Source organism: Musca domestica, unplaced genomic scaffold (assembly GCF_030504385.1).
Source record: "Musca domestica strain aabys unplaced genomic scaffold, Musca_domestica.polishedcontigs.V.1.1 84, whole genome shotgun sequence".
Taxonomy (NCBI): Eukaryota; Metazoa; Arthropoda; class Insecta; order Diptera; family Muscidae; genus Musca; species Musca domestica.
Window position 1 is genome coordinate 2,049,305 of NW_026712417.1, and position 50,848 is coordinate 2,100,152.

The 50,848-nt window shown below is 35.2% G+C and overlaps 1 protein-coding gene across 4 annotated transcripts; it reads right to left on the bottom strand.

The window, feature by feature from the left end:
• Positions 1-997: 997 nt before the first annotated feature.
• On the bottom strand, positions 998-43,920 carry LOC101896843 (band 7 protein AGAP004871-like). Of its 4 annotated transcripts, none has more exons than XM_059131262.1 (10): positions 43,760-43,920; positions 32,642-32,741; positions 32,390-32,401; positions 18,915-19,024; positions 11,134-11,206; positions 4,512-4,594; positions 4,055-4,258; positions 1,772-1,827; positions 1,518-1,698; positions 998-1,417 (listed from the first exon to the last, which is right to left on the bottom strand). In XM_059131262.1, the coding sequence occupies exons 2-10, from the start codon at positions 32,730-32,732 to the stop codon at positions 1,262-1,264; spliced, it is 966 nt and encodes a 321-aa protein (XP_058987245.1). In that variant the 5' UTR covers positions 32,733-32,741; positions 43,760-43,920; the 3' UTR covers positions 998-1,261. The 4 variants fall into 4 exon arrangements, with proteins under 4 accessions (XP_058987245.1, XP_058987244.1, XP_058987243.1 ...); XM_059131261.1 differs by lacking the exon at positions 43,760-43,920 and adding an exon at positions 43,714-43,740; XM_059131260.1 differs by lacking the exon at positions 43,760-43,920 and adding an exon at positions 43,326-43,690.
• Between the last annotated feature and the right edge of the window lie 6,928 nt (positions 43,921-50,848).

The following is a 50,848-nucleotide window of genomic DNA, read 5'->3' on the forward strand; positions in this document are numbered from 1 at the left end:
CACGGTCGATTAATACGAGCGAAGAGCGATCAGCGGTTGTTATGGCGACCCACACCATCACCATGACCGGCGATGGAGTTCTAGCGGCCAACCGAAAGTGCTCATTTTCAGCTGACCTCTTTGGCAAGTAAACACGATAATTTTGTTTGTTTACAAACTGCTGGACAGCGAATGCTTTCTCATCGGAGGAGGAGAAAACCAAATTCGGCAGCAACTCTTTAGCTCTTTTGAGTCTATTTACTTTTCATTGCGGTGTAAGTTTTTGCAATTTTTGGAATTTCAATGGGTTTACCCCAAGCTCATTTTTCAATATTTGCCGAATGGAATATTGCGATATGTTCAGCTCACCAGCCATTTTTCGGCCACTGCGACGCGGGTTTCGATCAAGTCGCTTCTTTATTTTTCAAACCATTTCTGCTGATGTACTGTTTTCTTCCACTTCCTTGATGTCCGGCTACGCTACCAGTATCACGGTAACGAGCGATGGTACGAGACACAAAAGATTTATTCACATTTAAATGCTGGAGTGCTGTAACGATAGCCATATGTGGTTTTCCAGCCAAATATAAAGGAATCACCCCATCACGTTTGAATTCCATCACGAATAACATTTCTTCTGGGAAATTCTCAACAAAATGCTTTTGTACGCCTGTAAACAATATAATGAGCTGTCACTGGAATAAATTTAACAACTGTAGAGTGGCTTAAGTATTTTTAAATTTTTTTTCTGTTTAATTACCAGATCTACTACTTGGATTTTTAATATTTTCAGAGCTACAAACGTGCCCAGCCATAAACATGGATTTCATGGAACATCACAGTCTTCAAACGTGGATTTTTTAGACATTTTTTTCAAGTTTGTCAAAAGATATAGACTCGAATTTTGTTATAAAAAATATTTTTTCGAGACCATATATAGAAAAGTTGATTTAAAAGAGTATTTTCCATCCCTGGATAACTTGGATTGGATTGTACATTGTCGTTAAACTAAACAAAATAATGTTTTTATTTCGAAATTTATTAAGACACATCTTTGAAACCATTTTATGTACGTATAAGAATCTAAAAGTTACAAAATACATTTGACTTTAAATAAATAATAAAAGTTGACAAATACATCCAAAAAACATTTCAAATTACTTGAAAAAATAAATTCCCTGTTTTTTTTCTTTAATTTTTTATATTCCCAAAATATGATCGTTGAAAACAAGCAGGGCACATCATACGATGCTTTTGCCGCTCTTCCGTTTTATTCATTCGCTTACTGTTGCTGTTGCAATTGTGGATTCATGGTTATGGCATCCGCCATGGCAGCCAAAGCTTTGGCCTCGCTATTCTTCATGAAATAAGTCAACATATCGATGGGCAAGGGGAATACAATCGTTGAATTCTTCTCAGCCGAAATTGTGTTCAGGGTCTAAAAATAAAAAAAAAAAACAGAATAAATGCAGCCATTGATTATTGATGCAGCCATTGCCATGGATGATTCGACATGGATTTTTTTTTTGTTTTCTTACCTGTAGATAACGTAATTGCAGAGCGGCCGGTGAATTGCCAATTACCTCGGAAGCTTCGCGCAAAGCATGCGATGCCTTTTGTTCACCCTCGGCGGCAATAACTTTTGCCCGAGCCTCACGTGCCGCCTCTGCTTCGGCGGCCATGGCACGCTGCAGTTGGACGGGTAGGCGTACGTCTTTGCTAAAAAATAAGGAAATTTGGAAATGTTTAAAAGATAATAGTTATGAAGGGGAATAAATTTGGACAAACTTACATTTCGACACGTTCTACCTTGATGCCCCAGGCATCGGTGGCCTCATCCAATTGTACCTAATAATAGATAATTGTAAATTATTTGGAATGGCATTTGAAAAATTGGAAAATAAATTTAATAGGGATTTTTTTCAAGGATTGCCTGGCTATAAATTATTGATTTTTGAAAATAATTGTTTAAATCGTTTCTGGCCTCTATTCATATTTTTCAAAAATTTTGAAAAATTATTTGGGTAGACTACTGGTCAAAAATCGCTGATTAAAAAAAATATTGGCGTGGAGTTTTTTTAAGGATCTATTGGGTAGTGGTCATGGATTTATATTAATGGATCTACTGGCCAACTGGATTTAATAAGGGATCTATGGGTCAATAGAAGGAGATTTATTTAAGAATCTATTGGCCAATGGGTGTGGGTTTGTTAAAGAATCTATTGGCCAATGGGTGTGGGTTTGTTAAAGAATCTATTGGCCAATGGGCGTGGATTTCTTAAAGGATATATTGGGTAATGAGCGTGGACTTATTAAAGGATACAGTGGTCAATGGGCGTGGATTTTTTAAAGGACCTTTTTAAAGGATCTATTGTCCACTGGGCGCGTATTTTTTAAAGGATCTATTGGCCAATGGGCGTGGATTTTTTAAAGGATCTATTGTCCACTGGGCGCGGATTTTTTAAAGGATGTATTGGCCAATGGGCGTGGATTTTTTAAAGGATCTATTGGCCAATGGGAGTGGAATTTTTAAAGGATCTATTGGCCAATGGCCGTGGATTTTTAAAGGATCTATTGGCCAATGGGCCTGGATTTTTTAAAGGATATATTTGCCAATGGGCGTGGATTTTTTAAAGGATATATTGGCCACTGGGCGTGTATTTTTTAAAGGATCTATTGGCCACAGGGCGTGGGCGCGGATTTTTTAAAGGATCTATTGGCCACTGGGCGTGGATTTTTTTTAAAGGATCTATTGGCCACTGGACGTGGATATTTTAAAGGATCTATTGGCCACTGGGCGTGGATATTTTAAAGGATCTATTTGCCACTGGGCGTGGATTTTTTTAAGGATCTATTGGCCACTGGGCGTGGCTTTTTTAAAAGGATCTATTAGCCACTGGGCGTGGATTTTTTAAAGGATCTACTGGCCACTGGGCGTGGATTTTTTAAAGGATCTATTGGCCACTGGGCGTGGATTTTTTAAAGGATCTATTGGCCACTGGGCGTGGATTTTTTAAAGGATCTATTGGCCACTGGGCGTGGATTTTTTAAAGGATCTATTGGCCACTGGGTGTGGATTTTTTAAAGGATCTATTGGCCACTGGGCGTGGATTTTTTAAAGGATCTATTGGCCACTGGGCGTGGATTTTTTAAAGAATCTATTGGCCACTGGGCGTGGATTTTTTAAAGGATCTATTGGCCACTGGGCGTGGATTTTTTAAAGGATCTATTGGCCACTGGGCGTGGATTTTTTAAAGGATCTATTGGCCACTGGACGTGGATTTTTTAAAGGATCTATTGGCCACTGGGCGTGGATTTTTTAAAGGATCTATTGGCCACTGGGCGTGGATTTTTTAAAGGACCTTTTTAAAGGATATATTATCGACTGGGCGTGGATTTATTAAAGGATCGATTGGGCGTGGATTTATTAAAGAATCGATTGGGGGTGGATTTAATAAAGGATCGATTGGGCGTGGACGTATTAAAGGATCGATTGTGCCTTGATTTATTTAAGGATCGGTTAAGACTTGATTTATTAAGGATCGATTAAGACTTGATTTATTAAAGGATCTATTAGCTTCATACGATGATTTTTAAGGGACAAATTGACTATAAATAATGTATTTTTCAAGGATCTATTGGCTTCACATGAGATTTTTAAAGGACCTATTGCCTGTAAATGGTGGATTTTTAAAGGACCTATTGCCTATAAATGATGGATTTTTAAAACATTTATTTGTCAAGAATCATGAATTTGATCTCAAATTTAACATATACCATTGTACTAGTTCACATACGGTTTAAAACGAAGATAATTTTGGGGTGACATTTTAGAAAAAAAAATATGAAAATATGTCCAGGAAAAAAATTATTCTTGACCAGAGTGTGACGACAGGTAAGTCTTTAAACGGTTGCCAACATTAAAGCGAAGCCAAATATTTCATGCTCAAGACAAAAAATAAATCCCAGTCTATTCCCCAAAAAAATTCATGAACTTCATGCTTTGGCTAAAACAAAGCACTTTGATTGTGATACAGATGCCGAAATGTTTCTTTTTTCCTTTAACAAAACAAACCTGCATTGTCTCCGATATGGTCATGCGTTCGCTGAGTATTTCATGCAAATGACGCGTGCCCATGGTGTTGCGTAATGTTGTCTGGGCCAGCAGTCTGGTCGAGTGATGGGCATTCTCCACATTGGCCACCGATACGGTTGCGTTCGATACGCGATAGTAGACCACAGCATCGACAGACACTGTTACGCTGTCCTTTGTTAAGACCTGCAAAACAAACACAGAGAAAACCCAAAACGATGAACCTCAATGGTGAACAATGTCGATGCTATGAAATGGTAAATAGCAACAGGAACAGGAAGAGCCATCAACGACAACAATAAGAACAGCAAAAACCTATCCCACAAAGACGGTTGAATTTTAAAATCGTAAAATTTTCTCCGGAACAAAAAATGATTTAAGGCGTTATTGTTGTTTACGGCTCTTCGCCGAAATTTTGAGGGGAAGCGGTGCTACCTACCTCCTGTGGTGGTACATCATAGGTACGTGTTCGCAAATCTACTCGAGCATAGGTATCAATGCAGGGCAGAATAAAGAAAATACCTGAAACAAGAATGGAAAACAGTCATGTATTAGAAGGTGGTTGTGGTTGCAATGAGCATTGTATGAGAGGGAGTTGGACTTATTGAATTGCGAATGAGCTTGCATAAATTTTGGATTGAGGAACTTAAATTTGAAGTTTATAACTTCCGTTAGTACCTGAAGTTAATAGTTCAAAAGGATTGGGTTTGAGGTTTGAATCAAACATCGTTTATATTGTTAAACCAGTAAAGAAAGTCCTAAAGTCGGGCGGGGCCGATTTTATGATACCCTACACCACTTTGCAAATTTAGTTGAGCTCCACTTAATAATTAAAAGTGTTTATGGGAGAAATCAATCATACACGCTATGATGATAATTATAATTTAAAGATCAAAGGACTAAATACGCCGAAGCATTTGTATCTTTTAAATTCGGACTTATTTTGCCCATTTGGTTCGAAATTAATTTGAAATCGGATAAAAAAATATATGGGAACTATATCCAAATCTGAACCGATCTCGATAAAATTTGGCAAAGATATTTCTGAGCTGTATTGTTGCTGAATATCGTTGTTACGGAGTGCATATTACGGCTGTGGGTAACAAATACAATAAATCGGATGAACAATATATATGGGAGTTATAGCTATATCTGAACCGATCTTCACCAAATTTGGCATACTAGCTTCTACACTCAATTCGGTCGTATGTGCCAAATTCCATCCCATTTGGACAAATATTAGACGTTTGGTGCACAATAAATTGTAAATCGGACGAAGTTATATATGGGAGCTATATCCAAATCTGAACCGTTCTCGATAAAATTTAGCAAATGTATTTCTGAGCTGTATTTGATATATTTCCCCAAATATTGTTGTTACCGAGTGCATATTACGGCTGCGGAGGACAAAAATAACAAATCGGATGAACATTATATATGGGAGCTATAGCTATATCTGAACCGATTTCGATAAATTTTGGCATACTTATTTTAAGGCCTAATTTGGTTGTATGTGCAAAATTCCATACCATTCGGGCTGATATTACACGTTTGGTGCACAATAAAAGGCAAATCGGACGAAGATATATATGGAGCTATATCTAAATTTTTACCGATTATCTCTAATTTCAATAGGGTTCGTCCTTAGGCCAAACAAATGTTTTTTGCAAAATTTCATCTCAATCGGATAATAAATGCGACCTGCATTTTGTTCACAAGAATACATGGACAGACGGACGGACGGACGGACGGACAGACGGACTGACATGCATAAATCAACTCAGAAAGTGATTCTATGAAGATCATCAAAAGGAACTATGGGTCTATGTCGTTTTCTTTTGCCTGTTACAAACAAATGCACAAAGACATAATACCCTGACCACCTTGTGGTGTAGAGTATAAATAGATAAAATGTTACTGGAACCAAGGTAACTGATGTTGTTAAGGGTAAGCCAATGCAGGATTTTTAAAAATCGTATTTTAAAGATACTAAAATTTAAAAAATGTTTGCACACTGCTGTTTAGCTACTAGTAGGAGTCGGTTAAACCTGGAATATTTGTGTGAGGCCCACCTCGGACGATGTGGAGGATTTTTTTTAGAGTCGTACCCTCAAGGTACCAAATGCCACGACATTGTTATAAAACTATAAAATGTTTTAATTTGGAGAGATAAAGCGGATTTTTTGGTAATTCGTACTTTATAAGAACAAAAAGTACAAAAAATGGGGTAGGTTAAAACGGGATTTTGGAGGATATGATATACTTGGAGGATATGACAAGTCCAGACGAAACGGCTGGAGTTAAAATCTTGTAATTTTGCACGAAAGTCAGTCTAGGTAAATAGGGGTAAGTGTAAGTTTTTGGAAATTCGCATTATAAGGGTGCGAAAAGTACTAAACTTCGCACTAAATCAGTACGAAAAGTACTGAAATGTTACTAAACTTTTAAAATGGTACCATTTGGAATTATGTGAACGGTTAGAGCTAAAAATTTGAAATTTGGTTTGAGAATTAAGATTGGAAAGAAAGTTTGATAAATGAAGTTGATTTTGGAAATGTGTACTAAGTGCGCGAACTGTACTAAATGATACTATGTTTGGAACAGCTTTGTTTAGAGTGGGCGGATGAAGCTGGAATTTTGTATTGGGATCCCTGTCGGTGGTGGTATATGATAAAGATGTGGTTTTGGAAATTTGTACATCTAATGCGCGAAAAGTACAATCTGGTATTAGATGAATAAACAGTGCTTGAAATTTGGTATTAAGAGTCTCTGTTCATGTGTAGCCTGGACATATGGAGGTGATTTTGGGAAATGTGTACTATATTTGTACGAAAGTACTAATAAAGAAGCAAGAATATTTTATTGTATTCCCTTTTGGTGGTAGGTTTGTGATAAAGAGATGTTTTTGGACATGTGTCTTATAATTGTACGGAAAGCACTATATAGTATTATATTTGGTACTATTTGGTATCGGATAAATAGATAGTGAAATTTGGTAGTAGGATCGCTGTTCATGTGTATCCTGGTGGTTTTGTGTACTATAATTCTATCAAAAGTACTAAATAATACTCTAATGGCTTCAATTTGGTATCATTGCTTGAAATCTGAAATTAAGTATTAGGGGCGCAGTTCATATGTACTTTGGAAATATGTGGTTTGGAAAAAATGCAATATAGTTTCACGAAAAGTATGGTGGTATTGGGAGAAGGAATAGAGGTGAACTCCTAAAATTTCATATATATGCCACTGCAGGTGGCTGTGGTTAAGATATGGAGGTGGTTTTGGGATGTGTGCTATAATTGTTCGAAAAGTACTAAGTGGTAACAAAATTGGTTTTGTGTATAGAAATAGAGCTGGAATCCTCTCATTTTATATTGAGGTTTCTATTGGTATCTGGAATATATATATGGAGGTGGTTTTAGATATGTGTACTATAATTGTAAGCAAAGTACAAAGTAGTAATAAAATATGGTATTGCGTGAATTAATAGAACTGAAATACTGTTATTTGATATGGAAGAGGTTTTGGAAATGGGTTTTTGTGGTTGAGATTTGGCGTTCTTTTTGGAAATGCAATCTATATGTTTGTACGTCAATTACAAAATGGTACGAAAACTGATATTGAAGGATAGAGCTGAAATTCCGAAATTTGATACTGAGATATCTGTTTGTATCTGCAATTAAGATATGGACTCGGTTTGGATATGTTTACTATAATTGTACGAAACGTACTTAATGTTACTAAATTTGGTGTTGGGTGAAGGGATAAAGCTGAAATCCTGAAATTTGATATAGATTCCACTGTTGGTGTCTGTGGTTAAGATATGGAAGAGCTTTTGGAAATTGGTACTAAAGATGTGCGAAAAGTACTAGGTGGTACATTGAATACCGGGTAAAGAAATTTTCTCTGTTGGTATCTGGTGTTGAGATCTGGTGGTAGTTTTAAAAATACGTAGTATCACCAATTAACGATTTGTAAAAGCAAACAGTTTTTAAAATTGGTACAAGGATTGCTCTAATCAAGATCAAATAGTTTTAAAATTTGTACTTTATTAGTACGAGGATTATTCTAATTGGGACGAGGCTTATATTTTTGAAATAGGTACTTTACTAGTACGAAAAGCTATGAAAGGTGCAAAATGGTTTGACTCTATTACTGAGTGGACAATAAGAGCTAGATCTTTAAACTGTCGTGTGAGAGTCATTCTCAGTGGAGAGAGGAGTGATTTTTCGTACTCTAAAGGTACAAAAAGAGGCAAAGGGATATAATATCGCTAATGACCTATCAAAAATTGCTAGAAATTGGAAATATTTTATACGAAATGGTGAAATTTTAAAATTAATATATAAAGAGTGCGAAAAGTAATGAAGGGTACAAAATGGTACAACATTGTAAGAGTTAGTGCTACGAAATTTTGCATGAGGGTCACCGGATTTTTTTGGAAATTCGTATGAAACGAGTACGGAAAGTATTCAAAAGTACAACATTTGGAAGAACTTTGAAAGATTTCAAAAAAATGTCGTCAAAAATATCGCTCAAATCAAATCCGTTATTTGGCTACTATACGAAGACGTGATCCTGCATAAGTGATTTGTGTCATAGGCTGTAGTAAGTGTTCGAACTTTATATACGATACGAAATATAACATCTCCGGTGAATAAAGCCGGAAAAATAATGAAAATACCGACTATCTGGGGGTACCGTTATATGGACGCTATACTGAAACGTGGAATTATTTAGATAATTATCTTCTAGGGGGTAAAGTACTCAGAAAGAACCCCTTGTGCGGCTTTTAAAACAATTACATTAAAAAAAATTGTCTGATTCTGATTGTCTGATAGTAAAAGTAAAAAAGCTGTAAGTTCGGCCGGGCCGAACTTTTAAGACCCTCCACCATTTGGTACAAATTTGGCAATTTCCAAAAAAAAAAAAAATCCGTTAAAAATTCTGTTAAAATCTTAAAAATACCGAATACCTATACGACGACGTGGACCTGCATAGGCAACTTTTGTCATAAGTTATTACAATATTTAAATGCGAAACTTGAAGAAAAATCTGTTTATAATGTAGCTAACATCATCCAAATACCGAATATAGGGGGTATCGTTATATGGGGGCTATACGAAGACGTGGACCTGCACAGACAATTTTCTGACATGGGATGAAGTATCCATTACGAACTTCACATGCGAAATTTGAAACGATTCCGGTAAATAATGTCGCAAAAATCATCAAAATACCGAATATCGGGGGGTATGGTATATGGGGGCTATACGAAGACGTGGACCAACCTGACCCATTTTCTGCTTTATGCTGCAGTATCTATTACGAACAAATACCAAATTTGGAACGATTCCGTTAAATAATGTCGCTAAAATCATCAAAATACCGAATATCGGGGAGGGGGGGGGGGGGGGGGCGTTTACCGTTGTATGGGGGCTATATGAAGACGTGGACCTACATGGCTCATTTCTTTCACTTAGGATGTAGTATCCATTACGAACTTCAAATACCAAATTTGAAACGATTTCGGTAAATAATGTCGCAAAAATCATCAAAATACCGAATATCTGGGGGTATGGTATGTGGGGGCTATACGAAGACGTGGACCTACCTGACCCATTTTCTGCTTTATCCTGCAGTATCTATTACGAACAAATACCAAATTTGGAACGATTCCGTTAAATAATGTCGCTAAAATCATCAAAATACCGAATATCGGGAGGTACCGTTATATGGGGGCTATGTGATAACTTGGACCTACATGGCCCATTTACGAACTTAACCTGCCTACTGGCAAAATTAACATGTTTGCAAAATTTTAGCCTTCTATCTCAATTTGTTCGAAAGATAGCGTGATTACAACAGACAGACGGACAGACAGACACACATACAGGCAGACGGACATCGCTAAACCGTCTTAGAATTTTACGCCGATCAAGAATATAATACTTTGTTGGGTCTGACATGAGTATTTCGAGGAATTACAAACGGAATGACAAAATTAATATACCCTCCATAGCATGGTGGAGGGTATAAAAATACGGGGGCTATACGATATCCTGAACCGATATAGATAATTATCTTCAAAGGGATAAAGTACTCACAAGGAACTTCTTGTGAGAATTTTCGGAAAATTCCAGAATTTTACGCTGATCAAGATTATATGTACTTTGTTTGGTCTTAAATTATTATTTCGATGAGCTACAAACGAAATGACGAACCCCCATACTATGCATAATATACCCCCATACTATGTATGGTGGTAAAGGCTGCCAAGTGGTACATTTATATTATAAAATCTGCTAGAGCTAAAATTTTTAGCCTTTCATTAGTTTTACTATTACTGTAAGATAAACATATTGGAAATTCGTTCTAAAATTCTGATATTTTTATTGGAAAAATGTCCACAAAATTACTACATTCTGTTCTTTTTCAGCCAGAATTCTGATGATACAGGCGTAGTTTCGTCTAACTAAGCTTAAATGCTCAGCCAAACTCGATTTCTTTAAACGCTCCTTTTTTTGTACCCCATTTTATTAAATGTACAGAATTTGAAGAAGAAGAATAACAATTTAAAATTAAACTTAAAAAAAAGAAAATGACAGGGTATATGGAAATTGGTGTCACGGAATGACCGAAAGATATCAAAGTGCGACAAAATCATAAAAAATAAATGTTCCGACTCAAATTCTTTTCTAACGTTAACCATTATTGCCTTGTGGCAAACCCTCCCCCCTAACTTCGTTCACCGAATTCCAAGAAATCGAACTAGCCATTAGAATGTTAAATGCCATAATTACAGTTGTTACTTAGTTTTGTTATTTTGTTTTTCTTGTTTAACAAACAATCATCACCGCCAAAATGCCATTTCATATTGTTTTTTCTTTTTTTTTTTTTCTTTTCTTTTTACATAAATTAATAGTTGTTGATGTAAAAATAAACAAAACACCAGACAGAAAAAATATCTAAAGTAAACCGATGTTAAATGAATTAATAAAACTAAATGGCCTAAAGGAGAAGCAATGTTATCTTTGTTGACGTCACCACGTTGAACTTACCGGGACCTTTGGCACCGCCCTGCAGCAAACGACCCAAACGGAAAATGACAGCCCGTTCGTACTCCTGTACAACCTAATGGTGTTGTGGGGTGAATTGGGAAAAAAATATATAACAAAGAAATTAGAATATTTAATAAATTAAAGAGCAATGATAGAAAAACCATTGATGACATGTTATGAGAAATTCCATAGCAATGTTGATTAAATATTTTACATCCAACCTTATTGTAAAATGGTATATATAGCAAGGAATTGAAAATAAATACCCATTGGATTTTTATATGGAAATATGTGGTATACATGGCTTGCATGCTGTGTGTGAAGATTGAATATATCCCTCTTTTTTAATTTATTTTCTAATTTCTTATTTACTTAGAGCTGTGATTTTTACAAATAAAATATTATCCTTTACGAGAAAGGTAAAAGAACGACTATACCAAACTATATAATTTTCACACAAAAAATGTACCTTTTTGAGATATAGGTGTAATATGTTTCGGAAATTGTCAACCTTATTGGGGAACGTCCGGAAGAGTGAGTTGATATTTTTCATTACAGGCAAACTTATTGAGAAGGGGAAATTTTAATAAAAAAAACGAACTTTAACTCACTTTTTTAAAAAAGTTGTTGTTATACAAAATATTGAAATGTTGTGTCCAGTATTATTCGGCCTAGTATTAATATTGCGATGTTCAAACGTTGGACTATAGCGAGTACCTCCCTCATTATACCCTTAGCCATATGGCTAGATAGGGTATATAAAGAGTGGTTTGTTAAGAGCTTGATAACTTTTTTTAAAAAAAAAACGCATAAAATTTGCAAAATCTCATCGGTTCTTTATTTGAAACGTTAGATTGGTCCATGACATTTACTTTTTGAAGATAATTTCATTTAAATGTTGACCGCGGCTGCGTCTTAGGTGGTCCATTCGGAAAGTCCGATTTTGGGCAACTTTTTCGAGCATTTCGGCCGGAATAGCCCGAATTTCTTCGGAAACGTTGTCTTCCAAAGCTGGAATAGTTGCTGGCTTATTTCTGTAGACTTTAGACTTGACGTAGCCCCACAAAAAATAGTCTAAAGGCGTCAAATCGCATGATCCTGGTGGCCAACTTACCGGTCCATTTCTTGAGATGAATTGTTCTCCGAAGTTCTCCCTCAAAATGGCCATAGAATCGCGAGCTGTGTGGCATGTAGTTCAGTTCTTCCATTTTTGGCAACAAAAAGTTTGTTAGCATCGAACGATAGCGATCGCCATTCACCGTAGCGTTGCGTTCAACAGCATCTTTGAAAAAATACGGTCCAATGATTCCACCAGCGTACAAACCACACCAAACAGTGCATTTTTCGGGATGCATGGGCAGTTCTTGAACGGCTTCTGGTTGCTCTTCACTCCAAATGCGGCAATTTTGCTTATTTACGTAGCCATTCAACCAGAAATGAGCCTCATCGCTGAACGAAATTTGTCGATAAAAAAGCGGATTTTCTGCCAACTTTTCTAGGGCCCATTCAATGAAAATTCGACGTTGTGGCAGATCGTTCGGCTTCAGTTCTTGCACGAGCTGTATTTTATACGGTTTTACAGCAAGATCTTTGCGTAAAATCTTCCATGTGGTCGAATAACACAAACCCAATTGCTGCGAACGGCGACGAATCGACATTTCACGGTCTTCAGCAACACTCTCAGAAATAGACAGAAACAGCATTCGTGTGATTGTTTTAATGTCCAATAAAGTAAACTGAGTGCGAAACTTGGTCACAATCGCATTAATTGTTTGCTCACTTGGTCGATTATGTAGACCATAAATCGGACGTAAAGCGCGAACACACATTTCGAACCGAACACTGATTTTGGTAATAAAATTCAATGATTTGCAAGCGTTGCTCGTTAGTAAGTCTATTCATGATGAAATGTCAAAGCATACTGAGCATCTTTCTCTTTGACACCATGTCTGAAATCCCACGTGATCTGTCAAATACTAATGCATGAAAATCCTAACCTCAAAAAAAATCACCCTTTATCATTTGATACGGCCAAAACGTGCCACATCGAAATAGCTGTTTTAGAACCTAGGTCTCTTTGGACCAAATCCATTTCAGGTCATTCGGAATCGATCTAGCGACGTCCGTTCGTCCGATAATTCAATTCGGTCCAAACTTAACACATTCTAATTATACTAGGTGGTCAGGGTATTATGTCTTTGTGCATTTGTTTGTAACAGGCAAAAGGAAACGAGATAGACCCGTAGTTCCTTTTGATGATCTGCATAGAATCACATTCTGAGTCGATTTATGCATGTCCGTCCGTCTGTCCGTCTGTCCATGTATTTTTGTAAACAAAGTACAGTTCGCATTTATTGCCCTATCCAGATGAAATTTTGCACAAATCATTTGTTTGGCCCAAGGACGAACCCTATTGAAATTGGAGATAATCGGTAAAAATTTAGATATAGCTTCCATATATATCTTCGTCCGATTTGCCTTTTATTGTGCACCAAACGTGTAATATCAGCCCGAATAGTATGGAATTTTGCACATACAACCAAATTAGGCCTGAAAATAAGTATGCCAAATTTTATCGAAATCGGTTCAGATATAGCTATAGCTCCCATATATATTGTTCATCCGATTTGTTATTTTTGTCCTCCGCAGCCGTAATATGCACTCTGTAACAACAATATTTGGGGAAATATATCAAATGCAGCTCAGAAATACCTTTGCTAAATTTTATCGAGATCGGTTCAGATTTGGATATAGCTCCCATATATAACTTCGTCCGATTTACCATTTATTGTGCACCAAACGTCTAATATTTGTCCTAATGGGATGGAATTTGGCACATACGACCGAATTTAGTCTAGAAGGTAGTGTGCCAAATTTGGTGAAGATCGGTTCAGATATAGTTATAGCTCCCATATATATTGTTCATCCGATTTGTTGTATTTGTTACCCACAGCCGTAATACGCACTCCGTAACAACGATATTCAGGGAAATATATCAAATACAGCTCAGAAATATCTTTGCCAAATTTTATCAAGATCGGTTCAGATTTGGATATAGTTTCCATATATATTTTTATCCGATTTAAAATTAATTTCGCACCAAATGGGCAATACAAGTCCGAATTTAAAAGATACAAATGCTTCGGCATATTTAGTCCTTTGAATTTTAAATTATAATTATAATCATAGCGTATATGATTGAATTCTCCCATAAAAACTTTTAATTATTAAGTGGAGCTCAACTAAATTAGCAAAGTGGTGTAGGGTATCATAAAATCGGCCCCGACCGACTTTAGGACTTTCTTTACTGGTTTTATTATTAAACTTCGGGTTGAGTTCGGAGATGGGCACTATCGGTCCACTTCTTCTGTTACCTCCAACACAATAGGTCGAAATTTTCAAACAAAATATTTTACTGTTGCAAAATGGTCAGGCTTTATCCCTTTTTTGTTGTTTTTATAAAAACAACGTTAGTTTATTAGTGGAGAACGATGGTAATGTTTACCAGGGGGTAAGGCAGGGAATACCTAGGTTTCGGAAAGAGCCACCAATCCTCATCAGTTCCCTTGTTTTTTGTCTGGGATATTCTCCCCAGAAGTTATTTTAAAAATAACTTCTATGACAAAAAACATTTTTTACCCAAGTGACGAGATCGTAAGCTCAATAGAAGAGGAACCAAAGAATTAAATAAAACTAAAATTCTTTTGAAAAGTCTTCTAAATCTTACAACCTTAATTCTTTGGTTCCTCTTCTATTGAGCTTACGATCTCGACACTTGGGTAAAAAATGTTTTTTGTCATAGAAGTTATTTTTAAAATAACTTCTGGGGAGAATATCCCAGACAAAAAAACAAGGGAACTGATGAGGATTGGTGGCTCTTTCCGAAACCTAGGTATTCCCTGCCTTACCCCCTGGTAAACATTACCATCGTTCTCCACTAATAAACTAACGTTGTTTTTATAAAAACAACAAAAAAGGGATAAAGCCTGACCATTTTGCAACAACAAAATACTACGGTATCCCGAACAAACAAGCCACACTCTTCAAAATATTTTACTCTACAGAAAAAGAAGGGATAATTCGATTTTGCTCCAACTTTCAAATCCTAATATTTGCATCAGTGTCCATCCATCGAGTACTTCTCCAACGAAGGGTCAAAATTTTGAATAATTATAACTCTTATAAAATGTGATGTAAGAGTCCGATTGTCTTGTCAAATTACATAAATCACAATACTTTTACTAACTCAAGGCCTGGTGTGAAATATATCGGTCCACTCCTTCTGGTACCTCCCACAAAAAGGGTCAACATTTTAAATATCCTGATAAAGCTGATAAACACATAAATGTTTCATTTTATGTGTGCGGTCCCAGTGTATTTGTTGTATTTACGTGGTAGGTCTGTATGTCCGTCCGTTTGGCAGTTGAAATCATGAAAGGGTTCACATTGCAGGCTGATTGGTATTAAAAATTGACTATATTGGTATATAACTCCATAAGGGGTCAACAATTTGAATAATCATAATACAAGTAAAATAATTTAATAATCTCTATGACATTATTTCAAAATTGAAATCTTAAAGATTAAATTTGGACATAAGGGGGCTTCCAACATATTGTAGTGTTGTAGAGTATCACATGGTTGGCCCCGCACAGCTATAGCCTTTGCTTACTTGTTATACCCTCAGCCATATGGCTACAGAGGGTATATATCATTTGACACGGTCAAAACATGCCTAGTCGAAATAACGGTTTTAGACCCTAGGTCTCTTTGGACCAAATCCGTTTCAGAACATTTGGAGTCGATCTACCGATGTCCGTCCGTCCGTCCGTCCGTCTGTCTGCCTGTCTGGCTGGTGCGCACGATAACTCTCGAAGGGAGTATCCGATTTGGTCCAAACATGGTACATCGTAATATTTTTGTCAAACTTAGATCGAGTTCGGAGATGGGCAAGATCGGTCTACTCCTTCTGGTACCTCCCCCACAAAAGGTCGAAATTTGCAAAAAATTTATTCTTTGCACAGAAAGAGAAGGGATAATCCGATTTTGCTCCAACTTTGCAAATCCTAATAATTGTACCAGTTCTAGGTCAAGTGTGAAAATGGACAATATCGGTCCACTCCATCAAGTACCTCCCCCACAAATGGTCAAAATTTTGAATAATTACAACTCTCATCATGTGATTTAAGAGTCCGATTGTCTTCACATTTTACACATCCCAATATTTATATTAACCCAAGGTCTGATGTTAAGATGGAATGTATCGGTCCATTCCTTCTGGTACCTCCCCCACAAATGGTCGAATTTTTCAAAAATAAAATATATTTTTTTGCACAGAAAGAAAAATGATTATCCGATTTTGCTCCAACTTTGCAAATCCTAACATTTGCATCAGTGCTAGGTCTGGTGCGAAAATGGACAATATTGTTCCACTCCTTCTGGTACCTCCCCCACAAAGGGTCAACATTTTAAATAATTACAACTCTCATAAAATGTGATGTAAGAGTCCAATTGCCTTATAATTTCATACATCTAAATATTTATATTAACCCAAGGTCTGGTGTTAAAATGGGCAATATCGGTCCACTACTTCTGGTACCTCCCCCACAAAAGGTCGAAATTTTCAAAACATATATTTTTTGCACAGAAAGAGAAACGATGATCCGATTTTGCTCCAACTTTGCAAATCCTAATATTTGCAACAGTGCTAGGTCTGGGCCGAAAATGGACAATATCGGTTCACTCCTTCAAGAACCTCCCCCACAAATGGTCAAAATTTTGAATAATTACAACTCTCATAAAGTGTGATTTAAGAGTTCGATTGTCTTCAAATTTCACCCATCCTAATCATTTTATTAGCCATGGTCTGGTGTTAAGATGGAGTATATCGGTCCACTTCTTCTGCAAATGGTCGAAATATTTTCTGCACAGAAAGGGAAGCAATAATCTAATTTTGAAAAACATAACAGTCAATTAAAGCGAAATAAGGATCCAACTCTCTTCAAATTTCACACATACAATAATTTTTGCAAACACTAGATGTCTTGTGAATATGCTATATATCCGCGAACACCTTCTTGTACCTCACCCACAAAGGGACACAATTTTCAATATTTTTATCTATCATAAATTGCGAAGCAACTCAGCGATTCTTTACAATTGCTATATCCATCTGCTATACTTTATTTTTATATATATAATTATTTTTATATATAATAATATTTATATCATATTTATTTAGGTGGGATACGAAATGGTCAATATTGACCGTTTTTTCAAAACCTACTCCGTAGAGGGTGAAGAGGGCTGGGGGTATACATCTGTCGGCAAAACCGACCGATACTTTTTCACTTGTTTTAATTTAAAATAATGTAATCAAGTTCCCTATTTTGTTTGTTTTTTTTTTTTTTTTTTTTTTTAATAGAGTTTTCTGTCGCTTTTGTCCTAAATATTATTAGTGGGATGTATAAACGATATAAACAGTTATTCGATCTCTTTAAAAATCGGTGGTGGAGTTACTCGCCTCATCTTCAATTTTGATATGGGATCTACACCAAATAATAATGGAGCAATCTTGAGCACGAAGATATTATATCTACTCAGAACTCGAAATGCCAAGTTACACATAATTTGATTTAAAATTGTGGTCAAAAAACGTCAAAAATACCGAACATCAGGAAGTAACGCTATAGGGGGGCCATACTGAAATGTGGACCGTTGTATAATATTTTTCATACCAAACACAATGGGGGTATTAAAAAAATCTTAGCAATAATTCAAGTAATCTCCACTTATGAGGAACACATTCCACTGTTAACCCTATTTATTACGTGGCGCCGAAGGGTGATATCACAAGGTCCCTACGGCCAATCGTACTCCCACACTTTGATAACACGGTTTGGAAACATTGCTTGTGTGGCACATAGCACGTCGTGTTGGAAGAAAATGTTGACCACATCAATAATAATTGAACTCTGAGAGTAAAAAATCATTAATGTTCTTTTGATAAAGCGATACATTCGCAGTAAATATGTAATGCCCAAATAATGACCACACCAAACAGTCACACGTTTAGGATGGAGGACAGACAGACGGGCATCGCTAAATCGACTTAGAATTTTTCACTGATCAAGAATATATATACTTTGTTGGGTCTGACATTAGTATTTTAAGAAGTTACAAACGAAATTGTCCGTCTGTATGTCTGTTGTATTCATGCTCTCTTTCAAACAAATTTAGATAAACGACTAAAATTTTGCACACGTTTGTATTTTGCCTGCAGGCAGTTCAAGTTCGTAAATGGCCATATCGGTCCACGTTTTCGTATAGCCCACACATATAACGTTACCTCACAATATTCGCTATTTTCATGATTTTAGCGACATTATTCACCGGAATTGCTTCGATTTTCGATTGGAAGTTCTTAGTAGGTACTACAGCCTATGACAAAAAATAACGTATACAGCAGCACGTCTTCGTATAGGCCCCAATGTGACGGTAATTCCATATTTCCGGAATTTTTATGAATCTTGATGTATTTAAATGGATTTTTCGAGATTTTGAAAATTCCTCCCATATGGCGTATTCGGTTATAAGTCCCAAATTCTATTTCCAATACATTTCAAGAACCCGGGAAAAAGTATTTGTCATATCTGCTTGGTGAAGGGTCATTGGTTATACTCATATATAAATTATTTTGTGTACATTTTTCATCCTGGAATATCTCATAACCCTTTGAACTGAATCCAAATCACATTTAGCCTAAAATATTCACAACATACCTTAAAACAAACGAATAAACTGAATGGGGCGGTTAAAATCACCAATACAATGGACAAATATTGCAGGACTTTGCCAAATGTTGAGGCCTTATCACTGGCATCGGCTTCAGCTAAAAATAAAACAACAACAAAAAATTGCACAGTTAGAAATATTATATTTAGCATTAATACAATCGGTATAATTGTTAACATTTAGAGAAAAATAAACGAGAATCAATAAAAACCACAGATAAACACCTTGCACTTGGCACCCTAACTAAGGACATCAAAGGACATTTAAAGTAGTCCCTTTAGTAAATATTTATTTTTTTACACAACTACTTACGAATTATGGCTTTGATACTTGAGGCACTGCCAGACATTTTTCTTGGCAGCGTGGATGGTGTGAAAAGCTCTTAATTTTTTTAGACTTTCTTTTTTTTTTTTGTATTATTTATCGTTTTTGTTGGTTTGTTTTTGTTGTAATTTTCAAGAGAACGCCCCAACCAAATTACACATTGTAACAGTGTCACTATTTCCAGCAACTAGGGAATAGACACATGCACTCGATGGTGGCCGCTGTTCCTCAGCCAAAAGGAACTGTACACCGGCGAACGTTATTACTTTATTCTTTCCGTTACGACCTGTCTCAGCGGAACACGTAAACCAATTGATTTATACTATATGGTGATTTTCATTATTAAACAGAGACTCTGGCCAACTCGCTCGGCTGAGTGACTTAGCTATGTGACAGGTGTCACATGGGGAGGGGGTAGTGGGTGTGTTCCTACAGCTACATTAAAAAATCATTGCCCCCAACAAAAACTCTATGGTGCCGCGCACACACACTCTGTGTAGGAAACTTAAAACTATAATTGCTTAGCATGGTATATCCTTCGCTGTAACCACTCATTTGTCGTTGACCCACTGCAGTGCGCGGTAAACAAATGTTTTTTTTTATTCGAATTCTTTGCTGCGACTGCATGACTTTATGGAATTCCGACCATCTGATACTACTGTCATATGGCCGAACACAAGTTTGTACTTTGCTTCAAAGTTATTAATTAGCTTGATTTCAATAAAGAAAAAAAAAAATGAAGGCAACCATGCCACGCACTCTGTAACCATGACAAATACACTCAGGAAAATTTGTCAGTTCTCCAGGGAGTGGGGATAAATGAGTGTAAAGCTGTTATAATTTTCGAATGAAATACAACATTCTCCACTAGATTTTATCAACTCATTATTGTTTTAGAGTCTATCCAATTGTTCTAATAACATTTCTCAAAATAGTTTTGGCTGACAAAGTAGGTATATAGACTTGAAGGTCACTTATTGTCCTTCTAGACCTTGAAACTTATTAGCGCAAGTATTCAAGAGTTAAAGTATAATTTAATTAGACATTGGACATAAGCCTAAAATCTGCAGTAGTTATATTATGTAAAATATTAGCGATATTCGAAGTTTGAGGATAACTTGAATGACTTGGCATTTTACAAAAATTATGATTATTATACCCTCAGTCATATGGGTAGAGAGGGTATATATCATTTGATACGGCCAAAACGTGCCCCATCAAAATAACGGTTTTAGACCTTAGGTCTCAGTGGACCAAATCCCTTTCAGGACATTTAGAGACGATTTAGCGATGTCCGACCGTCTGTCCTTCTGTCTGGTTAGTTCGCCCGACAACTCTCGAAGGGAGTATCCGATTAGATCCAAACTTGGTACATCGTAATGTTATTGTCAAACTTAGATCGAGTTCGGAGATGAGTAATATCGGTCCACTCCTACTAGTACCTCCAACACAACATGTCAACATTTTGAAAGAAAATAATTTACTGTACAGAAAAAGAATGGATAATCCGATTTTGTTCCAACTTTGCAAATCCTAATATTAGCATCAGTGCCAGGTTAGGTGCGAAAAAACATAATTATAACTCTTATAAAATGTGATGTAAGAGTCCGATTGTCTTCAAGTACACAAATCACAATATTTTTATTAACCCAAAGTCTGGTGTGACCCCCACAAAGGGTCAACAATTTGAATATTCATGAAGCTCATACAACACGAAATTAACATCCGATTCCTTTCAGATTTTGTACATCTTAATATTTCCATCAAAACAAGATATGTTATAAAGATGGTATAGATCGGACCACATTGGGTACAAGATTTTTGAAGAACAAAACGCTCAAAGAAAGAAATCAAGTAAGTTTCCAAATCTCTTAAAATTTCACACATCCATTTTTTTTTTTTTTTTTTTTTTTTGAAATAGCAAGATCTATTGTGAAAATGATATATATCTGTCAACACCTTCTGGTACCTCACCAACAAAGGGTCACAATTTCCAATTCTTATGTATGTGACAAAAATGCTCAAAAATTCAAAATAAAGGAAGGTTCTGCTTTATGATGGCTATATGAAAACATGGATTCTGTTGTAGAAGATGGTACCCATTAAGAGCTCCAAATATCCAATTCGAAATAATTCCTTTGATTAATGTACCTTAAATCATAAAAATGCCAAATATCGTAGGCACAGTCAAATGGAGGCTAAACCATAAACTGCACCAAACTTCCCTCATAATAGAAAGTCCAAGATCTTGAGGACAGTTCTTGGAGGCGACAAGGTTTACGAAGAAATCATCCATCTATCGTGTGTGAAATGAGGCATGGCCCTTTGTATTTTTAGATGATAGATAGAAAAATCGAAAGAGCATAAAATGTATGTGTATGTGAATAAAATTTATCAAAATACCGTAGACAAAAATATCAATGAAGGCGAATAAAAAAAGAAAGAAAAAGCAGCCAGGAGTGAAATTTTAATAATCTATACCATTTTGAAGTAACTTGAAAATTTTCCAAAAAAAAACTCTGTCGAAAAATACCTCTCCGAAGAATACAGTTATATGGCAGCTATACGAAGTCGCGGTCCTGCATATACAATTTTTGTCATAAACTGTAGTACCCATTACGAACTTTATATTCGAAATTTGAAACAATTCTGAAAAAAATGTCGCTATAATCATAAAAATGGCAAACATCGGAAGCGGGGTCTACCGTTGTATTGGGGCTATTCGATATAGTGGACCTATATAGACAATTATCTTTCCGGCGGGTAAAGTACTAAGAAGGAACTTCTTGCAAGGATTTTCAGACAATTCAATTGAAAAATTTGGCTGCAATCATCAACATGCCGAATACCGGCGGGTACTGTTATAGGAGGGCCTATACGGCCTGCAGACGAAAAACTGATCTGTGGAAAATTGTAGCTTCCTCCTTTAGACTCTGGCGTGATTAAAACAGACCGACGTCTTAGAATTTTGCGCAGATCAAGAATATATATACGTATATTATTATTATTATTATTATTATTATTATTATTATTATTATTATTATTATTATTATTATTATTATTATTATTATTATTATTATTATTATTATTATTATTATTATTGTTATTATTATTATTATTATTATTATTATTATTATTATTATTATTATTATTATTATTATTATTATTATTATTATTATTATTATTATTATTATTATTATTATTATTATTATTATTATTATTATTATTATTATTATTATTATTATTATTATTATTATTATTATTATTATTATTATTATTATTGTTATTATTATTATTATTATTATTATTATTATTATTATTATATTATTATTATTATTATTATTATTATTATTATTATTATTATTATTATTATCATTATTATTATCATTATTATTATTATCATTATTATTATTATCATTATTATTATTATTATTATTATTATTATTATTATTATTATTATATTATTATTATTATATTATTATTATTATTATTATTATTATTATTATTATTATTATTATTATTATTATTATTATTATTATTATTATTATTATTATTATTATTATTATATTATTATTATTATTATTATTATTATTATTATTATATTATTATTATTATTACTCATACCCTCATAGTATGGAGGGAACCTGTTACAAAAAATAGCTCTGTCGAATGCTTCTTGTTAAAGACCCTCAATTGTTAAGAAAAAATTCTTACAAAAAAGGAACAACTCTCACTGAAAAATTTTCTTGCAAAGAACTAAGGATTGTTAACTTATCTATCTATCTATATATATATAAAAGAAAGTTGTGTTAGTTACTACGCTTATAACTTAAGAACCGCTGGACTGATTCTAACGATTCATACAAATTCGGAATTGTCTCCTGTCCGAAAAGGATAATATACAAAAAAATCGCGTAAAAATGTGATATATTAACATTTTTATTTTGACTTTTGAAATGTACAATAGTAATGTTTTATTTTGCATGATTTTTTTCCATTTTGACTTACTTCTTTCTAATGTACATTTGTAGTGTTTTTTGTATTTTATTTTTGAATTCGAATATTAATACCAATTTATTTAATTGACTTGATTTCTTGAGAACTAAAATTGATGGCGGGTTACGTGGAAGTGTAGTACCGAATTATGTGGTGGCGTAACGGAATAGACGATATCGAAATAATTTAACGCGGTCACGCCAAAGTTAAAAGATAAATTATTTTTCAAAATCGCTAAAAAAATCAAGAAAAAGAGATCTTATTGCAAAAACTCTCAAATCGGGAACAAATCGAAAAAAAATTTCTATGGAATCGAATTTTAAAATAATTGACAAACTTAAGGAGGATCTTTAAATATTTGCTGTAAAAAATCAGAAAACAAGTTGAAGATTTTTTCAATTTGTTATTCTCCTTTTGTCAATTTTTTTCAATTTGTATTATCATATTGAATTCAGCGGATTTTTTGTGAACAAAATAATGATTTCTATCCTTCCAGAAATTCTTCCCAAACATTCAAGATAACTTAAATCGCTTTTGTAGGTCATGATATCGATCATAACTCACGGATTAGGGTACAAACCGATTTTATATTTATATATCCATCGTATGATTTAAGCTATTTTTGGGGTCATGCCCACTTTTTTCATTTTTGGCCTTATTTGGCAAAATTTGAAATTTTCAGAGTAAGGCCCATATTGGTCTTGACCACATTTATCAATTGATTTGGCTAAAAAATTGTATATACGCTACCCTGGTGTATGGAACCATCATACAGATAATTGTCACCTAGGAATTTATTTAAGTAAAGCCCCCACATTGGAGTATCCCCAAGTCCACTTTCACATCTAATGTGTGTTCAGAAAAGAAAATTTTGTATTCTATTGAATTTGTAACCCCCAAGAGAATATTGGTTGAGAACATAGATTTGGGATGCACATCTATATGAAATAAATTATGAAAACATGGACAAATTACAAATATAAGAAAGTAGCACGGGACAGAATATTTGTTGAATCGTCGTTCAATTATACTATGATAAAAATATGGACTTACAACTTACAATTTACAACCAACTTACAATTTAAATGGCAAATGAAATTAATTCCCATGGGTGTAAAATTGCTATATTTTTGATTTGGTCTCTGTTTGTCATATTGGATTATAAGCGGTAGAAGAAAGTTTTCAATGTAGGTCGATATTTCGGAGTAGTGCCCATGTAAAGGTACCTCCTGATTTTACCATATTTCAAAAGATTTGGCTAAAAATGTATATTTGGGTGGAATCTTACACAAAAATAGCAAAATATCTACAAATTTTAGAATTTTCTCAATGTAATAGTACCCCCTCAAGTCCACGGCTTAAATATGGGTATAGGTATTTTAAAACACTTTTAATCGACCAGTACGTGAACAGATATCAGTCATATCTGTGAATAATTATACTTTGACAAATATGCCTAATAGACAAAAACTACAGGCCGGCAACGCGGACCGGGCCAGCTAGTATTTTAATAAAAACACAGTCAAAAGTCGGGCGGGTCGACTATACTCCCGTAGCAAAAGAATTTATTTGAAGTAGATCATAATTTAAAAATGTTTTGACAGATATTGACCATTTTGTGCACAAATAACCCGAAATCGGTTGAAGATATATATGGGAGCTATATCCAAATCTGAAATAATCTTGATAAATTTGGCAGAGGTATTTCCGAGCTCTATAAGATATCTGGTACTAAATATCATTGTAGTTGAATGCATATTACGAATGTGAGGGACTTAAACGCCAAATTCGACGAAACATATATATGGGAGCTATAGCTATATCTGAACCGATTTTCGCAAAAATTTAATGTACTTGCTTCTATGCTGAATTTGGTCGGATGTTCTAGAATTCAGGTTATTTGGACTGATATTGTCTATTTGGTGCACAATTAACCTGAAATCGGTTGAGGATATATATGGGAGCTATGTCCAAATTTGAACCGATTTTGACAAAATTTTTTGATACACGTATTTTAGAGCTGTATCTGATATCTGGTACCACAGATCATTGTTGTGGAATGCATATTATGCCTGAGAGGGAATTTAAACCCCAAATCGGATGAAACATACATATACATGTTAGCTATATCTGAACCAATTTTATTAAAATTTGATGTACTTTCTTCTAGACTGAATTCGGTCGGATGTACAAAAATTCAGGCCATTAAGACTCATATTGGCCATTTGACGAACAATTTATCCGAAATCGGTTGCAGATATATGGGAGCAATATCTAAATCTGATCAGATTATCACCAATTTCAATTGGGTTCGTCCTTGATCCAAACAAATATTGTTTGCAAAATTCCATCGGATAATAAATGCGACCTGCATTTTCTTCACAAGAATACATGGACGTACGGACGCACTGACATGCATAAATCTACTTAGAAAGTGATTCTATGAAAATCATCAAAAGTAAGTAACTATGGGTCTATCTCGCTTCCTTCTCCCTGTTACAAACAAATGCAGAAAGACATAATAACACTATGTGGTATAGGGTATAAAAATCCATAATTGTTAGTGCAAAATTTCACGTGAAAACACCTTTGACTTACAGTGAAAATCACTGTACCTTGTTTTATTGCTGTCATTAAACTCAGCTACAGAGAAAAAAACAAACAAATTGCTTTGTTTACATTTCAAAACTGTAAAGTTTGTTCACCGTGACGTATGAATAACAAAGTCATTAAATAGAAATATGTTGATCATACGCAGCCACGGTCCAACACAACATTTACTTCCATATTCTACATCACTTGACCTTTAAAGCAATTTAGTTAAAATTTTTAAGTAGAATAATTTAAGTTTCCAAGTTTAAATTCTAAAAAAAAAATCAGAATATAAAATGAAATTGTTTTGAATATTAAATGAAATATAATCAAATGCAAAATGATAAATTTCTTTGGCCTCACAGTACAGAGACACGTCAGCAGAATTTCACAGTAAATGCATGTTACGTGGAGTATATAATTTATTTGACACACCTACACAATTACTCGGGTGATTACTTAGTGATGTCGATCATGGAATATTTTTATTTGTAAACAGTCAATGCGGTTGCTAATAAATTGTAAATAACTGGAAACAATAAACTGGATTGGCACACATCTACTTAATTTGCACCTAAAAGCCGGACTCAGCTTGAGCAATAGATTGGATTTAAGATTCCTGTAGATCTCGTAAAGAAAAGACATACTAATTTAGGATTTTAAAGGTAATTTTATAGACAAATTAGATTTTGTATTTTGAAATGGGTGAAATGTTTAAAATGTATACTCAAATATCCAAGAATGTAAGTAAAATATCTAAGATATCAAAATTCTGCGAAACTTTCGTTCTCTCAAGTAGAAGTCCCATATTTCCCCCCAACAATCCCATTCGACATCCCTATTCCCTAAACAAATTCTGTTGGCAAAAACCACACTGGCTTTTGAGAAATTTTCCATTTCATTTAAATGTCGAATTTCACAGCAAAATCACCTGTGGGATTTTCCTCAGAAAATTAATGTCTATAATCGTTGTGGGTCATTTTAAAATAAACCATGTAAATATGCATGACCTGGCCGCAGAACAGAACTGAAAAAAAAAAACACAAAACACAACTTTACAACACGTCAGCCATTAGTTTGTGGTGGTAAAACTAAACTAACTTTTCTATTGACTTTTGCATTCTCGTCACCGAATGGCAAGTCCTAAATTAAACCATTGATAAGGTCTATGGATGGAAAATGGAAATTGTGGAAAACTTATTTTGTTAGTCCAGTGACAACACGACAAGTTATTATGATTGGAAGGGGGGTCAGGAACAGGGTTCTGCAATGGTAATTGTGTCATTAAGTTTTAAAGAAATAAAATCAAACAACATGAACAACAACATCAACAAAACATAATAAAATGCGATGGATTGATCACTCAATATATAAATTGAGTTAAAAATAGAGGAAGGAAGAGCTATTTTTACTCTAAGTTAAACTATTTAAATTTTTCCCAAATATCAGCAGAGCTGTAAACGTGGATTTTTTTAAGAATGTTTTTATCAACAACATATGACCTATAAACATTGATCTTTCAAGGCTCTCGCAATAAAAAGTTTGGATTTTTAAAGAATATTTTTACCAACAACATCTGAGCTATTAACGTGGATATTTCAAGACTCTCGGGGCGATAGATACGCATTTTTAAAGAATATTTTCTCGAAGACTATCATAGCTGAGATTTGTATTTTTAAAGAGTATAGATTATTTTTTAGGAATATTTTTTTCAACAACATCAGCGGCATCTTGGATTTTTTAAGAAAAAATTCTCCAATCCCATCTGCTGTATAAATATGGACTTTTTAAGCTCATTTTTCCAACACAATGCGGATGTGCTATAATCGTGGATCTTTGAATGTTTTCGGGACCATAGGTTCGGATTTTTAAAGAATATTTTTCCCAATACCATCAGAACAAAAAAATTGGATTTTTTAGGAACATTTTTCAACAATATCAGCAATATTGTGGATTTAAAAAAATATTAGCCACATTTGTGTTATAGACTTTTTTTATTTTATTCGTTCGTATTATACGAACCGATGGAGCTAAAACTTGAAATTTGGTATGCGAATCAAGGCTGGAAATTAAGTTTGATATATATATATATATATATATATATATATATATATATAGTGGGTTATGGAAATAGGGACTAAGTGTGCGAACTATTCTAAATGGTACTAAATTTGGAACAGTTTGGTGGATGGAGCTGAAATTTGTAATAGGATCCCTGCTGGTGGTAGTTTTGTGATAAAGACGTAATTTTGGAAATGTTTTATATTTGGCTGGAAAACCACAAGTGGCTATCGTTAGAGCACTCCAACATTCATATGTGAACAAATCTTTTGAATCTCGTACGATCGTTTGTTACCGTGATACTGGTAGCGACTTAACGAAACCCGCGTCGCAGTGGGCGAAAAATGGCTCGTGAGCTGAAAATATCGCAATATTCCATTCGGCAAATATTGAAAAATAAGCTCGGGGTAAAGCCATTGAAACACCAAAAAGTGCAAGAACTTACACCGCAACACAAAGAAAATAGACTCAAAAGAGCTAAAGAGTTGTTTCGCTTGGCCGAAAGTGGTGAACTGCGAAATTTAGTTTTCCCCGATAAAAAAATATTCGTTGTCCACCCGATTGTAAACAAACAAATTTATCATGTTTACTTGACAAAGAGGTCAGCTCAAAATGTACATCTTCGATTGGCCACCAGAACCCAAGCGCCGGCCATGGTGATGGTGTGGGCCGCCCTAACAGTCGATTATCGCTCTCCTCTCGTATTAATCGACCGTGGCATCAGAATATATGACGAATATTATCGCGAAAATATTCTGGAGGGTGTATTAAAGCCTTGGACACGCAAACATTTTGGCCGCAGACTTTGGACATTCTAACAGGACTCAGCACGCGCACACAAGAATCGTTACGAAATGCGGTTCTTCGCTTCATTTACAACGAACAATGGCCACTAAAATCTCCGGATACCAATCCGTTCCGGACTATTGTGCCTGGAGTATTTTGGAAAGCAAGGTTGGCACTGAAAAATACTAAAGTTTCGATCACCTCAAGCAAGCGCTTCGCCAGGAATGGGCCAAAATTTTGTAGAGCAACATTTGGGCAGCGTGTGACGGTTTCATGGTCGTTTGGAGGCCATAATTCATGCCAAAGGTGACCAATTCGAACAAATCTTATTCTAAAATTTGATGCTATTTCCGACATTTTTTGCTTTTATTCAATAAAATTAAAAAAATGTAAAAACAAGTAAGCAAATGCTACAGTCGAGCGGGGCCGACCGTTGAATACCCTACAACACTATAATAAACGATACAGTTTATATAGGCGCGATACTCGAAAGAATTCCACAAGATATTGTGACAAATAATAAAAGAAAACCATCAGGTTTCGTTCTCTAATTTTCGAATAATAGCAACTTAAACTAATTTGCTCATTTCCAATTTATTTGTAGATGTTGAACGTAAATGGTCTTCCTAGATCTGGAACCAATATTTCCCAAACACCTATAATCTCTCAGAAGTGGCAAAAGATTAACATTTATTATTGGTTTTTGAAACGCATCTATATGAGATACAGACATTTGACTATATTCTTCAGCGAAATCAGCGTTAACGAAATAGTCAGAAGTGCTTCTTTCCTGTATTTGTGAATTCTCCAAAAAGTCACTGGAATGGACATTTTCGTATTTTGTCTACAAAAGTTGGCAAACTCCTTCACACATTGAATATTTTTGGATTGCCATCCAAAACTGCTTGGCTTTTGCAATGTCCGGTAACCCCCATTCAAATGTGCGTGAGGACCGGGCGATAATTACGACCTGCTGACAATTTTGCAGTTTTTGGTCCATTTCAACCCCTAAATATATGGCGATCATCTCCAAAAAGAGTAGGCTTCTATTCTGACCCTCATCTTATCCCCATTCAAAATTTCGTAAGGAACGGGCCATAAATGCGATCTGTATATGATATCCTAATATCCTAACTACTTAGTTTTGTTAGCTGTAGAAATATTATCAAATGTTTAATTCAAAATGAAAATATGCCAAAAATATGACAAAATTGAAAAAAATATGAGAAAATGTTACAAAATCAATGTTTTCATCTTTAGAGAGATATTTTTATGCGACTTTTTTAGACGGGGTTTCTTTCCTGCCAAGAGGCCATTCTGAATTAATGAGAACTGTCGAAATCAGTTCAGCCGTTCTCGACATATACGAGATCTTTCAAGTATAACTTCTTTGATAGACATATATATCGCACATATTTTGCTATATATCCGATTTGTTGGATCTTAACATCAATGTAAAGATCAGAAGTAACCTTGTCATGGCTTTGTGATTTCGCCGGGATTTAAAATATTCGCGGTTTAATGAAAAATTTTGAATATGTTCAACACAAAAGATATGGTATATTTTACCCGCTAAATATTATCCGATGACCACCCAAATTATTAGGCTTCTTCCCCGCCCTAAACTCTAGCTACATGCGAAATTCTGCGTCGAGTGGTCCATAATTGCGACCTGTAGAGCAACTATAAAATCAGGAAATTTTTCAGTTTTTGGTCCATTTCAACCCCTAAATATTATGCGATCATCTCCAAAAGAAATAGGGTTCTATTCTGACCTCAACCCCACTTACATTTTCAATTTTGTGAAGATCGGCCCATAATTGCGACCTGTAGAGTGATTACAAATTAACATGGACAGACGGACAGACGGACGGACGGACATACATAGCTAGATCGACTCAGCTCGGCGAGATAGGAAGATCCATATATACTTTCCTATGTGGGAAATCAATATTTCGTGGTGTTACATAATTTTTGGCCCAATCAAACTTATAATACCCCCAACACATAGTGTTGTAGGGTATAATTATGGAATTTGACTTTGTTGCAGTTTTCTTATCTTACCCTGTACTGAATGGTGCAATATTTGGAAACAGGTGAAGGAATAGGAGAGGAATCCTCAAATTTGATATTGAGATCTCTGATGTAATCTGGAATCGAGATATGGAGGTAGTTTTTGAAATGTGTACTATAATTCTACGAAAAACACTAAATTACTATATTTGTTATTGTCTGTACTATAATGGATAGAACAGTAGTTAGTGGTACTAAATTGGGTATAGGGTTAAGGAATAGAGCTGGAATTTCCAACAGATAGTGATTATCTTTTCAAATCTTGTATCAGAGTTGCTGTCCATGTGTAGTCTTACATATGGAGCTTGTTTCGGAAATGTGTACTATAATTTTTGTAGATGAGTTCTGAATGCTACTACATTTGGTAATGGGTGAAGGGATACAGATAAAATTCTAAAAGAGTTTTGTTTTTTTTTTTTTTTCAAAATCTTGAACTGTATGTGCGATATGTATGTCCGATCTCTACCATCATTATAACAGACCTTACGTTGATGGAAATATTAAGATGTGTCAAATCTTAATGGAATCGTGCGCTAATTTTGTCTTTTATGAGCTTAACGAATATTCAAAATTTTACCCTTTATGGGGGAGGTACTTTAAGGAGTGAACAGATATATTCCATCTTCATACCAGACTTTGGGCTGATAAAAAATATTGTAATGTGTGTAATTTGAGGAGAACCCAATGCTTATTTCAGATTTTATGATCGTTTTGGTTATTCAAAATTTTGATCTGTTTGTGGGGAAGGTACCAGAAGGAATGGTCCGAATGTCTACCATCTTAATAACATATCTTGCGTTGATGGAAATATTGAGATGTGATGTGGAAATATTGAGATTAGAAGCGGCCGTTAGTTCCGTGTTTTGTGGTCTTCGTGAATATTCAAAAGTTTGACACCTTGTGAGGGAGGTACCAGAAGGAGTGGATCGATATATTTCATCTTCACACCAGACCTTGGATTAATAAAAATATTGTGCCGTATGTACTTCGAAGACAATCGGACTTTTACATCACATTTTATAACAGTTATAGTTATTCCAAATTTTGACCCTTTGTGGGGGAGGCACTTGATATTGTACATTTTCGCACCTTACCTAGCACTGATTTTAAAAGTTGGAGCAAAATCGGATTAATCTTTCTCTTTCTGTGCAGTATTTTTTTCCTTGAAAATGTTGACATTTTATGTGGGAGGTATCGGAAGGAGTGCACCAATAATGCCCATCTCCGAACTCAATGTAATATATCACAATTTACCCAGTTTGGATCAAATTGAATACTCCCTTCGTGCGCACCAGCCAGTCAGACAGAGAGGCGGACGGACATCGCTAGATCGATTCCTAATGTCCTGAAATGGATTTGGTCCAAAGAGACCTAGGGTCTAAAAACGTTATTTCGATGAGGCACATTTTGGCCGTATCAAATGATATATACCCTTTGTAGCCATATGGCTAAGAGTATAAACAATTTTGTTAAACAATACGAAGTATTGAGTACTTGCTAGTATTAACCATAAAACCCTTTGTGAATTTCCAAATTTATAGAAGCCATTTCAAATTTGTTAAACCATTTCAAAAACCTCACTTAATTAAATTAATACCTTAATTTAAAATTACCACACACACATACTTACTTATTCTTCGTACTAATTAGTTCATTAAATTCAATTACAGATCATCAAACATTGACATCATGTCAACATCGACATCATCACCATCATCCAGTTGTCGAGATAGCCAGCCACGGAGACAACCCATCAGTCAGCCGTTAAGCAGCAAAACACCCACCGAAAAAAATGTTCAAAAAAAGAGAAAAAAAGTAAAACAAAAATAAGTCAATGGAAAACATGTGGCGCCCAATTAAGAGGTTACATCGATACACTTACTTCGCAGCATACGTTCCCGGTATTCATCGTCCCGCTGCAGGGCTATGCCAGCACCATTCGAGATAGTCGCAATCGGTAAAGGTGTTTCCATTGTGACACTCTGCAAACGGGGAAGAAAGACAGAGACATGCAAATGAAACCACGGAAAGGAAAGAAAGAGGATAAACAAAACAGCATTTTGCGTTACCAAATCATGTCGCTGACATCGCTGAATCTACATAAATACAAATACGAATATGTCTCGCAATACATTTACACGAAAACGCAGACTGTTGGAATTCCAACTAATTTACATAGAATTCCAAAAAGGATTCGAAATGTGAATGACATCTCCATACAGATTGTTTCTACGAGAATTGGAAACACGTGAACGAAAGGGTTTCGAATGTCTCAGCAAATTTAATAAATTTTAGAAATATTTGAAGAAAAACAAGGATTGAATTGATTAGGAGTTTAGGTTAAGGGATAATCTAGTTAAGTTTCACATCGCTTATTACGGGCACCAGTTACCCAGGGATTTTTATGGTAGTAACTAAATTAAATGTTAATTTCTCTTTTAAGGCGAATTTTATAAACTGACATGTGCACTGGAAAGAAAAGCTAAAGATACACCAAAAATAGGGATATATATTGCCTTACCATTCCTTAAATGGTAGTGGAAATATTGTTGACTTCGACACGACTGAGGCAGTACTATTTTACTATCTGCATTTTGCCAACCTTCTAAATGTGTCTCAAAACAATAACGTTTTAGGCCACTTATCCCTTTGGAGGAAAACCATTTCTGGCAATTTGGAGTGTCAACATGAAGTATTTATCAGACTTACATCAAGTTGGTAGATCGTCTATGTATTGCCACTGATTCTAGTACGTTTAAAGTACAAAATATAAAAAAAAAAAAAAAAAAAAAAAACAGGTAAAATAGTGTCAGTCGTTTTTCCCCCTGTCTTGACTTATGATTATTCAAACAGTTGACTCTTTATGGGGGAGGTTCCGAAACAGTTGGCCAATAACTGACCTAAGACTGATATAAATATTAAAACATGACAGATTTGTACTATATGGACTACTTCCTGTAATTTATATGAGGTATGTGCAAATTTTTGGAAAATGTAGATCTATGAATGAGGTAACAGATATAGTGGACTGAAGTATTCAATTTTCATACTTTATCCAATACAGATAAATATATTGGTATGTGCAAAATTTAAAAAAATCGAACATTTATATCCAATTTTATGCGAAATTAAAAATTCCGATAAATTACATATTCATATCAAATTTATGGCTAAGATGTAGCAAGTTCTACAGAATCGTCGAATTGCTTCGCAAGTTATGACAGATATAAGTATAGGAAATTGTGACCCTTTGTGGATGAGGTACCAAAAGGGATTGACAGTTATATGTTATCTTCACAACAGATCTTGTGTTAGCAAAAATGTTTGTATGTGGGAAATTTGAGGAGATGGAGGATGGATTTGGATGCTTTTTCGATTTCTTTGAGCGTTTTGTTCTTCAAAAATCTTGAACCCTAAGTGGGGGAGGTACCAGAAGATATTGTGTGATCTCTACCATCATTATAAAGGATCTTGTGTTGATGGAATTATTGAGATGTACCAAATATCTGAATGAAATCGGACGTTATTTTCGCGTTTTATGAGCTTCATGCATACTCAAAATGTTGATCCTTTGTGGGGGAGTTGCGAGAGGGAATGGACCGATATATCCCATCTTCATACCAGACCTTATGCTAATGAAAGTATTGTGACGTGTGTAACTTAAATAGAACCGAATGCTTATTTTGTTTTTGTTATTCAAAGTTTTAACACTTTGTGGGGGTGGTACCAGAAGGAATGGTCCGATCTCTACCATCTATATAACAGATCTTGTGTTTATGGAAATAATGGCTGTGCCAAGTCTGAATGGAATTTGATATTAATTTTGCGTTGTACGAGCTTCAAGGATATTTAAAGAGTTGACCCTTTGTACGAGAGGTAGCACAAGGAGTGGACATATATATTCCATATTCACCCCAGGCCTTGTGCTGAGTGTAAGTTGACTGTGTGGTGTGCAAGCTGAAGACAATCGGACGCTTATATGACATTTTATAAGAGTTGTAATTATTCAAAATTTTAACCCTTTGTGGGGGAGGTACCAGAAGGAGTGAACCGATATTATCCATTTTCACATCTGACCAAATATTAGGATTTGCAAAGTTGGAGCAAAATCGGATTATCGTTTCTCTAGTCTAGACAGACAAACGGACGGACATCGCTAGATCGACTCCCAATGCCCTGAAACGGATTTGGTCCAAAGAGACCTAGGATCTAGAACAGTTATTTCGACGCTGGAGAAAATTGCGGTGTTTGCAGTTGCTCTATAGGCCACAATTATGTACCAAACATGTAATTGGAGTATGACTGGGCCGAAGCCTACCAATTTGAGCGGCCATCGGACAATATATAGCGGGTAAAATAGACCCTAACTTTTATGTAAGAAAATACGAAATTTTCTAAATCGCGAATATTTTTAGTCCCGTCGAAATCACAAATACATTAAAAGGTCTCTTGTGACCATTAAAGTGATGCTGATAGCCAAAAAATCGGATATATAAGAAAATATGTACAATATATCAGTAAAAGAAATAGATCTTCGAAGCGTATGAAGCGATTTTATCGAAACCCGCGTCGCAGTGGCCAAAAAATTGGTACTGAGGTGAACATATCGCAATATTCCATTCGGCAAATATTGAAAAATGAGCTCGAGGTAGAGCCATTGAAATTCCAAAAAGTGCAGGAACTTATACCGCAACAGAAAGAAAATAGACTCAAAAGAGCTAAAGAGTTGCTTCGCCGGTTTGCTTGGCCAAAAGTGGTGAACTGCAGAATTTGGTTTTCTCCGTCTCCGATGAGAAAATATTCGTTGTCCAGCAGTTTGTAAACAAATAAAATGATCGTGTTTACTTGCCAAAGAGGTCAGCTGAAAATGTGCACCTTCGGTTGGCGCCGGCCATTTTAACAGGACTCAGCACCATCGCACTCAGCACGCTCCACCCACCCTTGCTTCATTTTTAGCACACAATGACCACCAAAATCCCCGGATACCAATCCGTTGGACTATTGTGTCTGGAGTATTTTGGAAAGCAAGGTTGGCACTAAAAAATACCAAAGTGTCGATCACCTCAAGCAAGCGCTTCGCCGGAAATGGGCCAAAATCCCGCACAGCAAAATGCGGGCAGCGTGTGATGGTTTCATTGTCCGTTTGACCAATTCGAATAAATCTAAACTTATTTTAATATTTGACGCTATTTCCAACATGTTTTGCTTTCATTCAATAAAATTTAAAAAAAATGTAAAAATTATGGTTTCTGACTTCGTTGCAGTTTTTTTTTTATCTCACCTTGTACATCTTAGAACTTTGAAAATAATAACAGTGGTTAAATAAGTCCCTGATTTTATTTACAAAACCGAAGATTTGACTTCAACACCCAAAAATATTGTCATTAACTAAAATTATTTCCTTGGAAACTTCATTTTAAAGCTCAAATTTCTCGGCACCCACAACCCACTTTAAATGTAGTACTATATCTTATTCTATCGCGATTTATGATCCAGGAAATCCTAAATATTATAAATAAAATATTTGGAGCCAACATTTCTATCTTATGAAAGGAACATACATACATAACGATAAACATGTGTACCCAACATTTTCTGTGATAACGTTATGGCATGCATGAACAGCATTTGATTCCGGCGCTTTAAGAGAGTCGCATATGCAATTTAATAACGATATCAACATGACTTGCTTGACTTATTCGCCGAACAACATTTCCGTCTGTGTGTTTTTGTGAATTATTTAAATAGCTATGAAATTGTTCTAGGCTATGTGAAGAAGGGTGGGGAGGCAAAGCTTATGGCAGCAACGAAAATTTTCTAAATCAATGCCACAAGGACATGGTAGTTTTTCATTCAAAATTTCCCATGAAAAAGTTGTTTTTTTCGTCTGTCATACACATTTAAGTATGCCATAATTTTTCTTGATTTCCCTATGCTAATAGCAATGCCTATTTTCCAAATTACATGTTGTAAACCTACCCTATGAAATGGGAGAATAAATTGTGAGACTAGAATCAAGCTGTCTGGGTATGTATAAAGTGTTAAATCACACCAAACAATATTAGTCGTACTCTGTATTAAATCTTCATTTTTTTTTTTTCAGAAAAAAAGTTTTACTTGTAGCTCAGTGTTGGGGAATTAAATTAATTTGCACCACAAGTGCCAAGATGTACAGTTGTTTACTTCTCCTGCGAATTATCATGTACAGTGTTAAGTTATTTAGTTTGCAAAGAACAACAAAACCGAACTTTAGACATTGGGGATGTTGTCAATTGCTAGTCATGCACATAATTTGTAGAACAAAATTGTTTATGCAAAATTTACATTGAATTGAATTAAAATGAAAATGTTAGACAGCTTCTTCAAACATTGAAGGCAAGGAATGAAAAAACATGTTCGAAATTAAACACCATACAAATATTTTCGTAAACTCAACATAAATATATATAACAAGTAAGCAAAGACTACGCCGTGCGGGCCGACCATGTGATACCCTACAACACTACTATATGTTGAGAGCCCCCTTATGTTCACATCCATTGTGGAAGATTTCGTTTTTGAAATGATGTAATAGAGCACTGTCCTGATGTAACCTTTAGCTTTTTGACCGAGGGCATTTGCCCAATCTTTAAGTACTCCCTCGTGTTGTTAGGCAGCTAAATATAATCCAATGGTCATCCAAAATGCCCAACACTTCCCTGTCCTTAACTATCTTCTCATGGAAAATTCCGAGCGAAAGTGACTACAAAATTACTAACAAAAAATTAAGTGCATTGGTTCATTTGAAAATTTAAATGTGCATATTTAAAAACAATAGGCTTTAATTCTAACCCTAACCCTATCCTTGCTAAATTTCGGAAGGATGGGAAGATAATTGAGACCTTAATATTATACTCACAACTCATAGTGTTGTAGGGTGTAGAAAAGCTTCACAAAATGTATAATTCAAAACATTAAGATAAATTTAAACAAGTAAAAAACATTAATTTCGGCCGGGCCAAACTTTAAATACCCTCCACCTTAGGGTAAAGGAAACATTAGAGCCCATTATGACCCACATATTCCAATTTTTAGACATATTCATGGGAAAATGTGCCAAAAATCATCAAAATACCGAATATCGGGAAATACGGCTATATGGGGCTATAAAAAAACGTGGACCTATACATACAGTGTTTCGTGTGTCAAAAACCATTAAAATGCCGAATATCGGGAGGTACCGTTATGTGGGGGCTATATAAAATCGTGGACCGATACATGCAATGTTTCGCCAAAGGAGCTAGAACCCATTATGACCTACAAATACCAATTTTCAGACAAATCCGTGAAAAAATGTGGCATAAATCATCAAAATACTGAATATCGAGAGGTACCGTTATATGGGGACTATACCAAAACGTGGACCGATATATCTCATTTTCAATACCAACCATCCTAGACACAATACAAATTGCTCTGCTTAATTTTGGCGCTCTACGTCAAATAATGTGGGCTGTATCGTGATTTCAACAGACAGACAGGCGGACATCGTTATATCGACTTAGAATTTTATGCTGATTATGAATGTATATATACTTTATGGGGTCTAGGATGAATATTTAAGGATGTTACAAACGAAAAAAATATGACAAAGATACAAAAATATATTCACATTTGCATTGTCATATTTTTCCGCGATTTTCTTAGATTTTGTCATTTTCTGGCTAGATACCGAAATTCGAATTCATAAAAATTGTGAAAATCCGTCCAGCCGTTCTTGAGATATAAGCGGTATAAATAATATCAGTATCACTGTAAAGGTCAGAAGTGACATTCTCGTTCATTTGAGATTTCGTCAGGATAAAAATATTCACGGTTTAGTGGAAATTGTCGTATTTTTTACATAAAAGTTATGATCCAGTTTACCCGAAAAATATTGTCCGATGACCAAACAAAATAGTAGACTTCTGACTCACGCTTAATTTTAACCCCATGCTAAATTGATTGGTATATAATCGCAACCTGTAGAGCAACTGCAAAATTATGTCTTTTTTTAGTCCATTCTGACCCTAACCCCACCTCCGTGCTAAATTTCGTGAGGATCGGACCATAATTGCGACCTGTAGAGTGATTAAAAATTTACATGGATAGACGGACATACATAGCTAGATCGACTCAGCTCGTCGAGATAGGAAGATCCACATATAATTTGTGGCCCAATCAAACTTATAATACCCCCAATATTTCGTGTTGCGGCACGTTTTTTTTTTAATTCTTGTCCTTAAACTAATAACAAAACCAGTAAGGAACGGTCGAAGTGGTTCACAATATCCTTGAAATGGGATAAATATATATATATGGGATGTATATCCAAATCTGATCCGATCTCGATAAAATTTGGCATAGCTATTTTTTGAAAAGTTATCTGGTACAAAATATCATTGTTGTGGAGTGCATATTACGAATGTGAGGAACTTAAACACTAAATCGAATGAAATATATATATATGGAAGCTAAAGCTATATCAGAATCGATTTTGTCGAAATTTCATTAACTTGCTTCTGGACTGAATTTAGTGGGATGTGCCAAAATGCAGGTAATTTGGACTGATATTGGCCTTTTGGTGCACAATTAACCCGAAATCGGATGAAGATATATATGGGAGCTATATCTAAATTTTCACCGATTCTTATCAACTTCAATAAGGTTCGTCCTTGGACCAAACAAATATTGTTTGAAAAATTTCATATCAATCGGATAATAAATGTCACCTGCATTTTGTTCACAAAAATACATGGACAGACGGACGGACTGACATGCATAAATCAACTCAGAAAGTGATGAAGTATGAAGATCCTCAAAAGTAACTATGGGTCTATCTCGCTCCCTTCTCCAAGTTACAAACAAATGCACAAAGACATAATACCCTTACCACTATGTGGTGTAGGGTATACAATTAAGTTCTTTACATATTGAAATGGATTTGAAAATGTAATTATTATTTAATATAGTTTAGAGTGAGACACCAGGATGAATGAACGATTATTATGAACATTTTTACACCTGTGGCTGAAGTCCGAAAAGCAGGGACCTAATATTTTCCATGATCGCTTCATACCTATGTTTGATTTAAATAATACCCAGACCATGTTTGGACTATGTCGAATTCTCAATTTGTTTTGTGTTTTTGCGCAATACGTTAGACTTTTGATGGGGACCGATATATTCGATTTTTTTATACTTGATCTAATATTGGTCAAAATATTGGAATGAGATGTATTTAAAAAAAGGACACTGATTTCACATCCTACGGAAGGAGTAAAACAAAATTTGTCCATTTTCGCACCTGATCTAGGATACTGTCTACGAGAGTTATTATACGCCCGGACGGGCAGATCGACTACAAGTGTCCGCAAACGGGACTTGATCTAAAGTGACTGGGTTCTAAATCTATTATCTATTATTATTTGTCCTATCAAATTATGTATACCCTATGTAACCATAAAGCTTAGGGCATAAAATCGCTTGATCGATTTGAATATCCAGCGGCAAATTATTTGCAACAGTCTGATATTGTTCTTTTTGGCCTTTTATACCCTTAGCCATATGGCTACAGAGGGGGGTTTAACGGTTTTTGAACCAAATCCGCTTCAGAACAATTATTATCAAACTTAGATCGAGTTCGAAGATGAGTAATATCAGTCCACTTCCTCTGGTACTTCTTCCACAAAAGATAAATATTTTTACAGAAAATAGTTTTCCGCATAGAACACGAAAGTATCCTTTTTGTATTTTGTGCAAACTTTGAAAATCTCAATATTTGTATCAGTTCTAGGTCAGGTGCGAAAATGGACAATATCGGTCTACTACAACAGGTACCTCCCACACAAATGGTCAAATTTTGTAATTCTTATTAAATTGGAAATAAGCTTCCGATTCTCTCCAATTTTCGCATATCACAATATTTCTATCAACACGTAATCTAATGTGAAGATTAAATATATCAGGCTACTCCTTCTGGTACCTCCCTCACAACAGATCAAAAATTTTGAATAACTATAAAACTAATAAAACGCAAAATGAACATCCGATTATTTTCAAACCTAGTATATCCCAATATTTTTGCTAACACAAAAACTGGCGCAAAGATGAAATATATCGGTCCACTCCTTCTGGAACCTTCCCCACAAAGGATCAACATTTTGAATAACCGAGACGCTTATAAATGCGTGGTAAGCATCCAATTCCCTTCAAATTTTACACATCGACTTTTTTATATTAACACAAGATCTGCTGTTAAGTTGGGATATATGGGTTCACTCCTTTTACCTCACCTACCTCACCTATAAAGGGTAACAATTTTTTATCTGTTATAACTTGCGAAACAAGTCATCGATTTTTTACAACTTCCTCTATCCAAATATTTCTCTGAACCAAAAACCTGGAAACCTGGAATGAATATGGAATTTATGTTTTCGCATGAAATTGGATATATATGTTCGATTTTGTTGTAATTTTGCCCATACTAATATTTTTATCTGTATTAGATGAAGTGTGAAATTTGAATACCTTGATCGAGTATATCTGTTATCTCACACACATTTCAACATTTTCTAAAAATTACCACACATCTCACATAAAGTGAAGGAAGTAACCAGGCACCTGGCACGTCGCAATATTTATATAATATGAATTTAGGTCCGATACGAAATTCACAATGTTGGCCAAATCCTTCGGAATCTACTCCAGAGAGGGCAAACATTTGAATAATCACAACAAATATAAACAAAATATATTAAAATATTTCAACATTGGTATACATGTGTCGGAAAACCGACCTTTGTTATTATACCCTACAACACTATGTGTTGGGGGTATTATAAGTTTGATTGGGCCAGAATTTATGTAACACCTCGAAATATTGGTTTCCCATATAGGAAAGTATATATGGATCTTCCTAACTCGACGAGCTGAGTCGATCTAGCTATGTATGTCCGTCCGTCCGTCTGTCCATGTTAATTTGTAATCACGCTACAGGTCGCAATTATGGCCCTATCCTAACGAAATTTTGCACGAAGGTGGGGTTAGGGTCAGAATAGAAGCCTATGAGATGATCGCCACATTTTAGGGGTTGAAATGGACCAAATACTGAAAAAATGTCGGTTTTTGCAGTAGCTATACATGTCGCAATTATAGACCAATCGACGGAATTTCGCATGTAGCTAGAGTTTAAGCCGGGGAAGAATCCTACCAATTCAGGTGGTCATCGCATAATATTTAGCGGGTAAAATAGACCATATCTTTTGTGTTGAAAAAATTCAAAATTTTTCATTAATCCCCGAATATTTTAAATCCCGACGAAATCACAAAGTCATGGCCAGGTTACTTCTGATCTTTACATTGATGTTAAGATCCAACAAATCGAATATATAGCAAAATATGTGCGACATATATGTCTATCAAAGAAGATATGCTTGAAAGATCTCATATATGTCGAGAACGGCTGATCTGATTTCGACAGTTCTCATTAATTCAGAATGGCCTCTTGATAGGAAAGAAAAAACTTCTAAAAAATCGCATAAAAATATCTCTTAAAGATGAAAATATTGATTTTGTAAAATTTTCTCATATTTTTTCAATTTTGTCATATTTTTGGCATATTTTCATTTTGAATTAAACATTTGGTAATATTTCTGCAGCTAACAAAACTAAGTACTTAGGATATCAGGATATCATATACAGATCGCATTTATGGCCCGATCCTTACGAAATTTTGCATGGGGATAAGATGAGGGTCAGAATAGAAGCCTACTCTTTTTGGAGATGATCGTCATATATTTAGGGGTTGAAATGGACCAAAAAACTGCAAAATTGTCAGCAGGTCGTAATTATAGCCCGATCGTCACGCACATTTGAATGGGGGTTACCGGACAAAAAAAACCAAGCAGTTTTGGATGGCCATCCAAAATTATTCAATGTGTAAAATAGTTTTCTAACTTTTGTAGACAAAATACGAAAATGTCCATTTCAGAGACTTTTTGGAGAATTCACAAATACAGGAAGGACGCACTTCTGACTATTTCGTTAACGCTGATTTCGTTGAAGAATATAGTCAAATGTCTGTATCTCATATAGATGCGTTTCAGTCAAAAACCAATAATAAATGTTAATCTTTTGCCACTTCTGAGAGATTATAGGTCTTTACGAAATATTGGTTCCAGATCTGGGAAGACCATTTACATGCAATATCTAACAATAAATTGGAAATTAGAAAATTAGTTTAAGTTGCTATTATTCGAAAATTAGAGAACGAAACCTGATGGTTTTCTTTTATCATTTGTCACAATATCTTGTGGAATTCTTTCGTGTATCTCGCCTATATAAACTGTATCGTTTATTACAGTGTTGTAGGGTATTCAACGGTCGGCCCCGCTCGGCTGTAGCCTTTGCTTACTTGTTTTTATTATATTCTTTTTTAGTCACTGAAACAATAAATATATTTTACATATCCCTCACAGCAAATAAATATTCTACACCAATTCTTATCAACTTCAAATTCTCATAAAATATTTCCGCTCAAGTTATACCAAATGCGAATATTGTGTATCCACAGATCCATCGGCGCCAAACAATTCCAATTCGTCTTTCATGTTCAAGTTTCACCAAAAAACAACACACTTTTCTTTCGTCCTCTTTGTTCGGAAATCACAATAGCACAACTTTACACGTGACAAAACAAGACATGAAATGAATGACAAGGGACACAAAACCAAATGTCCAATTTCCTTGTTACAATTCTTTGTTGTTGTTGTTGTTTTCTTGTCCAATTCCTATTTGCAATTCATAAGATCAACATCTATTAGATTAGTTATTTGAATTGCGTCGTCGGTAATTTTTCATCAAAAACCACACGAACATTCACAAACGCACACACACAGTGATAAACAAGTTAATAATTCACACAGCGCCACACACAATTCTCTCCATGAGTCGCACTGCCAGAGTCACACTGAACACTTACATCGAACTTGTTGTACTGGCACTTGTTTGAATCCTGTGCAGTTCTTCTGGCCGGGACACTGAAATGTCGACTAAAATGTCGAAAACACCTTCGACACTAATTTAGCAGCCATGGTGTCAATTTAACATTAGGCCAATAGACTGCCATTAGACCACGACCACGCAGTCCACGATGTCCGGCATCCGGCCATCCGGCGGCCATTTCACGTCACGACATAAAACGTTTTCGCCATATTCAAAGTCATGTACAGGCATGTCATGCATGCGGGGCACGTTCAAAGGCTTCCTCGCTCCAGGCTAGGCTGGGTTATCGACGTTCTGCTATCGACAGGACAAACAGAAACAGAACCAAATGTTAAAGAGAAAAACGCTCCCATACACCCACTGCCACGGATGAATCGCCTCCCAGACCTAATGAATAATTAAATGTTAATAAATTTGTTCGTATGTCCATCGGTGTGGTTGTGTAGAGATTTGTTTGCTGTCACAATGCGGCCGGCCTTACATTACAAATGTGCTCCTGCAGATATATATGTTTTTTTTTCTGTTGTGTTAAACTAGCTGTAGATACATGCCTAGATAGAGATATAAGCGATGTTACCTATAAGTTATGAATAAACTTGATTTAAGCTCGAAAAAATAGAGATTTATGTTCTAGCAAGGCTTCAGTTAAATTTTATTATCAGGGATGGACAACTTGTTTGGGGTGGAAAGGAGGATCGAACCACAACCTAGAGTGAAGTTAGCGGGCACTGCTGCAAACAGTCGTTGTCGTTGTCTTTAAAAGCCTGAGTGGCTTTCTCTTTCCCCAAAACTTTCAGCGAAAAGTCCTCCTTAAAGTTTTAGATTCGTTCCTGTTACACCTTTTGAGTAGTCAAAATGCACAATTTGTTCAGTTTGACAAAATTTGTAATCAAAACTTCTACATCGTACTAATTTTTTCAGATTTTCAGGGTCTTACGTATTATTCAAGTTTTTCCTGTTGCGGAAAGAATTATAGGAAATTGTTTATTTTTTACGCCAAAAAGTGTTCAAAAACGTTCATTTTGGAATTTTCATCATCTTCACATGTAAACCCTTGAAACTAGTAATGACCTTAATCCAATAACAAATTTAGTAACATTTCCAAAACCACCTCAAATCTCAATGTCAAATTTTGAGGGTACCAGCCCTATCCTTTCACTAAATACTAAATTTAGTACCATTTAGTCCTTTTAGTTGAAATATAGCACGTATTTCCAAAACCGCCTCCAATCTCATTTTCCGATACCAACAGAGGCATCAATATCAAATTTGAGGATTCCAGCCCAATCACTTCACCCAATACCAAATTTAGTACCATTTAATACTTTTCGTACAAATATAGGACACATTTCCGAAACTACCTCCATATCTCAACATCAGATACCAACAGTGACATTTAAATAAAATTTTGGGGTCCAAACTCTATCCCTTCACCAAAATGCCAATTTAGTACAACTTAGCTCATTTTTGGGAATATTATTGTACACATTTCTAAAAACACCTCCAAATCTTAACATAAGACACCATCAGTGTCTTCTATATCAAATTTGAAGATTTAAGCTCTATTCCTTTGCCCAATACCAAATTTGGTACTATTTAGTACATTTGTACTATTATTGTACACATTTCCAAAAACCTCTATATTTGAGGGTTCCAACCCTATCCCTTCACCCAATACCAAATTTAGTACTATTTAGTACATTTCGAACCATTGCAGCACATTTTTAAAATCTCTCCCATATTTCGGTTCCAGATACTAACAGAGACCTCCATATCAAATTTGAGGATTCCAGTTATATCGGTTCACACAAATCTAAATTGTACCAAATTTAGTACACATAAGTACAAATACTTTTAATACCCTCCACTATTTTTAACGAACATGGAAAATTTCAAAAAAAAATCCGTCTCAAAAACACCGCTCAAAGGAAACCAGTTATATGGGGGCTATAGTGCCAAGACGTGAACCTGAATATCCAATTTTTGTCATAAGCTGTAGTACCATTACGAACTGTAAATACAATATTTGAAATAATTCCGGAAAAAATGTCTCTGATATCATCAAACTGGAAATAATTAAACCCGTGAATAATGTTGCTAATATCATCAAAATACTAAATGAAGATAGGTGCCGCTAAATGTGGACCTTATTATGGCGTGGATCCCCATAGACAATTTTCTGTCATAGGTTGTAGTACCTATACGAGCTTCAAATACGAAATATGAAACAATTCCGTTGAATGATGTTCATGAAATCATCAAAATACCGAACATCAAGAGGTATCTGTATATGAGGGTTATACGAAGATTTGGACGCAATTTCATAGGCTATAGCACCCATTACGAACTTTAAATACGAAAATTGAAATAATTCTGTTAAAAAAATGTCGCCATTATCAAATAGCGAATATCGGGTGGAAGCTATTCGAAATTGAGGACCTATAAAGACAATTCTTTAATTAATTAATTAATGTCGCTTAAATCGTCAAAATACCGAAAATCAGAGGGTACCGTTATATGGAGGCTAACCATATCGTGGACCTATATTGACAATTCTACTCCAGGGGTTGAAATACAGCGAAGGAACTTTTTGTGCAGAATTTCGAACAATTCCATTGAAAAGTATGGCTAAATCATCCAAATACCAAAAATCGTGGGGTACCATTATATGTGGACTATACGATATCGTACATCGATAAAGCCCATCTTCGAACTTGACCTCCTGCAGATAAAAGCTGATCTGTGCTGTATTTTAGCTTCTTATCTTGTTTCTTTTATCTTATTTCTTTTTGATTCTCGCGTGATTACAACAGACGGATAGATGGACGGACAAGGCTTATTATCGTCTTAGAATTTTACGCTGATCAAGAATATATACTTTGTTATGTGTAAAATTATTATTTCGATGAGTTACAAATGGAATGAGGGTATAAAATCTACATCCATGCCTCAATCATAGAATTCCATATAAATCTTCTTTCTAAATTTCAGAATTCCAGCTCTATCGGATCACTGAAATTCAAATTTAGTTCCATTAGTACACATTTCCATAACAACCTACATCACACAATCCAATAGAAATCTTCTTTCCTAACTTCAGGATCGGTTCACCTAAATCCAAACTGTACCAAATTTACACTCTGACAGCAATCTTTTATCCACATTTCACAATTCCAGCTTTATCGGATCCCAACAATTCCAATTCGTACCAAATGTAGCACCATTTAGTACACATTTCCATAACAACCGGCATCATACAATCCAATTGAAATTTCAAAACTCCAGCCCTATCGGTTCACCTAAATCCAAATTTCCAAAACTACCTACATATCCCAATCCTACACTTCACCTCTAGTCTTATATCCAAATTTCAGGATTCCATCTCTATTGGTTCACCCAAATCCAAATTTAGAACCATTTAGTACCAATTGGTACATATTTCCATAATTACCTACATCATATACAATCCAAATGGAATCTTATTTTCAAATTTTAGCATTCCAACTCAGCCGGTTCTGCCAAGTCTTAAATTGTACCAAATTTAGTGCACACAAGTACAACCTTTCAAGACTTCCTACATACCCTAATCCTACAATGCAATAGTAATTTTATATCCAAATTTCAGCATACCAACTCTGCCGGGATATTGTACCAAATTTAGTGTACCATAAGTACAAACCTCTAAAACTACCTACGTACCTCAGTTCTTTAATATTATAGTAAACTTATTTCCAAAATTCATCATTCCAGCTCTATCCGTTCACTCAATCGTATCACTTGAATATAGTACCATTTAGTACTTCCCGCGCACATAAGTACAAATTTCGAAAATTTCCTCCATATCCCAATCCTACACTCGAAGAGTAATGTTGATTTAAAATCTCAAGATTCCATCCCTTCCTCCAAATTCAAATTGTACCAAATTTAGTACCTTTTATTACATTTCGTATATATGTGTACCCATTTCTAAAACTACCTTCTTACTACCGAACTTACTCCTCAAACTTGATTCCCATTCGGAATTTCAAGTTATTAGATACATGAAACGAAATGGTACAAAATGTTATATTTTAGCACTTTTTGTACAATTATAGTGCGAATTTACAAAAACCCTTTGGTACACCCATCATACACTCCATCATTGACCCTCATTCTACATTTAAGAGTTGAAGCTTACTTGTTCGTCAAATACAAAGGGTACCATATTTTATACCTTTTAATACTCTTTATACAGTTCTAGTAGGAATTTTGAAAAAGAAAACAACCTTCGGACCTAGTGTGACCCTTACACAAAATTTGATGATTATAGCTTCAGCCGTTTCGTCTGACGTTGATGAATCGTTAAGTCAGTCAATTACTTTACTCTTTTATAAATATAGATTTTCCAAAAGCAAGACAATGACGAATAATCTCACAACCACAACACACCACTCAACCAGACAAACACTACTAATTCTAAAAAAAGCTAAATATTTTTTCGAGTGTATAGTCTATTATTATGATTGACATTTTACAAGACATTACAATACCAAAAAAAAAAAAAACGAACGCAACAAACATTAAATAAATTAATTGTGGTTAAAATTGCTGGAACATCACTAGGTGGGTATGTGTGCGTGTGTGATGCGATGTGGCTATTATTAAAGAGACAGGAAACTATAATTGTCGTGGTAATCATTTTTCATTACCAAATAACACATAAAATGTCCTTGGCAATCAATAATATTTAAACGAACATCGATAGTGTTAATAAGTGAATGCCTGGCGATAATTATGAATATTTGAAGACCTCGTGCTGAGAATTAATTAACGGTAGATTAATAAGTCCCTAAAAACTTTGTCTTGAAAATATAACACCAATGTAATCACAAAATAATACTTGAAGTAGTTAAATAACATAATTTACATTATTTCTTGCAGGATGAGATCGCCTGGCACAAAGTAGTTAACATACAGGATGAGATGAAAAAACTGCATCCAACTTCAGACTGCTGTCATTTTCAAGCCACTCGTTCGACAGCTGTTAAAATTATTCCAGTGACAGCTCTTTTTACTGTTTACAAGCGTACAAAAGCATTTTGGTGAGAATTTTCCAGGAAAAAAAGTTATTCGTAATGGAATTCAAGCGAGATTGTGTGATATCGACACCACACTCAACTAGCCCATCCATAGCCATCTCACAACACCAAAATTCCGAAAAATCTTCGCGGCTAACGCTGGCTAGCACTCCAGCATTTAAATGTGAATAAATCTTTTGTGTCTCGTATCATCGATAGCCCGACGTCAAAAATGAGCGGAAGAAAACAGCAACATCAGCAGAAATGGTCCGAAAAGTAAAGAAGCAACTTGATCGTGGCCGAAATATGGCTCGTGAGCTGAACATATCGGCAAATATTAGAAATGCGCTCGGGGTAAAGCCATTGAAATTCCAAAAAGTGTAAGAACACCTCAAAAGAAAGAAAATAGACTCAAAGAGCTAAAGAGTTGCCTTGCGTGGCTGAAAGTGGTGAACTGACGAATTTGGTTTTCTCGATGAGAAAACATTCGCTGTCCAGCAGTTTGTAAACAAACAAAATTATCGTGTTTACTTGCCAAAGAGATAATCTGAAAAATGTGCACCTTCGGTTGGCCACCAGAATTCAAGCGCCAGCCATGGTGATGTGTGGACCGTACTAAAAGCCGATGGCTGCTCTCCACTCGTTTTAATCGACCGTGACATCAGAATAAATGCCGAATATTATCGCGAAAATATTCTGGAGGGTGTATTAAAGCCTTGGGCACGCAAACATTTTGGCTGTAGACCTTGACATTTCAACAGAACTCAGCAGCATCGCACTCAGCACAGGACATCCAACAATGGTTACAAAATGACCACCAAAATCTGCGGATACTATTGTGTCTGGAGTTTTTTGGAAAGCAAGGTTTGCACTAAAAAATACCAAAGTGTCGATCACCTCAAGCAAGCGCTTTGCCGGGAATGGACCAAAATACCGCCGAGCAACATTCGGGCAGGCCATAATTCGTGCCAAAAAGTGACCAATTCGAACAAATCTAAACGTATTCTAAAATTTGATGCTATTTCCGACATTTTTAGCTTTCATTCAATAAAATTTAAAAAACAAATGTAAAAATTATGGCGTTTGACTTTGTTTCTTTTTTTTTTTTTTAATACTCAACCTGTAAGCTCGAATTGAATGGATTTTAGCACATAGGAACGAATTCATCCTGGAAGAAAGTGTATAAAATTTGGTGAAAATCGGTTAAGATATACCTATAGGTCCCATATATATATTTCATCCGATTTCTATTTAAGTCCAATCGCTCTCCACAACGGCTATATTTAGTGCCACCTATGGGGTACAGCATAGACAATACATCTCCTACATTTATGGAGATCGGTTCAGATTTGAATATGCTTCCATATATATCCTCATTAGATGACCCTTTTTTCTGCCTAAAAAGTGTAATATTAGCTCAAATAGGATGAGTTTTTATGAATATCGGTAAGACACAATGCCTCTGTACAGGGTTGCCCATATCGACGGACCCATCTGACAACGCCATACTTTTGACAGAGATGTCACATCGCTAATGAAATACCGCGTTTGAAGCGTCAGTCCAAGCAGATTTTTACCATGAACAATACACGCCACGCGAGCTCTCTGAATAGTTGAAATTTACATTCAAAAGAAGAAGTCAATTGTAAAAACTCACGTGCTTTTAAAACATTAAAAAATGTGAGAAGTGCGCCTCTAAGAACACCATTAAGCGTTTATACGAACAATTTCGAATGGTAAGGCTCTTTCTAATCCGAAAAGGCCATATAAAAGTCGCCAAGGCGATCGGCCGAGAATATCGCTGCCGTACGAACCAGTGTGAGAGGGCCCCAAGAACCTCCGTTCTCAGCAGTTGGGCATGGTTCGGTCCACTTTCATATTTTCATAGAACAAGAATCCAGCCCCAGGTCTACCTTTTCGTATTGCCCCAATAACTGTTTCATTAAAGCAGTATTTTTTCCGATTTTTTTTAAAATTTCTCAAGTTTTTTGCTCACAAGATTTATCTGT

Bases quoted from the DNA above. Each gene is read 5' to 3' on its own strand.
- LOC101896843 (XM_059131260.1), bottom strand. From the start codon at position 43,388: ATGAAAGACGAATTGGAATTGTTTGGCGCCGATGGATCTGTGGATACA. The intron at 4,259-4,511 runs GTAGGTAGCACC...TTTGTTTTGCAG, and splicing joins ATGATGTACCACCACAGGAG to GTCTTAACAAAGGACAGCGT. The intron at 1,699-1,771 runs GTAAGTTTGTCC...CTTATTTTTTAG, and splicing joins AAGGTAGAACGTGTCGAAAT to CAAAGACGTACGCCTACCCG.